This window comes from Mercurialis annua, linkage group LG2, assembly GCF_937616625.2.
Source record: "Mercurialis annua linkage group LG2, ddMerAnnu1.2, whole genome shotgun sequence".
NCBI classification, from domain to species: domain Eukaryota; kingdom Viridiplantae; phylum Streptophyta; class Magnoliopsida; order Malpighiales; family Euphorbiaceae; genus Mercurialis; species Mercurialis annua.
In genome coordinates this window covers 15,398,722-15,459,669 of record NC_065571.1, presented here as the reverse complement: position 1 = coordinate 15,459,669, position 60,948 = coordinate 15,398,722, and the positions used below count along the sequence as shown (strand labels likewise).

At 36.5% G+C, this 60,948-nt stretch overlaps 5 protein-coding genes across 6 annotated transcripts; 2 read left to right on the top strand and 3 right to left on the bottom strand.

Moving 5' to 3' along the window:
- The first annotated feature begins 12,559 nt into the window (after window positions 1-12,559).
- Window positions 12,560-17,232, top strand: LOC126669572 (probable E3 ubiquitin-protein ligase ZFP1). The gene is made up of 7 exons (XM_050363077.2): window positions 12,560-12,673; window positions 12,786-12,857; window positions 14,352-15,192; window positions 15,487-15,887; window positions 16,074-16,172; window positions 16,339-16,506; window positions 16,832-17,232. Exons 3-7 carry the CDS (start codon window positions 14,364-14,366, stop codon window positions 16,976-16,978), a joined length of 1,644 nt encoding a protein of 547 aa, XP_050219034.1. The 5' UTR covers window positions 12,560-12,673; window positions 12,786-12,857; window positions 14,352-14,363; the 3' UTR covers window positions 16,979-17,232.
- Window positions 17,233-18,273: 1,041 nt separating this feature from the next.
- LOC126670108 (ras-related protein RABA1f) lies at window positions 18,274-20,869 on the bottom strand. Its single transcript, XM_050363769.2, has 2 exons — window positions 20,547-20,869; window positions 18,274-19,030 (listed from the first exon to the last, which is right to left on the bottom strand). The coding sequence occupies exons 1-2, from the start codon at window positions 20,762-20,764 to the stop codon at window positions 18,604-18,606; spliced, it is 645 nt and encodes a 214-aa protein (XP_050219726.1). The 5' UTR covers window positions 20,765-20,869; the 3' UTR covers window positions 18,274-18,603.
- Window positions 20,870-24,037: 3,168 nt separating this feature from the next.
- Window positions 24,038-28,089, bottom strand: LOC126668264 (zinc finger BED domain-containing protein RICESLEEPER 2-like). Its single transcript, XM_050361470.2, has 5 exons — window positions 27,920-28,089; window positions 27,757-27,794; window positions 26,723-26,863; window positions 24,114-26,134; window positions 24,038-24,064 (listed from the first exon to the last, which is right to left on the bottom strand). The coding sequence occupies exons 1-5, from the start codon at window positions 28,087-28,089 to the stop codon at window positions 24,038-24,040; spliced, it is 2,397 nt and encodes a 798-aa protein (XP_050217427.2).
- A 13,904-nt stretch (window positions 28,090-41,993) lies between these two features.
- Window positions 41,994-51,691, top strand: LOC126669311 (uncharacterized). 2 transcript variants are annotated; one of them, XM_050362755.2, is made up of 11 exons: window positions 41,994-42,151; window positions 43,574-43,633; window positions 43,727-44,073; window positions 44,188-44,325; window positions 44,433-44,515; window positions 44,897-45,375; window positions 47,012-47,115; window positions 47,703-47,788; window positions 49,687-49,820; window positions 51,050-51,355; window positions 51,425-51,691. In XM_050362755.2, exons 3-11 carry the CDS (start codon window positions 43,729-43,731, stop codon window positions 51,610-51,612), a joined length of 1,863 nt encoding a protein of 620 aa, XP_050218712.1. In that variant the 5' UTR covers window positions 41,994-42,151; window positions 43,574-43,633; window positions 43,727-43,728; the 3' UTR covers window positions 51,613-51,691. The 2 variants fall into 2 exon arrangements, with proteins under 2 accessions (XP_050218712.1, XP_050218711.1); XM_050362754.2 differs by having other exon boundaries at window positions 46,958-47,115.
- A 1,278-nt stretch (window positions 51,692-52,969) lies between these two features.
- Window positions 52,970-54,537, bottom strand: LOC126667116 (UDP-glycosyltransferase 79B6-like). The gene has a single exon (XM_050360085.2). The coding sequence runs from the start codon at window positions 54,467-54,469 to the stop codon at window positions 53,087-53,089; it is 1,383 nt and encodes a 460-aa protein (XP_050216042.1). The 5' UTR covers window positions 54,470-54,537; the 3' UTR covers window positions 52,970-53,086.
- Window positions 54,538-60,948: the final 6,411 nt, after the last annotated feature.

Here is a 60,948-nt window from a genome sequence, read left to right as displayed (position 1 = left end):
AATCAAGCAAGGTGCCGAATACAACGGACACCGAGGGAAACCTACCTAAGGACAAGGTCGACGACGCGACCGATGACATGATAGACTACTCACGCCAGCTTCCTCCCTCTCGCCCTTCTTTATCACAAGCCGATTTCTCGGCCATGAGGGGCGAGATAGCGCAGGAGAACAAACAGATGTTCGACGGTGCTATGCATCAGATGTCCGAAGTAATGAGGAACATCATGGCCGACCAAACGTCGGTCCAGAGGCAGATCCAAGGGAACTTAGACGGCCTCAACAAGGCAATGGAAAACCTATGGCGATTATTTTCTGGGCAATTCGCGGCCGATCAGGGGTACAGGAGGGCCGAACAGAACCAAACACCGAGCCGTTTTGGTCAACCAGGTGGTTCGGCCGAACAACAACCCAGCAAGATGGGGTATACATATGGTTCCGTTAAGCTCTTAACGAGGAACGGGGCCGAGTTCTCAGGAAGGGCCGATCACCCGGGGGCAAGCTCGTCCAACCCACAAGGCGAAGCTAGACCACAAGGGGGAGCTACTGGGGCCAACCCCCAGGAGCCCAACACGGGCGAACGATCGTACTCAGAGGGAGGCGATCCAAATATATACAATCAAGGGCAACTCGTGGACATGCTAGAAAGGCTCGGGGTGGACCTGCGACCCATGCCTCGCCCATCATACATGAAACCATATCCAGACTGGATCGACAAGTTATATCCTTTCCCAAGGGGGTATAAAGTGCCGGAGTTTAGTCTTTTTTCGGGCGAAGAGAAGGGCCAATCTACGGTTGAACATGTCGCCCGTTTTTCAGCCCAATGCGGCGAAGCAGCCGCTCACGATTTCTGGAAGCTCCGGCTTTTCGCCAGCTCTTTGACAAAAATGGCGTTTACGTGGTACTCTAGATTGTCGCCCAATTCGGTTGACACATGGAAGGACCTCGAAATCCTCTTCCATGAAGAGTTTTACAGGGCACCACCTGATGTCACCCTGGCCGACCTCGCCCGAATCTCGCAGCTACCGAGCGAGTCGGCAGAGAAGTATATCGGCCGATTTAGAAATCTCAGGACTAGGTGCTCCACCAAAATGTCAGAGGCCGATTGCGTACCTATGGTGGTAAGAGGGATGAGTTTTGCCATGAGGGAGCACTTCGAGGGCCACAGGTTTCGTGACTTGTTCGAGCTAACGAACAGGGTGACGAGCTACGAAAGACTCCTCCAGGAGAAAGAGCAGAGGAAAGGCGCATCTAAAGGGACCTATTACAAAGACCAGCTTGACGTGGCCGTGGTATCCGATAGCGAGGATAGTGGTTCCGAAGATGAAGTCAACATGGCCGAATTTTTGGGAACGAAACCCCTGGAGTGTTCGGCCTTGCGAAAGCCTGGCTTCGTTAAGAGAAATAAAACTGCGGTGGTACAAAAGGAGTATTCGTTCGACCTGACTAAAGCCGACGACATATTCGATGCCTTGTTGAAGGATGGACAGATCGCTTTAAGCAAGGGTCATACAATTCCACCGTCGGAGGAGCTGGTCGGTAAAGATTATTGCAAGTACCACAATTCCTGGAGGCACAGTATGAACAATTGCGTAAATTTCAGAAACGTGATCCAGAAGGCAATTAACGAAGGAAAACTTCTCTTCCCGACGAAGAAAGAGGCCGATGTAAAATACGTGTCCATCAACACCGTTCGGCCCCACTTTGATAACTACCTAGAGCAAGGGCAGATACAAAGCAAGTGGAACCCTAGAAGGCCCAAGCCGAGAATAGAGACCGACGGTTCAAAGTGGCGAGGAGAAAAAGGGCGACCTCAGCAACAGAAGAGGAAGCGATACAGCTCGCCCACTGCAGATATGACTTGCCCCTCATGCAGTACGTGTTTTAAGGTCAAATGAGGCGAGAACACGAGGAAGCATCCCAAGACCTTTAAACCAAGATCGCCCACAGAACAGTGGCAGAGACATGAGCCACAGAAGAGGCCTACCACTAATGTATTCAAGAGGATATTTCGGCCAACGGAGGAGACCCCTCGTATTACGAAAACCCAGAAGAGGCGAATGCAAAGGCTGCGACAAGAGTCGCGGGCGAATCACGGGACAGAATCGGCTCCCAGAGAGCAGCACGGAAATAGGCCAATAGCCGAGAGACTGGGGGCAAGGAACCAGGCCGATGCTGATGCCAAATCGCCTGATAGGCGAAATGCCAAGGTAAGGAAGGTGTGGATGCCAAAGAGCGAAAAACAAGCGGCCAATGTGTCCGTTACGGCAGTAGTTCACAAAGACGACGAAGATTCTAGCGGCCGACCGTCCTACAAGGACGTACTCGTATCGCACCACGGTGGTCAGCTTAAAGCAAGATTGCCTAAAGACCGCGAGGTCGTCGTCTCACACAAGAAGGGCGTGTTGAAAGCCTGGGTCCCGGTGGTAAGGGACGAATACGGAGTAAAAGTGGTCACGCTCCCCAACTCATACAAGAGTAAACCGGGGCAGAAGGCAACGTTGGAAGGCGATGTAATCGTACCGGAAGAAGATAGCGCCGATGATACCGCGGTAGTATCCCTTAGCAAACCTCCAACAAGGATGACTAGGCACATTCGGCCACTGTACATCAAGGCCGATTTGAAAAAGGTGTCGATTAACAGAGTCCTCATTGATAACGGGGCTGGCGTCAACATACTACCGGCGAAAATGCTCAAAAAACTGAGCATAACACGGGATCAGCTTGGCCCGACCGATGTTTACATGACTGACTTCGCAGGGGGCGAAACGCCGGCTGAGGGGTACATTACCCTCAGAATTAAGGTAGGGCGAGTAGAAACCGAAGAAGGGTTTTTCGTAGTCAATGCCCGGAGCAACTACAATATTCTGCTCGGCCGCGATTGGATACACTCCAACATGTGTATACCGTCGACCATGCATCAAATGCTCTTCATATGGCGAGATGACGGCGAGGCCGAAGTTGTGCAGGGCGATCCCAACCCCTTCGGCGAGGACCATAACGTACTCGAAGCACGTTTATACGATGAAGAGGTGCGCAACATACAATCCCTTAGTTCGAAAGGAGAGACGAGCGTTCCTCGCTTGCTTGTTAACTCGGATCGGCCGGTGTCAGTGACCCTCGGGGGCAAAGGCCGATCCACCATCCTCAAAGATTCAAAATGATAGCACGACATAAAGAATTGAGGGAGAAAATTAGACAGTTAACCTCGCTGTATGATATTACATCGGCCGAATGCATCTATGAGGACCAGGATCAGGACCCAACAGGATCGCTGCGGATCGGGGACATACAATTGGCAACCGGAAAGTTAGAAGACGATCCCGTCCAAGTACAGGACGACCTCCTCGAAATCAATCTGGGGACAGATGAATCGCCTAAGCCTATGTATATCAACGCAGGATTGGACGAGGGATTTAGAGAGCAACTGATCGCCCTACTCATTGAGTTCCGGCACTGTTTTGTCTGGTCGTACGAGGAAATGCCGGGCCTTGATCCTGATATCGCCGAACATAAGCTTCCATTAAAGAGTGGGTTTCGGCCATTTCGGCAACCTCCCCGGCGAATGTCCAGGGAAGTGGATACTCTCATCCAGGATGAGATCAAGCGGCTGGAGGATGCCAAGTTTATTCAGGAAGCCCAATACACCGAATGGCTCTCTAACATCGTGCCAGTGATGAAGAAAAACGGGAAGCTACGAGTATCCGTAGATTTTCGGAACCTCAACCTGGCTACACCTAAGGACGAATACCCGATGCCTGTGGCCGATATGCTGATAGACAGGGCAGCCAGACACACGATACTCAGTTTCCTCGATGCGCACTCCGGGTACAACCAAGTTCCAATCAGCAAGGAAGACATCTCCAAAACGGCTTTCAGATGCCCCGGGCCGATCGGAGCCTACGAATGGGTCGTGATGCCTTTCGGCTTAAAAAACGCAGGGGCAACATATCAGAGGGCGATGAACAAGATGTTCAGAGGCCTTGACTGCCTTGAGGTCTACATCGACAATGTCGTAATCAAGTCAAATACCGGCGAAGTTCATCTGGCCGATCTCCGGAAAGGTTTCGAGCGTATACGACGCAATGGGTTAAAAATGAACCCTCTGAAATGCGCGTTCGGTGTTTCGGCTGGAAACTTCTTGGGTTTCTTGGTTCACCAGCGGGGAGTAGAAATAGACAAGAACAAAGCCAAGGCGATTATCAATGCTGAACCACCTAAAACCAAGAAGCAGCTCCAGAGGCTCATCGGTCAAATCAATTTTTTGAGAAGATTGATAGCAAACACAGCGGGCTGACTTCGCAGCTGGAGTGTTTTGCTGAGAGGAAAAGAGACCGACGAGCAACAGAGGGTGTTCGACGACTTGAAAGGTTACTTGGCAAAACCTCCGGTTATGACCCCTCCAAAGCCGAATAAGCCGTTGTTGCTATACCTATCGGCTGCACACGAATCCCTAGGATGTATGCTCGCCCAAGAGGACGATGGGGTCGAGAGAGCAGTCTACTACTTAAGCCGAGGATTGACGGACACAGAGATTCGCTATACCGACATAGAAAAAATGTGTATATGCCTGTACTTCACATGCTGCAAGCTGCGATACTATATGTTGCCGGTCGTAGTATATGTATTATCCCAAACCGATATCATTAAGTATATCTTATCGAAGCCATACCTGAGGAATCAGATTGGAAAATGGGCGATTGCAATGTCCGAATTCACATTGGTGTATGTTCCCCAAAGAGCAGTAAAAGGACAAGTGTTGGCAGACTTCTTGGCCGATCACCCTGGCATTACCCTCAAGGAGGAAACAGTCACGTTCTTCGAATCGCCGTGTGGAAGATGTGGTTCGACGGATCCAGGACAAGCCAGGGGGCAGGCGCGGGAGTACACATCGTTACGCCCTTGGGGGCATCCTACCAGTTGTCATTCAGACTCCAATTCGAATGCACCAACAATCAAGCGGAATATGAGGCCCTCATATTCGGTTTTGAGATCTTAGCCGAGCTAGGGGCGAAGGCGATCAGTGTAAAAGGAGATTCTTTGCTGGTCATTAAACAAGTGACAGGAGAATTCAAATGCGAGTCCGAGCTGTTGGTGAGGTATTGCAACAAGGCGAAACACCTGATCGAAGGCTTTCAGGATTCGAGGATAGAATACACAGAGAGGGCCGATAACGGCGTTGCAAACGACCTAGCTCAGCACGGTAGTGGTTACAAGGTAAACCGAGAGTTCGACGCCATAGAGAGGGAAACACCGAATCTCCACACCGGGGGCATCACGTTCGACGAAAGACAATTCTCGGTTTACCAGCTGGACGTCACCCAAGATTGGAGGGACGAGCTCCTGAAGTGGTTGGAAAAACCAGACGCCACGAATAGGAGGTTGAGGACTTTAGCCCTTAATTACGTGGTCTTAGCCGGCGAATTATATAAGAAGGGCTTTGAAGGGCTACTCTTCAGATGCATCGGTCCACAAGAGGCGATGCTTGCTATGGCCGAGGTACACGAAGGTATAGCAGGCGCCCACCAGGCGGGCCCCAGAATGAGGTGGCTTATCCATAAATACGGCTTTTATTGGCCGAAAATGGAACAAGACTGCGTAAGATATGCCAAAGGTTGCGAAACTTGTCAGAAATTTGGCCCAATACTACACGTCCCGGCCGAAGACCTGCACTCCATCATCAAGCCATGGCCATTCAGAGGATGGGCGGTCGACCTGATAGGGAAAATATACCCCGGCTCATCCGATGGTCATACTTTTGTGATTATCACCACTTGCTACTTCACCAAGTGGGTCGAAGCTAAACCTTTGAAGTCGCCGACACAAGAAGCGGTGATCAAGTTCTTTAAAGAATACATCGTCCACCGACACGGCCTGCCCGAGTCCATAACCACGGATCAAGGGACGATGTTTACAGGAAGCGACATCAGTTGGTGGGCCTCCCAAATGGGGATAAAAATGTTGCATTCAACGTCGTACTACGCCCAGGCCAACGGACAAGCCGAAGCCACGAACAAAGCTATCAAGCTCATAGTGCAAAAGATGATTGAAGAAAACCCAAGACAATGGCATGTGCTTTTATCAGAAGCTGTGTGGGTGAATAGGACTAGTCAGAAGTCGACTACCGGGACTTCGCCTTTCAGACTGGTTTATGGCTACGATGCGATGTTGCCAATGGAGCTGACCGTCACGTCTACTCGCCGCAGATACCAGAGCGAATTGTCCAAAGAAGATTACTTTGACAAGATGGTGATAGATTCTCTTGACCTTGACGACGAACGCTTGACGGCGTTAGATCACTTAGAAGCTCAGAAAAGAAGGGTCGAGAGAGCTTACAACAAACGAGTAAAACGGAAAACTTTTTCCGTGGGCGATATAGTATGGAAAGCGGTCTTGCCTATCGGCCATAAAGACACTCGGCTTGGTAAATGGAGCCCGAACTGGGAAGGCCCCTTTATTGTGGTCAACAAGTTAACAGGCGGAGCATACTTGTTGGCAGATATTGATGGGGAAGAGCACGACAGGGCGATCAACGGTCAGTTCCTGAAAAAATACGTTCCTAGCTGTTGGGAGGGCGTAGACCGTCGGTTATTTGGAGCCGACGAAGAGTAGTGCTGTTTGTAAATTTCCAAGCATCCTGGAATGTTACAGTTCGCGGAGTATGCGGCGAATTTAGTTAAACGCCGATCATTTGATCGTACCACTTAGGATTTCGGCGTTTCACACTAGTTGAGTTTTTTCAACGGGTTCTCCGTTTTTCTCAACATCTTGTAATTATTTTTTAAATAAACATTGTTTCGTATCGGACTAACTATGGGCCGATAACATGAAAATAGTCAAACAAGATGCGAATAGAAGGTAAAACTTTCGGCTCTGTGGCCGAATAAACATTAAAATTGCAGCAAAAACAAGATGCGGCCCCCAGGCCGATCAAATAGTACTAATATTCGGAACCAACATAAAAATACAAAATTATAAAGTTGTTCTGAACTTAGAATTTAAAAATGGTTGAATATGTCGCACAGCTCGCTGCGGAGGGTGTTGAATTGGGTACGAGCTTCAGCCACTTTAAGCTTCAGATTGGCAAGGCCCTGCTTCAGCTCGCTTCGGCTTTTCTTCACACCAACACCCTCAAGAAGGTCTTTGTCCATCGACACTTCAAGCTCAGCAATGGCTTTTTCTTCGGTTTCCAGCTCCAGCTTCAAGGCGGCGACTTTGTCCCTCAGATCCTTGGCATTGTCGCGGCGAGACTTAAGGGTTGAGACAGCCGATTTCACATTCACCTTCAACCCTTCCAGCTTCTCCTTAGCAACATTCTCCTGGGCGATCAGCTCGTCATAATTGGACTGAATATTGGTCGATTCAGCATAGATCGCCCGGAAAGCTGGGAGCGACGCAGAAAGCTTGACCATTGCACCTCGAGCTTTCTCACTGAGAACTTCTGGAGGAGCATCGGCCAAGGCAGTTGCCGACTTCTGAAGCCGCTCAAGATCCTTGGGCGATTTAAAAAGAGTAGTGCCTTGGGACTTCAACTCAGAAATGACGTCCAGATGATCGCCCCAGTTCTCGGTAGAACCGCTGGTCACTTCGCGCATCTCACTCTCTGGAAGGGGCGAATTGTCTTCGTCGCTATCGGAATCCAGAAAATCCGCCGCCTTAGCTGTCACATCGTCTTGATCAGTAGGTGCGTCATCAGGAATCTGCCAAGTTTGGCCACAATAAAATATCAGCTGCGAATTTACTATTAGGGCGACAAATAATCGATAAGGGTTACCTTAGTCTTTTGGGCATCAAGGCGTGCTGGTAAATTGGCCAGAGATGAACTCAGCGGCGATAGCAGTGTTGGCAGCGGCGAGAAGGCCAACATCTGGGATACTGTAGGCGTTGTCTCAGAAGGGTTTGCTTCTGAAGGGGCCTTTTGAGATAAAGACTGTTGAATTGAACGACCTTCATCCCCGGTCTGCTCATCGGCCGTCTCTGTATCGCCCCTGGAAGAAGAATGGGCGCTGGGCTGAGACGGGGCTTCCTTAGGAACAGGGTCAAACATACGTGACCCCGTTGTGTCCTTCTTCGCCTTTTTTGCCTTCGGTTCTTTCTTAGACGGCTTCTTGGCCGGGCGTTTTTGTCTCTCCTTCTTCGCTTCGACGTCTCCTTCACCATCAGTGTCAAAAACGTCCCCTTTGTTCCATCGAGGTACGCCAACTGAAAGACAAAACAAAATCAACATGCGAATAATGGCCGAGACCGATAGGGGAATTCAAATAAAAAGACCTGTTTACCTGGTATTCTATCATAACCAGTTCGGACAAGTTCATTTATCGCCTCAGCATCAGATGGGCATCTGATGCCGGTATAGGTCACACCTTCACTTGTTATTTCGGGTTTTCGTTTATTTACCCTTTTCTTTGGAAGTTTTATGGGGTTGGGTGTAGACATGTTAACTTTAGGTACTGGTGGACTTCTATATTTAAATTTTGGGCGAATATGGGCAAGATAAAATTCGTAGGGATATTTGACTTCATAATGTTCTTTCCAGACCTTTTTCATTTTTTCGTCATATTTCTGCCTAGTCATTCGCCTATGGCGCTGCATCCTAAGGTTCATGCCAGGGCGATCTAGGGGGTCGTATTTAAACTTGTAAAAACGTTCGAATTTAGCTATTTCATAGAGGTGAAAGAGATTACCTTCATATTGGGGGCGTTTTGGTGCCTGCAAAAGAAACAGATCGACATGAGTAGGGTTTCGAGATAAAGGAGGTAATTGAAAATTATGAAGACTTAGTATTTCTTTGGGCGAGAGGTCGAAGAAAGACTCGATAACTGAAGCCCACCAGCTTTCGTATTCTAAGGTACAGGAAGGGGAAATAGAAGGGCGAGATATTTCAGAAATGGGGGGAAGATAAGCCCGGTTAAGGCGAAGAATAAATTGAAGGTCAGGGTAATCTTCGATCGACGGTTTATAGGTCCCGCGATTGTTGACGGAGATCAACAAAGGACAGGGAATTCCTTGACAATAGCCGAATTGGCGGGCGACATAGTTGGGGCAATAGGCTTCGATGCTGCTACGGTTATATTCTAAACCGGCGATAAGGTTTCGTGACTTCAGAGAACTGCCCCAATATTGTCCCCCTAGCTTTAGCCACGGATCGGCTTTGGCCTCATCTGTATCTTCACAATCCCAGGCGACGAAAAGCCATGAAGGGAGATACTTCAGGTTAAGAATTGGGCAGAACAGCTCCGAAGCTCTGACGGAGTTGGTGAAAACTTCCAACACGTCCAACACGTGAGGCAGGCGAGTACCAGCGGCGATTAATTGATAACTGCAAAGTTCGGCCTTGATCTGAGGGCCGACCTCAAATAGCTCAGGAAAGTATAAGGCCAGCCACAATTGCAACACCCACAGGGGCCCGCTTGGGCATTGAAAGGTCCTCTTGTCGCCATGAGGGGCGATTTCATTAAGGCTTCGGTACAGATGGGCAAGCATGAATTCCCCAATGTTGCATTTTCGCTCTTCAGCAAGAGCAGCGGCCAGGGTGAAGCAGTCTGTAGTCACTCTGAAGGAGGAGGTGCAGAGGACGAACTTGGCTATGAAGAAGGCGAGGAAGGCAATGTGTTCCTTAACCTCGGGCTTGTAATGTTCTTCGCCCATGAACAGTTTAATGAAGGGGCCGTAGCTTCGTTGAGCCTTTGTCAGTTTGAATGGGGGCAGTTCGGCATCAAGATTGGGCGATATACGCTCGCCGATGATTGGAATATTGAGGATGGCCGCCATGTCCAACAAAGTGATCGTCATCATGCCGAACTTAAAACAGAAGCAATGTACGGCAGTTGACCAGAAGAGAGAAGCGCCCATAATGTAGTGCTTCGCTATCGGCCTGCTTGCCTTGCAGAGGTTGATCATGTCATAAAGGCCGATATCCTTCCATAGTTGGCCGAAGTGAGGTTTTAGTCTGGTGACCCATTCTTGGTACCCTTTGTGTTCGGTCGGCCAGTTTCGGAACATGGTGTTTACCCAGATAGATGATTGGTGAGGGAGTGAAAAACGAGGTGGTACTTCTTCATGAAATGAGGTAGCAATGTCGCACAGATGGCTGGGCGAGACAAGAATTGGACCGACGCATTCTTGGTTGTCACTAGTTTTTATTATTACCTGAAAGTCGGTATTCGGAGCTGCAGCACGGATCTCAGTAATCTTATCGGTCACTTGGGAGGCGATGGTATCGTTGGGGGCAGCCATGATAACTGTAGAAAACGGAGATCTCTCAGTTGGGCGAATGATTAAAAGAGGCGAATCAAAGACAAGAGAAGCTAGGGCGAAAACTTACCAGAAGAAACTTGGTGAATTACTCGAGGTTGCTGAGGAGAGAGAAAGCTTGATAAATGCAGAGAGAATAGGTAAGTGATGAAATGAAATGGAATTTTTGTTAAAAGACAAAATCAGAGGAAGCCGAAAGGTCGTGGGGCCAAAACGTGGCATCATGGAGAACAGCTGGAGATGACGTGGCTTAAAGGGGTACCGAAAGGTTTATAGATGCGCACCCCTTTAGAATTTCGTTGCAATGATTTGGGCCTCAGTGATGGGCCTGGAAGCGTCAAAGGGTGGATTAAGTGAAGAACAAGCCCAAAAATAAATGTTTCAAACTTGTTGGGGACATTGTTTACACCGGCCCAAATAATTGTTGAATAGGAGCTTCATGTGGGCTTACAAGGGATTCAGGCCCAACGAAAAGTCTTTTAATTATTGCTTTTTTTTCTTCTTATTAGGAGTTTGTAACTCATTAGGAGTATTTTACTTTTTAGAATTTTAGTCCTAGTTGGATTAGGAGTCTGGATTATGAGGAGCTATAAATAGCTCAGAGCTTCATTATTTTTGTATCAACAAATCAATCAATCAAAAACCAAGCCCAGTGCTTTTTATCTCGCAATCTCCGGATTGTTTTAACTTAGGAGTAGTTTTCGGTATTAATCTCGCCTGAATTCTTAACTCCCAGATTATTACTTCTTAAATCACGTGGTTAAGTGTCTTTAACCAAACAAGCCCTGCGAATATCTGCATAGGTTCGTTATAGTATCAAACCTCAAACCGATCCCGATTATAAATTCAAATATTCGAGTCCGGAATATTTCCAGGCGAACAATATATATTTGGGTGGCTCATTTGTTAGTTAAGAAGTCTTATTGAATGACTATTTTACAGTATCATTATTTAATTTCGGTATCACTCATTCATTGTGATGAGAAATTTTATCTTTGTATTGTAAATATTTTTACTTTATTTATTATAGTTTAGCTTATAACATAAAAAAAAATTATAATTATTTGATAAGTGTTGGTTAGATCACCAATGTCGGTCGGGCCACTAACCACGGTCGGACCACCAACCATGGTTTGACAGCGGCTGTTCGACCACCGACTCGACCCGACCCGACCCGACCCGACTCAAATCACATGCTCAATTAATTTGATTAGTCTGTTTTTATTTAATAATTTCACTTTTTTTACATGTCATAATTTTCTTTCATCACATTTATTATAAGGTTATTTATTGTTTTATTTTCATCTACTCAAAATAAAATTTGTTATATGGAATGTTTTAATAAGTGATTTAGATTTTATGGAAATAACACAAAATATATATAGTTTTTGATAGATGTTTCTATAGTTATTTTGTTATAATTTGTTATTTATTTATCTATTGGAAGAAAATTGGTATAATTCTTCAGTGATAAATAAATAAATTAAAATACCTTATACAAATAAAATAACAATATACTTATATTTGATGCTAATTATTTTGGTTAATCTTTGACTTCTTTAATTATGATAAGGTTATCAAAATTTTAGACGTATATGGAGAGGTTGTTACTATAGAGTTTTCTCATCTTTAAAAAAATGATCTACTCAGCCGAAATGACAATCATTTTTAGTTTAATTTTCGATTACTAATATATATATATATATATATATTTGGGTGGCTCATTTGTTAGTTAAGAAGTCTTATTGAATGACTATTTTACAGTATCATTATTTAATTTCGGTATCACTCATTCATTGTGATGAGAAATTTTATCTTTGTATTGTAAATATTTTTACTTTATTTATTATAGTTTAGCTTATAACATAAAAGAAATAATAATTTATAATTATTTGATAAGTGTTGGTTAGATCACCAATGTCGGTCGGGCCACTAACCACGGTCGGACCACCAACCATGGTTTGACAGCGGCTGTCCGACCACCGACTCGACCCGACCCGACCGAACCTACCCAAAGCAATGCAAAGAAATTTTAGAAAGGAAAAATGGTCTTTTTAGCTTCTAAGATTTGACTCTATAATCAAATGAGCCATCAACATCTGAAAAGATTCAATTATACTCCTAACATCCTAAAAAGTGAATAATCAGACCGCAATTTTAACACATAAATGAGACGTTAATTGCCTAGTTATCAAAATCGGGTTTCTTTTTATACTAAAAAAACTCAAATCGGAATATTCTTTTTATACTAAAATACGTATGTTAAATAAAAAGAAAGGAATAAAAACATAAAAAATATAATAAAAGAAATCCAAAATAGCGGGAGTCTCTTCTTCCCTTCCTCTTCTTTTCTTTTCTTTTCTCTCTCAGAAATTTATCCTTTTGAGAGAGATACAGACATCTCCTTAATCCCTAATACTAGGTTCCTTTTTTTTTTCTCTATTTTTTTTTCAATTCTAGGGTTTTCGATTCTACGATTGCCCACTTCATTAATTTGATTGTTTTCTCTAATTTTTGTTTGATTTCTTGTGCAGGTATTATATTTATTTTTGGTGGAAATCCCCAGCTCTTTGATGATTTTAATTTTTTTTGTTAATGTTTACAAGGTAAATTTTGCAGCTTTTTGTTATGATCATTTTATTATCATCATCAAATCAAAGACTATTTTTTTGCTTTTTTTAATAATAATTTCTGGGTCTTTTTGAAAGTTGTGAAATTGGGTGAATGGCTGTTAATTTGAGTTTTTTTTTAGGATTTTTTATTAAGATGTTAGTATGATTAGGTTCAAGTTATAGATTTTTTTCTTTAAATTATGAGTATTTTGAAGTTGAGTTATAATTTATGAAGCTACTATTTATTTATGATTGCAAATAAATTGTTGTCTGGTTCAGATTAAACATTGGAATATGTTTAGATTATTGTTCTTCTGGGGGAATTATATGATGTTACAATTTGGTGATGCTAATTGCTAATTATGTTTATAAAACCAGTCTGATTAAGATTAATGACCAAAATGACTGTTTTTTAGATGTTGCAAAGAGTAGTGGAGAGTTGTATTTAGTTGTTTGGGAGTTTTTATCAACCCAAATACATAAAATTCTACCTAAGAGACTAATTTATTTGCTTATAATCAAGATATATTACCTTCTGTTTCTGTGAAACAACAATTACACGTACAATTGAAATGCTAATATCGCAACTTACGGCATCACTGAACTGAAGATGCAGGGTAAAGGATAGATTGTGGACCTTTTGTTCTGATCATATGTTCTAGGTGGTTGGGTTCCTTGACTTGATCACATTAAATTTTATGTATATTGGTATCATTTACGAATGCAATGTGTTCACACATCTGCTATTTGGATGGTGAATTGATCCCGCTTGGATTAGGATCCTCTAAGGTTGATTGAACATCATCTATCATGTTCAATCAAACTACACCCTTCATTTTATAAAATGAATGGTATAATTTAAATTCTTTTAATACGAACCAGTTATTTGCAATGAAAAGTGTTCATGTTCAATTAACTAGGGAGAAATTTCTCACACAAGATTTAGATTTTCTATCAATTACAGAATTACAAGATGCAGAATTAGATTATTTGTCTTAAGTGGTAATAAAATGATTTTTGGGTGGACATGGTGTTTAGATTTTCTATTAATTGCAGAATTTCAAAATACAGAATTAGATTATTTGTCTTAAGTGGTAATAAAATGATTTTGGGTGGACATAGTGTTCAGATTTTCTATCAATTTCAGAATTTTAAAATACAGAATTCGATTATTGGTCTTAAGTGTTGATAAAATGTTTTGGTGGCAAAAAATGCAACAAATATATCATCTCTTTTCCTTTTCTTCTTCTGATTCTTGTTTTATGTATGTGGGTTGAGATTGTCATTCTCTAAAGTTTGAGTTGGACTTCTGGAGTAAGTTTTTATTAATATCTGCCTTTATTTTTCCCTTGATGCTTAAGTCTGTTGGTGACTGTGTTTGCTTATTTTTTTGAGTGGGTTTACATGCTACCCATGTTTAGGTTGGTGGAAAATTAGTGCCTTAGTTTTCGTTATTCATAGCTAATAATATATCTTTGATGGAAGCAGATAATTTGAGATATGGGGCAAAGAAACATGCTATGCACTAGTCAGATGGTTGATTTAGAAGTCGATCGACAAGGCCAGGGATATCTACATCCTGAGCCCTGCATTCTTTTCGGGGGTGTAACAAACTTCCCTCAATCAGATATGCAGGCAGTAGGAAATACAACTAATATTGATGCTCATCATCTACCAGAGTGCTGTGAGAGTGCCGTATATTACGGGATGCCACAATATCACGGTGTTCAACATCATCCTCAGCATCATGCTCCAAATCTTGATTTAGGCATGGCTACTGGACCCAACTTTTATGTTCCTTTTATGAACTCATCTTCAGGTGTTCCTTTAAGTCATGGGTCGTGTGATCATTTACCATCTTCAAGGTATTATGGAATCGTTGGAGTTTCTGCGGATGAGTATGGAATAAATAGTCATTTCATGGATAATGCCAGAGGTTCATACAAGAGAAAAAATGCTGAAGGTAATCCGGGGAACTTCCAGTATCTGAATGCCTCAGCAAGCTCCAGTTCTTCAGTGGCCCCATTGAGCAATAGACATCCTGATGGGGTTGCTCTGATGGATGCTACGTCCTATGCTCCACCTCAGTACAGAGGGAATAGTACTCCGTCGATTAGGGAAGTGGGATCTCATAGAAGTGTTAGAAACAGATTGGGTGCTACTGGGCTGGATCCTGCTCTTGCGCATATTCAAAATCATTTTATTCAAGGAAACTACATAAATCAGCCTTTCCAGCCTGCTGGTTGTATGTGGTTGGATCAACATTGCAATTCTGGTGAAGCGGGAACCTCAGCATGGACCCAGACCCCTTCAATTACTTACATGCATGGTAAATTCTATATTCCTGATTTGGCAGCAATTTTATTTGGTGGAACGAAAGAATGGAAAGGTCATGTTTGGTTCTTAGAACTTTAAGGAACAAAATGTTTCCTTGTTTTGGTTCAAAGTTTTGGTAAACAATAGTAATTTCAATAAATTATGATTCTACAATTGTTTTTGGAATAAACATTCTCGATTGTATTTCTTAGGTATTCCATATCCTTGCGAACCAAACATGACCCAATTTTATCTTGCTAGCATCAACGTCTGAAGTTATGGGCTCTATTACTTGATTTTCTTGCAGGGAACAATGTAAATGGGGCTTCTATTGACGGCGGAAGCATGGGGCCACAGCGATATCATGATCTATTTAGCAACAGAAATAACACAGGCTTTTTGCATCCCTCGCCTCCCAATATCCGACACCACAATTTTCATCATCTGCCACCACCTATTCAAGGAATGAGAGGCCACAATCTCAATCTTCTTCCTCAAGTATCAGCCACTTCTTTTAGAGGTCCTACAAGCTATGCCTCGCAGAGCAATTTGAATCCATCTCAAGATGGTTTGGATATGGGAATGAGGCATCCAGGATCTATTCAGCCAACTGGCCTTCGGATATACAGGCCTCACCATGAGGGAGTCATATCTGAGACGACCTTAAGCCACCGTAACCTTCCTCATCTGAGAGTCCTGCCAACTGATGTATAAATTTCCTCCCTGTCTATATTAAATAGAATAATACTCATTCCTAGTGGTTGACTTTTTGTCAAAATGCTAATGTTAATGGTGAAAACTATTCTCTCTTAGGCGAAATGTAATGCGACATTATATTGACTTTGTTTCTTCCGATTATTGAAGAAGCTAAACATTAGCTGTTGGATGTTGTAGGGAGTTGCTTTGCTAGAATTCTCCGACTATTATGAAGTTGAGAATTATGTTGACCATCATAGTGATATGCGGTTGGATGTAGAAAACATGTCCTATGAGGTATGTGTCAGATATATCGGCTTTATTCAAATATGATATATGCATAAACTTTTACAAGCAAGAAAATGTAAATAGATGTTCTCGATAAATGGAAGATTGAAATATGAAAAAGTAAAGGAAGTTCAACTGTTTATTTTGTAACTTAGTTTTCGAATTTTCACTGCAGGAACTTCTTGCACTGGGGGAGCAGATCGGCAACGTGAACACTGGATTATCAGAGGAATTTATCAGAAGTCAATTAAAGACTCGAACATATTTATCATTTCCATTCTCGATCAATTTGGAAGAGACTGCTAGTATGGATCAAGAACCTGATTCCTGCATTATATGCCAGGTACTTCAAAACCTACATTTTACTGGAAATTTGTGACTTTTATTTGATTTGTTAGAAGACCCGTACTATGTGGCATGTAACTATTGTCTGAGTCGTGTGTTTTGCTGTTTTATTTCCGTTTCTGAAAATGCTTTTGAAACTACTTTATATTTAAAACCTATTTTTATATAAAAAAAAAGGCTGTTTCACCGTTTCTAATTTGGCATTTTTCGTTTCAACATTTTCGTATAAATTGTATGTGAGATTTGCTTAGGTTTTTCAAAGACGGCGATTTGTTATTATTTTATTCATTACCCGTATGAGTTTCTGATGTTGGGTTTCACAGGATGATTATATGAGCGAAGAGAAGATAGGAAGTCTTAGATGTGGGCATGAGTACCACGCAGATTGCTTGAAGAAGTGGCTGCGCGTGAAAAACTTCTGCCCAATCTGCAAGTGTGAAGCGTTGCCGACCTTCCGAAAAGATGTATAGGAGCAGTGCCTTGAAGAAAATAAAAAAAGATTGATGTTTGAAAACGCTGCTGCTGCTGCTTGCTTGCACTTTCTGCTAATTATTTGTTGCTACTTTTGGCATGTAATTTGTACATTTTACTTGCAGATATAGAACAAACTAACAGTGACGCTGTGTAGAATGATTTATTTGTTGGCCTGGCCCTGTATTTATCAAACCTGTACAGACTTGTTCCTTGTGCATTTGCTGCTGTATTATCAAATCAGATTTTCTCATTTTCATCTTCATTACTCAGCTTCCAATTTATGTCAATCAAATTCTGAATTTTAAACCTTCTATGGCTTTTTGTTATTTTTTGTTATTATTTCTTTATGCTTACCTCATGTTTTAACCCTTGGACTAGTACAATTTTACTTGTTTAATCTTTCATCTTCTCATTTAACCTATTGAATTTTTTTAATTTTTTTTGCTTATTTAATCTCTAATGTAATTAGAACAAAGCGCTTGTTTATTAAAAAAAACAAGCAAATTATTTTAAAATCCCTCACATTTTCCATAATTTACACTTTGGTCCGCCTTTTTTGAAAATCAAATGATTTGGTCTAATGGTGGAAAAAATTCAAACCTTTACAGCTTATTACAATTTAAACTAGAACGTTTAATTTTTACAATAATAACCAAATTGTATTTTTTGTTGTTGCAATAATAGCCAAATTGGTGGCCAAATTTGCAAATAAAAAAATGCAACTTTGGCTATTATTGGAAAAAAAAAACAATTTTGCTATCATTACAAAAATTAAAAAGTTTGATTTAAATTGCAATAAGTCGTAAATGTTTGAATTTTTTTCGCCATTAAACCTAATAATAATAGTGGAGAATAATGAAAATTTTGAATTTTCATCAAGGAAGAAAAAAATGACACTAAACTAATATTTTTTAACTATCATAAAAAATTATATAAATTACAGAACATATAAAAATAGAGATTAAATTGACACCTAGTACAAGTTCATAGGCCCAATTGTCTAAATTAATAGTCTGAGGACCGAATAAATGGATGTGTAAAAATTTAGAGGTTAAATATTTAGTGCATAAAGTCGTAATACACGTCATCATCTAATTGTAGCTATTGTTCACTTTGTAGAGGTTAAAAGACTAAAATTTAATTTTAAAATTAAGACAATCACAATAGTAATTAAAATACAATTATGCAAAATAATTTAACCAAATGTTTAAAAAATTAAAATTGACGGTAACCAATGCAATGTCACCTATACTGAATATATATAATATAAAGTACTATTAAAAGAGGAAACTTGTAAGATCAAAATCACTCCACAAATTGAAATTTTCCTGATAAAGTCTATGCTAGAGCAAACAAATACAACAATAGTTGGCTACGCAGTAAAATAATACACAAAGGGGATAAAAACCTCAACTAACTATCAAAGATCTGATGCGAAATTAAAATCAAATATGAAAGATGCTGACATTTTCTTTGGACTCTAGACAAAATGATCATAGAATCTTTAGCATTCTGGCACAAGATTATAATGGTTTGTCAATATTTTTAACTGAGTGGAAGTCTCGAAGTCTGATTGCTCCGGTTCAAAGTGTTTCAACCTTCTCTATTCCCAGATATGTGCTTAAGTAGAGCAGCAGCCAACTTTCTTAACAGCTGAAACATCATCCTTAACGTTGATGCTTTGCCCTTTAGGTAAGGCTCCGGGATCATCCCCTACCTCAAGTGCTTTCCGGCTGACTACACGATATATTTGAGTAAGCACTTCGGTAAAAGCATTCTCAACATTCAAAGACTCAAGGGCAGATGTTTCCATGAAGAATAAATTCTCTCTCTCAGCAAAGGCCTTGGCATCTTCAGTGGAAACAGCACGCAAATGACGCAGATCTGCCTTGTTCCCCACAAGCATAATCACAATATTAGCATCTGTGTGACCCCGTAGCTCCTTCAACCATCTCTCAACATTCTCGAAAGTGACATGTCTTGTGACATCATAAACTAGCAATGCACCAACAGCTCCTCGGTAGTATGCACTCGTGATAGCACGGTATCTTTGGCCAAATAAACAAAAATAAAATCAATCTCAAAGTTTATAATGCAAAGTACCAAACGTATAAACAAATGAATGCAACTACACATTTTTATTGCAAAGGAACAGCTAACATGGAAGATTAAGCATGACCACTTTAGTGAAAAAAGAGAGGCAGGTATAAAGGAGGTAACAGAAAAAGAAAAGAAAAATAACTGATTAAAACTATTCACACTTTTGAACTGTTTGGAGTTTCTGAATCGACTCACTCAAAGAAGCCCAAGCATGGCACAATTATTTCCCCTAATGCTAAAAGTTAGTCCTCCACAATTCAGCAAGCAAATTAGCCATGCACATGCTGACTGCTACATAAAATATTAAATGCCTAAACAAAAGATTGGCAGAGATTGATATATATGGACATGTTTTAAGTACTTTTGTTCTATAATGTGAAGAAATAGACCAAATACCATTCTTTAGTGATTTAATTATTTGTTTTCCTATGTGATCTAGGCAAGATAGCCAGTAATATGCTCTACTGCTAAGCTCTTTCATAAGGCCTAACACGACAAGCGAATAGGGTCTTTTGCTATACTTTTCCCTTTTTTTCTTTTCTGCCAGCCATGACTATACAACCTTGTTCTCCCATTCAGCCCAGCTGGTTCTTTTGGCTAGAAGTCTATTACATGCATTTAGCACATAAATGGCAAGAAATCAAATCATTCAGCAATTATCATAGATGATACAATTCACAGATAGTTGATAAAACATAAACCTCTCCAGTTTATCAAGCTAATGAATCCAGTGGGCCCAACAACGCAAGCTAAATTCAAAAACATTTAAAGAAAGATAAAAGAAATAAAAAAATCTTTATTTGATCTGGTCTAGGCCTTCAGCTACATGCCAGACAGATGCGAAACCAGACACAGTCAAAATAGTTGGTATGATTATCTCAACAAAATGACCATTATTAGGCAGTTTCAAAGTTCAGGATAGTAGCACAGACACTTCATCCACTCATCGTGTCCTGTTTACACTTGACATTTCGGACAGGCAACTTCATTTTTTTACGTAGGAAACTTTAAAATAACACCGTGTCCATGCTACTTAGGATAGAGCTATTCGACAATAAACCAAGCAAGCAGTCGATAACTCTTTCTCGCTCTCTTAGCAAAACACAGGTAACCATTTCTAAGTTGAAAGTACCAAACAAGATCAACAACCATTCAATCAAGTAACACATATCTCACATACAACTACAAAGCGGAAAATCACTCGCCAAAGACCCACCGAGGCATAATCAGTTAAGTTTAACCAGTAGTTTTTACTTTAGTTATTATCTTAAACTAAACCATTACTTCTCAGTCACACATTTACACAAAACTCAATAAATGAACCAAAACTAAACCTTAACCCTAACCTAAAACCAAACAGTTCAGCTAAATTAAGTATAACCAACATCAAATTAATTTGTAGCACATGATTTACTCCAAACAAGATTTGAACACAAATTAAACAAAAAACACCGATCTATATACCTTTCTTGGCCAGCAGTATCCCAAATCTGGGCTTTGACGATCTTATCATCGACACGAATACTACGGGTGGCGAATTCGACTCCGATAGTGGATTTGGATTCAAGGCTGAATTCATTTCTGGTGAATCTCGACAGTAAATTGGATTTTCCGACTCCTGAGTCCCCAATTAAAACCACCTTGAACAGATAATCGTAATCTTCCTCTGCTCTGTACGCCATTTTGTTCTCGGATCCGCTCGAAGAAGCGGAGACAGATTTGAAAATTGCCTTTTATAGATTCGGGATTTTCTATGGATATTTTTTCTCTATACAATTTCACTGTTTGTTTCTAATAATTACTTAAAGAGAAAAGTGTCATTTATGTCCTTAAAATTTGACTCAAGAATCAAATAAGCTTTAACGTCCGTAAATGTTCAAATATAATCCTAACGTCTTTAAAAAGTGAACCTGGCCATCCGATTTTGACAACCAGCACTAGGGGTGAGCATCGGTCGGTTCGGTCCGGTTCGGTTCCAGAATCTTCAAAACCGGTCATACCGAAGTTAGTTAATTTAGACACCGGACCGTTTGTTTTTTCACCAGACACCGAAATATTTTTTAACCGAAAATGTCGGTCGGTTCGGTTCGGTATCGGTTATTTAAAACGGTTTGGGCCATTTAAAAAGCCCATTTATTTTTTGGGCCACATTCAATAAAGCCTTAAAAAATACAAGGAATTATTCATTCATTTCAAAAAAATTCATTTACATTGAATAATGAAACATAATTAACAATAGTTCAAAATTGAATAATGAAAAATAACATCACAATTCACAAATTCATAAGTCTACTCTTAACTGAATTAGCAAAAGGTAAAAACTAAGCAGCTAAATATTACATTCATCCAATTAACTACTGAAGTAGCAAAAATAATAATGAACAGCTAAATATTACATTCATCCAAAAATAACTTAAGTAGCAAAAACTAATGAACTATATAGATTACATTCATCCAAAAATGGCAAAAGGCTCTGATTGGCCCCTGTGGTCGAAATCCAGGAATATTTTAGCCCTTGTGGTCGAAATTGGCTCACTTAGACCCTTATGGTTTCCAAAAATGGTACATATTAACCCTTCCGTTAACTTAAAAAGTCAACAGTTAGTCAATCTGTTATTGTGGAGCCTTCTTAAATTATAAGCCAATAAAAAAACGACATATGTCTAAGTGAATATATAAATTTTGATAATTATATTTTAAAATTTAAATTAACTGCAATTTTATTTTTATTAATTAATTAGTTATAATTTTATTTAATTAATGAATTTTTTAATCAAATAACAACAAAACTCTAGTTTTTGTTAATCTCATCACTGCAAACACCTTACTCTCATCACTGTACATCATCTTCCTCAAAAATACAAATAGCCACTATTGATTTCTTTTATTCGATTGAAACAAAAACAGAAAACCCAGTAGTGGGTTTAGCTTGAATCGAACCAATCTCACCTGAAACCTCTCAGTCTCAGGCATCTGGATCCCTTCTTAGTTTCATCGTCTTTTCAGCTTTCATGGGTCAACTGCTACTAAGTAATACACATTAATACATTATACAAAATGTCCCAGATTTCATCCTTATTTTTTTCCTCGATTTTCTCGATCTAAATCTTGTTCAAATCGGTGAGAATAAAAGGCGAGGGAAATGGGTAGACGAGAGTTGAATAGAAGAGAAGAAATCAATGGCTTAAAAGAGAATGAAGCATGAAATAGGGGCCATAATTAAATCCACTAGTAATTTTTTGAAAACCTTGGAGAAAATAAAGTGCGGATCTGATGGTGAAAATAAGAATAACAAATGACAAACGAGTCTCGTCGTCGTCGCTAACTGATCCCTGGAGTCGGTAGAATGGTTATGACTTATGAGGGTTGTTGTTTGTGTTAGTGTTTCCGCCATGGATGTGGGACATAAGCTTCATGGACATGGGTTGTTGGAGTTTTTTGATTCTGGGATTAAAAGTGGATGTTAGCTGTGGAAGAAGACGATGGTTAAGAAAAAAATGAGAATCTAAAAAATGATTAATTAATATTTTTAATAATTAAATAGTTAATCATTTTAATTAATTAATTAACTGAACTTAAGACATGTGTTAAATTTTAATTGGTTAAAATTTTTGTGGTCTATATAATAACAGTTTGACTAACAGTTGACTAATAAAGTTAACGGAAAGGATTATTTTGTACCATTTTTTATGACCACAAGGATTTAATTGAGCCGGCATCGACTACAAGGGCTTAAATATTTTTTGCCTCCAATCACAGGGGCTAATCAAAACCTTTTGCCTCCAAAAATTAAATTATATGTGAAAGTTATCAAAAAATATAACTGAACTATGCAGTATATTATGCACACTGCCGGCCTATAGCATTCAAAAATAGCCATTTCCAGCACCCAAGCAGAACAGGAGCTCAGGAATGAAGAATCACAGAATTCAGAAGAAGAACATTTCCTGAATTGAGGCAATTAAAACTAATTGAAAAACTTGAAAAGAGTATATTTTATACTGAAAAAGAAGTATTTACACTTTAAAATCAGAGAAAAATGAAATTTTTTTTAAAAACAGGGGCTCAGAATAAGGTTTTCACATCTTTATAAGGCGATGTAATCCACATGGTGGCTAAATTAAAGCCTCATCATGCAAATATGTCAAGGCCTTATATACTATCAGATTTTTGAAGTGGTGGAAGCTTCATCATAGCCCAAAACCAAACAGTAAAGCAATTTCAAAGCAATAAAAGATTCATAGGTTATAAGTTATAACCAAAATAGAAAGTTTAAGAAGCAATCTGAAAGCAATAAAAGAATCATAGGTTATAACTTATAACCAAAACAGAAAGCTTTGAAGCAATTTGAAAGTAAGAGAAGATTCATAGGTTATAAGTTATAACCAAAACAGAAAGCTTTGAAGCAATTTAAAAGTAATAGAAGATTCATAGGTTATAAGTTATAACCAAAACAGAAAGCTTATGAAGCAATTTGAGAGAAACTCTTTCAAATAGACAAGTTTAAAATAGACAGTAAAGCAAAACAGTAAAGCAATTTTCAAAACCTTGTTAAGTGCTTCCACCACTTTTCTGTATAGGGACAGGGACAACCAAGGCAACAAGCAGCATCAGGCTTTAGGCAACAGGCAGCATTAGGCAACAACAACAAAATTGGCTTCCACACCAAGTTGCCACAAAAGCAAAAATGAGCAAGAGTCCAACTTCTTAGTTGGGCAACCCTGCATTAGGAACCAACAACACAAGAACATAAACTATTAGATAGTTCTAAATATAAAAGAAATTACAAATCAAATAATAAATAAAAGTTAGTTTAAGGACATAACCTTGCTCAAAGGGTTCCAATTCTTCGAGGCACTCTTCAATCACCAAAGGGCAAGCTTCTGCTCTAAGCCAATCCTGAGTGCACACCAATGCTTCCACCAATCTTGGAGTTAAAGAACTCCTAAAGCAGTCTAGTACTCTTCCATAAGTACTAAATGCTGATTCAGATGCAACAGTAGAGATAGGGACAGCAAGAATATCTCGAGCCATCCTTGAAAGGATTGGAAATCTCCCTGAGTTTAGCTTCCACCACTTCAAAATATTGAAATCATCATCATTCTCAACCGTAGCCTCACTCAGGTACAATTCCAGCTCAGATTTCCTACTACCAGAATCACTACCCTTGTTCTGCTCATCAAATTTGGCCTTCATAAGGGACATATGTCTTTTTGCAGGTGGTGGCAGGATTGGTGTTTGAGCAGAAACAGCCTCTGAAGACTGACTAAGACTAACATAAGCAGATGAACCACCATGTACATAAGCCTTTTCATACTCAGCAAACAGGATTGTCAGCTTATCATTCACAGTGTCAAATAACTTAAGACCTTGCTCAGGACCAAATAGAGCTTTCAAAGCAAACAACAAATGTTTCATTTTACTGGTAGGATCAAAAACATGTGCAAAAAAAATCAGATTATTCATCTTCTGGGGATCACCCCAATATTTGTTAAATTTCTCCCTCATTTTTCTGCTCATTAGAATAATCTGATGGTCCTCACTATTAAGCATTTCATCTAACATGATAGAAAGGTCAACAATCTCTTGAAAATGCATGTTAGATGTGACATACAAAGACCCAGATATTCTCAAAGTTGTGACATAGAAATATGACAAGCAAGTAGCAAACTTCTTCACATTTTCCCAATCAACAAAAGTAGGAATGCATTCAGCCATATCAGACCTAAAACTCTCATCAGATTCTTCATAACTCTCAAAAACAGATTGAAACAAGCAAGCAGTGTCAAGCATAAGATAAGTGGAGTTCCACCTAGTTGCAACATCAAGACACAAGGACTTTTTGGTGCCAATTTTATCATCAGCAGCAGCAAGGTCTTTAAATTTCTTAAGTCTAGATGGACTGTTCCTAATGTAACGTATACAATCTCTAACTTTTTTAACAGAATCATGCATTTCTTTCAGACCATCAGACACAACCAAATTGATCACATGTGCTATACACCTCATATGCAAATATTCACATTTACAAACATCAGTGCCCCAAGAAATCATTTTTTTCTTAAATGCAGCAATAGCAGTGTTATTATTACCAGCATTATCCATAGTTACTGTGAAAACATTCTTAAGACCCCAACCAAGCAAGCAATTTTCAAGTGTTTTACTTATGTAGTCCCCTTTATGCCCACAAACAGGTACAAGATTAATGATTCTTTTATGAAGAATCCAATCATTATCTATCCAATGGCAGGTAACACACATATAATTAATACGTTGAATACTAGTCCATGTGTCTGCTGTGATACTAACTCTTTGACTCCCATTTTTCAAAATATTTTTCAACTTCAACCTTTCATCAAGAAACATTTGGTAGCAGTCCCTATTAACAGTCCATCTAGAAGGAATGTGAAACCTTGGGCATGCAACACTCATAAATCTCTTAAACCCCATACCTTCTACATGCTTAAAAGGCAACTCATCTACAATGAGCATATAAGACAATGCTTTCCTAATGTCATCTTGATTAAATTTCCAAACCCCCAAATTTCCCTTCCCCTCAGTTTCATCATGACTAGCAGAAACAGGTTGTAGAGTTAACAAGGTCTGTCTGGTATCTTTACTATGAGGGTTCTTAAGACATGCAAGAATGTGGGCTCTAAGTGTGGAAGTCCCATTCACTTTAGTGTCAGAATTATATATTTTTGCACAATACAAGCATTTAGCCATAAGTAATTTGCCATATTCATCAACTATGCGCTCAAAATGCTCCCAAACTTTAGATCTAACAGGAATTTGCTTACGTTTTTTATCAACTGGTTTACCTCCAGTAGCAGCAGGATTAGCATCTTCTTTTTGCTGCTGAGAAGGCTCAGATGAGCCCTCAGCAGCAGCAACAGGTTGCTCCTGCTGAGTTGAAGGGGGTAACTCAGGAGATGAGCCATCAACCCCCTCAACATCAACAAGAGCAACTTGCTGTTGGTCAAGGTTTGACATCTGTGTGAGCAAAGAACCACATTCAATCAATACAGAGGCATCAAGCAACCACTTATTCACTTAGATAAATAGCAAACCACTTTTTCATTTTAAGTTTTAAACATTTCATTCTTGAAAAATCACTTTTATTTAGGCACAGAAGACAACAATTGACCAAAATATAACATTGAACCAATACAGAGGCATGAGGCATCACTTAATAGCTTCCAAACCACTTTCATTTTGTATGTTTTAAACATGACAGGCTAAGATCATACAAAGTACAAACCAACAAACACACAGAAAATCATAGAATACAAACCATTAAACCAATCCACCATACAATTATAACTACTAATTAAATACATTAGAAGGAATGCACATACCCAGCAGCAGATGCAATCCAAGCAATAGGTAAGCAAATTAGGTATTAGATCAAGTGATTCAAGTCACTGAGTCTCAGATTTGGGGCCACGAATCCAACAGTGAAGGGCTTCCACCACAAAAGATTCACTCATTCACTTAGTGAGTGAATCTTTTCATTTTTTGCAGACAGCCAGACATGCCATGAAGACAAAGCAAAAGACAAAATTCATTAGATTAAATCAAGACAAAGAAATAAGTAACTAGTAACTAGTTCACAAATAAAAACCCTAAAATATAATTACCTGTTCTTATAAAATCAAAGCCAAATCCGAAGGAGTTTCCAGAAATCCCCAGTTCAGAACATGGAGGAAAGAAATAAATCATATCAGTTACAGAGATAATCACAAAATCAGAACAAACAACCATATAAGAACAAGAACAAACTGAAAAATAGAGATGTATTACCTGATAATTGCATGAATCCCACGTTTTGCACATGAAAAGGAAAAAAAATAATCAAATAGGGCAGAAATCAAAACCTAAAACATAAATATTGAAACTAAACCTCTATGACAGAGGATAATCGATCATATACTCACATAATCTTTAACAAACTCAGTGAGATACTGAGACTTTCAGAGATTAGTTTAATCTCGTTTAGGATCGAATCGAAGGTTCAAACTTTTCATTTTCTTCGATTAAAAGCACAGAACAGTTGATGAATACACAAATTATGGCTAAACGAAGACTGTATCAGGGTGAGAAACTGATAGAATCAGTGAGAAACTGAGAGAATCAGAGAGAAAATATGATTTAGGGTTAGGGTTTTCAGAGGAAAGTTCGAGAGAGAGAGGCTGCGAGTGAATCTGAAAAGAGAGGGTAAATGATTTTAGGGTTAGGGAAAATTATAAGGTGGTTTATATATGCAGGGGTAGGCGGTGTCGTTTTAGGGCAGATTAGGGAGAAATTAAAACGACGTAGTTTTGGCTTCTCGGTTTAATCGGTTTTTCGGTCGGTTCGGTTATACAAACCCTCAAACCAAATCATAAACCAAACTCCATACTTCCCTTATTTTCAAACCAAACCAGTCCCGAATCACCAAACAACCGAGCACCAAAGTCAATTTCGGTTCGGTCCGGTCCGGTTTCTCGGTTTGGTTCGGTTTATGCTCACCCCTAACCAGCACGTTTCTTTTATGAGTCAGAATCAGGATATGGTTGTTCATTTTTTAAATTATTATTAAATTAGTTTGTACTTTCCACCTCTAAAATAGTACAATTAATTAGTTTATAGAGAAAATTACAGATTAATTAAGAAAGAGGGTTAGCTAACTTACCTTTTCTTAACTGCCAACACATTGAAATCTTTTCTCTTCTATCAAAATATGTTTCACATTAAATAGCTTATCTCGCGAAATTATTGCATTTTATACCATTTTTTAATGTGGTTTTGCCCTTTTACAGAGATTTACCAAACACTTCTTTGTTCTTCACTATTACCCAACATCAATGGCTTTTACAAGAAACAAATCGTACGGACCGCCGTCATTATCGTCGTCGTTAATGACGCCGTCACCATCATCATCTTCTAGTTTCGCATTATCAACAACATCAAGTTTCACGTCCTTAACCGTGCTCGCATGCTCTACATCTCCTACACGTGTGAACATAATGTACGACAATATCAACAATCAATCGCCGTCTCTTCGATTCTCGATGTTTGAAATTGTAAAATCTGATTCTTGATAAGGCCCTATATCATATGTATTAATTATAGAAGTTGGACCAAAAGCTGTTATATTTTTAAACCAAAGAAACCTGAGAGTAAATTTATTGAAGTATGTTAAAAAGATATTGAAGTTGATGTTATGAATTTTTCATTTCAAACTATTTTGATTGACATTTTTATGTTTAGTTTGGCTAGTTTGTGGAGATTTTTGTAGCTTTTGGGCTAAAATTGAAGTGAAAAGTTTATATTTCTGTTATTCTATTGTCCGCGTGCACAACTGGTTTGGTTTTCATCCCCTTTCAGTTTCAGGTCTTCTTGGGATGGAAATTGTATGTTTGTGAATATATGGAAACATGCAATTTCCTATTTACAGGTTTTAAATGGAAATTCTTCAACAGAACTGTTTTGTTATCACCTCTGGTTTTTATGAAAACAAGAAATAATCTTCAACTCAATCACCAGATGTCTTCAGTCTCAGAGATAATTTCTTTTAGTATTACAGCTTGTGCTGAATTTCAGTTCTCCCAACATGTTCATTCGTCTACTTCGGGTCTTCCATCACCTCTGCCTATGTAATACCCCAAAATATTTAATTATCTAATTGGATCACGTGTCCAGTTTTGATTTGCCAGAGTGACAAAATCGAATAGTTTTCCGATAAATAAATTTCAGTAGGTCGGTTTTGGAAAGGATTATATGCGTGGGATTTAATATTATAAGTCAAGTCTAAAGTTAGAATTGGAATTAAAAGAAAAAACGTCAAGAAAATTCCAAAATAAAGTACAGGGACCAAAGTGGTAATTTAGCCACTTTGTGTCGAAAATGGAAATTTGTAGGTTTGACGGGAAAATGTTAATATTGAGTTTCGTATTATTTATCGGATATAAATAATACGTAAAAGTAATAAATTAAGAATTTATCGATTTAGTTATGGACTAAATCGTAAGAAAGAAAAGTTTAAAAGATAAATGATAACAAACAAAAAGAACAAGGACCAAAGTGGCATTTTAGCCAAAATATAAGAAGAAGAAGAATTGATTTAGAGAGCAGAAGAACCATCGAGAGAAATTGAGAGAATTATCGCCGATCGATCGTTTCGCCGCCGTTTCGCCGTTCGACGTCCGATTCAAGTGATTCAAGCGACGATTTCTTCAGAATCGAGAACTCTACCCGTTCTAAACATCATTTTAAGGTAATATTCTGAGAATTTGAGTTAAAATTCGAATATATGGCCGTTTTAGTTATAATTAAGAATTTAATGATTTTGGATCGTTTTTAGCGTTTTTGGAAAAACCAAAATATGGGTTGTGTCGGAAATGAGATTTTATACGTGTATGGCGAGTGATAGCATGACGGAAAGCCCGGAAACGACGTTTCCGGGGGCTGCGTGCGGATCGCACGTGGTGTGCGATCGCACACCCGTGGTGTGCGAACGCACACCGCACACTAGTGAGCGGTGTGCGGACGCACACCAGTGATGGTGTGCGAACGCACACCGGTGTGCGGACGCACACCCAGGGTGTGCGAACGCACACCACCCTGTGCGGGCGTGCAGTGGGTCCACGAGGGACTAAAATGGACTTTTTGCCCGAGGAGCTAAAATGGACTTTTAGCCTTAAAGAAATGGGATTTCGATATTTTCAATATTAGATCCTAAAAACGATTAAGGACCCTGATATATTAAAAAGAGATATAGCAAGTATCTCGACTAAGTGTCAGAACACGATCAAAGCTAAGAATCGTATTTGGAATACGATAGTGTTAATCTAAGTTGATAACTTAGGATTTAAGTACTAAGTTTACGTTTATAAATCAAGAATTCGGTAACGTGAATAGGTGAGTGACGTACCGATGAACTACCAGGCCAACGAGCTGGAATAGCTACGAGAACGACGCATGGAGCTTACGTTTATGGGATTATTATAATGCAATTTTGGGATAGCGGTCACTGCGAGTTGCACTTTACTTTCGTATATTATAATTAATGTTATTTTATATAGGTATATATATACTGTTTACACGCATCGCAATTTATACAATTGATGAAAATGTTATACCTTTTATTAATTTCTATATACGAGGACTAGTATGCGATCCGAAGAAACTAGCTACCTATTGGGTGTCAATAGGCCGTGTGATCACCAGTATTGAGTCAGTCTAGTATGTTTGCATTTGAGAAATGACTTGACACAGCTGGGAGCTGATGATGATTATGAAATTTACGTGGCTGGGCCACCAGCGAGTTGGACTCGCAATTGATATTTACGATTGGGTATATGATTTGATACGAGTGAGTACTCGGCTACGGTGTAGTCCGGAGTCCCCGTATCTAGTGGCTGGGCCACCAGCGAGTTGGACTCGCGATTGATATTTACGATTGGGTTGAATGATAATGATTATTCGAGAAATGTGTCGCATGCTAGGATATTAGTTTCGTACGGATCAAATACATGTTTATATGTTTTATATTATTGTTTTCTTGAGATGCGATGTTATATTTTTATATTAATACCGTTAGTAACTTGCAAGCTCACTCAGTATTTCCCAAAATACTGACTCCCTCAAAGTGTTTTATTTCAGGCGATCGGAGTCGGATCAGACAGACCATCTCCTTTGTGTTCGAAGTCTTCTGACTTGCACAAAGTACGAGTCTTTAGAACTGCAATAGTCAGTAGGTGTCAAAATAAGATTTATGATTTGATTTCAAACGGTATTTAAAATGTGAACTCTGATATCAATTTTATAAATGAATTGTTTAGAAGGATGGCGTTTATCCGTTTGAATTTGATACCAATTGCCGTGAGTGGAATTGGTGATGTTTGTGATTAGAAACGGGGCGGTGCTGGATATGAGATATCGCTCAGTAAGACCCTGGTTTCTAAGAATCGTTTCGCGAATGTTTTCAGAAAAGGAATACGATATATTAATAATTGAATTATATTATTTAAAGAAGATTTCTGATAATGTATTATATATAATAATATGTTTTAATCGCGAAAAATTTACAGTAGTTTTAGGCTTGCCACGGGTTCCGGAGCTAGCACTCCCATTCCCTAGTGCCGGTCGCGGCTCAATAATTTGGGTCGTGACAGCCTAGCTCTTCTAATGTGGATCATAATCACTTTTAGCGGATGAATGGCGATATTTGTACATTGCAATATGATGCCGCAATAGATATTAATCATAAATTTGGGGTCATTGGAGTTATAAGGAAATACGATCCACATACGAAACCCTCTAAGTTTTCAGCTGTATTTCGGCATATTTGGGATTCTGGAATATTAGAATTATTAGCTTTACGAGAAGTTATGAATAGAGCTCGATCCAATGGGTGAAAAATGTTTTGTTTCGAAGGTGATGCTCTACAAGTGTTTGCAACAATTAATTTGCACAACTGTATTAATTTTTTGTGGCAGGATATTTGCGACGATCTTTGGCATCTTCAACAATTCTTTGATTCAGTGGAACTCCAATATATCCCACACAAGTTCAACATGGAAGCAAACAATTGAGCTCAACAAGTAAAATCATCTGTGTTTAGATTTCCATAATTGCTTCAAACTAATATTATTACTTTGTTATTGTTTGCTTTTTTCTATGTATGTCTATAAATAAAAAAATATAGATTATACTGTACATACATATTTAACGGCAAATTCTGTTAGTTAATGGTAAGTGTGGGCTAATAATTACCGATGACATTCCAATTTAGACACTCCAACCATCAAATTCTCTAAATTAATTTTTGGCCCGCTAAACTCCCTAAACTTTACTTAATGATCGACTAAAGCCCTTTTTCCCCAAAACCACCCAAAAAACCGCCTCAAGCCTCTTATTTTCTAAAAAATGCCAAAAATACCCCTAAATCAATAAAAAAATCAAACCAACCCCAAAAAAACCCCAAAGCCCCTTATTTTCTAAAATATGCCCAAAATACCTCTAAATTAATAAAAAACTCAAACCAACCCCATCTAACCAAATCTAAAATCATCTACCCAAACAAATCAAACATAATCCATCCATCCAACGCAATCATACCTAAATCACCAATCCATCTAATGACCACTCAACCAGAAACCGCCACCCGCCGCCGTCAGTTTTTATTGGCCACCACTGACCCATGCCAGATTTTTTTATCTAAATAATAAATATATATATTTCAATTTTAAAATATTAAATAAATAATTATTTTTCATTTTAATAATTCAAATAAGTATTTTTTTTAATTTTTTTAAATTAAGCCGGTGAACAGATATACCGGCGATGGGTTTGTTCTCCGGTGAACAGATCCACCACGGCGGTTCTGTTCACCGGATTAATTTTAAAAAAATTAATTTTTATTTAAATTTTAAATATTAAAAAATAATTATTTATTTAAAATTTAATATTAAAAAATAATTATTTATTTAAAATTTTAATATTAAAAAATAATTATTTATTTAATTTTTTAAAATTGAAAAATAATTATTTATTTAATTTCTGAATGAATTTAGATTTGGTTAGATTATGTTTGATGTGGTTGGATTATGTTTGGTTTAAGTGGGTTGGTAAATTTAAATTTGGTTAGATTGAATTGGTTTGGTTTATTTATTATTTTTTGTAAATTTTAGGGATATTTTGGTCATTTTATAACAAGAGGGTTTTATATGGCAAAACATAAATATTTTGGTTCAGTTTTTGTACTACAATATACTGAAAAATTGATATTACAAAGTAAAAATCCACTAGCTAAGAAAACATTATATTTGATTTAAATAAAAAAATAAGAATTTTACATGTATTTGAAAATTATATTATCTATAACAAATCAAATACTAAAACTTAAAAAAATTAACATTAAAAATTATTACTTGCTGCAAACTATTTTTATTTCATTTATTTACTATTTCCATTTGACAGATTAATATTAGAGAACTATTTATTTAAACTAGAATGCTTTTCATATTTAACTATAATTATAAAATTAATTCATATAAAAAATAACTTACTGAAAAAATCACTTAAAACAATAGGACAGTTGTTAATTATATTATATTGTCGGTGTAAGTCTAGTCTAAATGGTTAAGGCGTCTCCAAATGCATCAAGAGGTCATGGGTTCGATTCCTACTTCCGTAACTAACTACTAACAAATTGAGACTCTAAAAATCGTACTCTATCTTTGGCAATTTTTTTTTATATTATATTAATTTTAAAAAATATTTATAAATACACTTGCTTACTACTATTAAAATATTAATATAATTAATCATGTTAATCAAATTCATATAAAAACTTTCTAAATAATTTAATATTAATTATATATAAAATAGGAATTACTATACTTTTGGTGTTTCAACTTTTTACGAAATAACAATATGGGGTTTTAACTTAATTTTATCACAATACGGTGTTGCAACTTGTTGAATAATTACAATATGGTGTGTTTGCCAGTTTCGGACTTTAACCAGTTTTCAAATTTTTTTGTTATTTCAGTTTTAGTCCTTAAACTTTTTTTTTTCTTTTCAAAACAGTCCAGAAATTTTTAAAAATCTACTAGGCTCTGATACCATCAATTGTGAGCCTACTCCTATAATGACGGAACTAAAGAGTTACTCAAAGATCTTTAATTTTTTGTCTATTATTTCTAGACTCCTTCAGCTTCTCATACTCATGAAAGTATCGAGAGCTAGCAACAAAACCTAATGGTTCTCTGTTCTTAAGAAAATAATTCTCAAATTCACTCTGTTTAAGAGTCAACTCTTCTAAATGCTTAGAAAAACTTTCTACAGATTTGTTTAAAGTTTCTAAAGTCACACTTAGAGAATTAAGACGATCGATAATAGAATTTAACAATCCTATTACTGGTTCCTTACCTACTCCGTGATCTAAATGGAAATAATCAGGATAAGGGCAATTACCATTCATCAAGCTTTAAGTAAAAACTTCAGATAAATAAAACAATTTATTCATCTAAAAATATATACCTTCAATGAACAGGGTCCACTAAGCTTCCGCAATTGTGTCCACTTCCTCTACGCTCGTCACCAGCAGCTAGAAGGATCTTCTGTGTTATGAATGCCCGCTTCTCTTTAATTGATTATGGGACTTATGAAACACTCCTTCACTAAAACAGACCGTTGTAAAATGAAACAAGGTATATAGTAGCAAAAATTCTCAGACAATTATATGAAAGCACTCTGATTTATTTCTGCTCCCTTTGTTCATAGAACTTAAGGGTATTTATAGGGAATACAACGACTAGCTGGTGCCTCTAGTACTGTTTTCCAGCTTCAAAAGACTCAATAATTGAAAGCAATAATTTTAGACAGCTGGTGTCTCTGGTCCCATTTTCCAGCTGTAGTACAATAACTCTCAATAATACAATATAAAAGATAAGGTTCCTACAACAGCACTAAAGACATGACACGCATATTAAGACACATGGGTCATATTATGGGTAGTGCTTTGTAGGATAGTGGCTGCCTCAATTATACATATTGAGGGTGACATCATGGATGACGTTTTTGTCATGCCACCTGTGAGTGAGTGACAGGCAAGTCCCAATTCATTTCGTCTAGTTCCTGCCTTGCTTTCTCAAAGAGCTGTTCTTTATACTCAGCTACTTTCTTCCAAATCTCAAAGGTTTCTGATTTGAAATTTAAGCTAGCATCCTTGTTAACTAACTTCAAGAGTAATGTTTTTTCCTCTTCTCGTCCAGAGATAAATCTTGCATTATCGATAACTTCAATATCTTTGGACCAGATGGTTATGAACATTCTTCCATCTCCGAGAATGATGTAGTTAGAATTATTAACTATATTCTCCAAAACAGACTTGAGGAACTCAATATGAAGAGCTTTGTTTGCGAGTTTTGATTCTTCATACATTTTCCATCTTAATTTTTGATTTTGACTATTAACTTTCTGGGGTTCCACAAGCTCTCTATTGGTGATAGGACGAAGATCCCAAATTTGATAAGGATATCGGACCTTACCATCCTCTTCATATTCCATCATTGTACTTATAATTTGAAATGTAACAAACCTAGATGTTTGTTTAACATAACTTAAAGCTGTCTGCACAATTCCTGGAAATACTGACCGGGGAGTTTCTAAATCCACTTCTAAAATTGAAGTTAGACCTGCTTCTGTGAATTTTAGACTTTCCACCGCCACGTCTGCTTCAATTTGCAAACCAGGCCATCCATGTGACTGCCAATGAATGTAAGGTTGTAACATAGAACATTCTTTGAGAGAACGATCTATCGAATCAACTATTTTCCTTTTGATAGTGTATCTTACATCTGGAGGTAAATATTGATTCATTCTTTCAAGAAGTTGTTTCCTCTCAGAGATATGTTCAAGGAAATCTTCTTCTCGTGCTGAACGGAAACCAAGTTGTTTTTCCAATTTTAAAATATATTGAACAACTTCATCTGCAAAGTGTGATATTTGCTGGAAATTTTTATTTTGGATTCCTCCTTTTAGACCTGCACACAGATTAGATCCGTCTTTTGAAAGACCAAGACTTTCGTCTTCATAATAATTCCAGGTTTGTTCAACCTCAGGATTTTCTAGTGATGCAAGAAATCCTCCAAGATCAATATCTTCAGATTCAATTTTTGAATCTGTTTCTTCCTGAGAATGTGATGGTTTTTCCATGGAATATTTGACTTTAAAATCATATTTTCCAGAGGGTTCGCCCAACGTATCCCACTCAGGACCATCATCGAGAAGATCATCATTATCTGAGTATTCTTCTCCAGAATTAATAACAAATTCTTCCTTATTATGAGTTTGATTTGGAACCTTTGTAGGTTCATTCGCACTTTTACTAGCCTCGTGACCTAAAATGTCACCTTGCAGTATTTCAGCGTTATCTTTTTGAGAAGAAAGCCGATTATCATAGTCTTCTTTACATTTTTTGTACCATTCTTCTCGCAGTTTTTCAGCTCTTTCTTTAGTCAAGCCAAATTTTGCAGCTCCTTCGGCTAGATGATCTCTCTTTGGCGTTTGAGACACCAATGGCTTCTTATTCTCGTTCAGTTGAACCAAGGATTTTTCCTTTCGTTCCTTTTGGGGAACTAAAGGTTTTTCTTTTACCTTTTCATAAACCTTTTTAGGGTTTATCAGTTCTTTTGAACTCGCAGCTTCATTTCCCTTTGGGCATTCTGAAGTAAAATGACCAGGTTGCTTGCACCGCCAACAAAGACTATCTTTTGAAGCCTTTGTTTTCTTGTTCGTCCTTTTTGGACCAGAGCCTACGCTCTCGTTCTCTTCATTTCCTCGCTTCATAGGGCACTTCTTTCTTGTATGCCCTTCCTTCTTGCAAATCCAACATATCTTGTTTTTGGCAGCAGGATCCATCTGCAATGTCAGAAAGTTCACGAGAAAGAGAATCAGCTATTATATTTTTATCAGATGCAATATATTCAATATCAAACCTGTAATAACTAAACCATTCTTGCAACCTCAAGAGTCTAGTTTGTCTAGCTTCTTTGAAGTTCAGATTCCTAAACCTTTTAACATAAGTAGAATCTGTTCTAAGAATAAACCTTTTTGGTGCTAAGAAGAGATAAAAAGCTTTCATACCGTTTTTTGCCGCTAATACTTCCTTTTCATGAATTGGATAATTTAATTCTGCACCTTTAAAGGTTCCAGACCAATACTTACAAATAGGTTCAGGTTTCCGTCCTTTGATTCTAAGGACTGCACCCCAACTCTTTTCTGAAGCATCTGTCTCTAAGACTAACTCATCTGTATCAGAGGGTAAATTTAAACATGGCAAATTTTTTATTTTTTCTTTTACCTGTTGTACAGCTAGAGTGTCTTCTTCATCCCAATACCAGGGAGTTTTATCAGAAGATTTCTTAGATATCCTTCCTAAGTATTTGGACAAATCTTTCACGAATTGTCTAGCATAGTTAGCAAGTCCACAAAATCTTTGTACTTGCTTCCTATCTTCCAATTCATCAGAAAAATTGATAAGTTTTTCAGAGATATGACTTTGTAGCCATATTTTTCCTTTTGCTATTTCTATCCCTAGAAATTTTATCTTTTCCTTAAACCATTCTATCTTTCTTTCAGATAGAATCATACCTTCCTTTTGAAGGATATCGGTCACTTGTTCAAGGTGACTCACGTGTTCAGCTTCATTATTGCTAAAAACTAACACATCGTCTATATAGACCACACAAAACTTCTTTAATGCTTTAAAAGCATTATCCATTTTTCGTTGAAATATGCCAGGGGCATTTTTCAAACCGAATGGCATTACTAACCATTCATACATTCCTTGAGGAGCATTGAATGCTGTTAATGGTATAGAGTCTTCCTCCATTTTTACCTGCCAATAACCGCTTTTTAAATCAAATTTAGAAAAAATGGATGGTTGTTTAAGACTTAACCTGTCAATTACATTTCCGGCTGTAGGAATTTTATAGCCATCATCTTTGGTCATTTGATTTACCTGACGATAGTCTATAACCATTCGTGCTTTTCCACGCACCTGCTCTGCATGATTAATTACCATAAAAGCTGGACTAGAATGTGGACTTTCACTATTTCTAATCAAACCTTTTTCGAGCAATTCAGGAATTTGTTTATCAAATTCTTCTATCATTTCTTCAGAATATGTTATATTTTTTTGATCTGATGATAGTATCGGGATCTTTCAGTTCTAGTTTGGCTTTTATACCATTTAGAACCCATAACTTTAATGGATCTTCACTAAAGTTATCAGCTAACTTGTTTATGAACTTATCCCATTTGTTTCCTGCAAGTTGTATGCTTCTTGTAATAGGTTTTTCTATTACATCTTGTGTTTGACACAAATTTTCATACCAATTGGTATCATTTGGAATTTCCGATCCAAACAAACAATCTATCCATGACTCACCACGCTGTGCTCGCACTCTGTAAGCTGGTTCACAAGATATAGATCCACAAAGTTCAGAAACTTTTACGGGATAAAAACCGAATTTCAATTTTAATTGTGGACTCGTAAGAGTTGTGATTTTGACACCTGCAATTGAGATAAATACATCATCTTGCACAAAAGGACGATTTTCTTTTTTCCCTTTTAGGAAAGCATTTCCTAAAATAATATCTGCATCTAGTTCAGGAAAGGCTAAAATCTTATCAATAATGAATTGTTTTTCATTAATGATAACGGGAACTTTTTCAGCATAATGTGTTACTAGATTTACCTCACCTCCTGCCATACGTAAAACAATAGGTTCGGCCAATGGCTTCCACCATTCATCTGGTAATGCATTAGGTCTTGCACTACTGATTGTTGCTCCTGTGTCTATTAACGCATCTAAACAATAATCATAATAACCTGAAAATTTGAATGTTAGTGAAATATAAGTGCTCAAATTGGTTTTTTCCAGGCTAAAGATCTTTTGTGATGCCATTGGAATAGGTGATATCATATTCCAAATATCTTCAAAAGGCATTGACCGTTGTTGCGAAATAGTTTGAATTTTTCGAACAACCTCAGGAAGTATTATTGCTTGTCTCATTAATCTTACACTTTCCTGACCTTCCTCTTCATCTGCATAAATAGGTAGACTTATTTCTTTGTAGCCTATAATTCTCCTATTATCAGATGATTGTCCATCTTCTTCTCTTATTGATGTTCTAGGAATTTCTACCCTATTTTCAGTTGCACTAGACACTGATCTTCTAGGTAGTTGGTCTAATGTTGAAGCATTAAACATGTTCCTAGAGGATAATGACCTCCTGAGAATAGGATCAGAGATTCTAAAAACTCTCATAGGCTCTTCTAGATTCAGAATGATATCTTTTTCCCTTTGGGTTATTTGAGAAGATCCTATTTGCCTTTAAGATTCAGCTTGTTCTGTAAGCACCCAACTCTTGGGCCAACTTAGTTCTACAGGATTTATCTCTTTCCTATTGAATTGCTTATAGTTATCTGAACCTTCTTCGAATAATTCTGTTACTTTAGAAATGTTCCTCACTCCTGGATTAGTTGTGTTAATAAGTCTAAAGACAATCCTAGTGTGATACGCCAAATACTTGGCCTGAGAACTCATTCTATTCATCTTAGAGGATTTAATCCTAAGAGTCAAAGAATTTCCCAAACATTTATCGCTTAAAGCCATCAAATAATTTGGATAGGCTTGAAACCAGACTGGACCATTTGCTAGGTTAGTCTGAACACCTGATATTAGCTGGTCTTTAAATTCTTTCCATCTTTTGTCTAAGACTGCTGCTATCACAGGACTGTCCATTGGGAGATTAAACAAAGGGACTAATCCTACTTGCACTAAACCAATATGGATGTATTTATATTCACCTTTAGACTTGTTCATCATTTCTCTAATTTTGGCAAGTGTAATTAGAGATACATCCAACGTTTCTAATTCTGTGCTAGAAACCTGAGCTGTGGACTCAGACTGGGAGACATCGACTATTGATTTGAAGCTAAATCTAGACTTACTATAAATAGAGTTGATGTCTACCTTTGGCAGTTTCCATTCTAGACAGTTTCTAGATGGATCCTCGTACTGAAATGATTCTTCATGCACCAGAGTAGTATCCAATGGTACTAACTCATCATCCATATCAGCTCTTGAAGTGTTCATCATGAATATTTTAGCTGTCCATAAATCAGATTCATCATTATCAGTTTCATATTCAGAAACTACTTCATAAATTGAATCTACTTCAGAGTCTATATCAGAAAATTCTTCTTCATCTACTGGCTCATATGCTAGACTCTCATTTTCGAAGAATACTCTCCTAAGATTTTCCTTTCGCTTATTCTTTTGAGGACAAGTATCGGCTTTATGACTCTTAGAGCCACATACCCAGCAACAAGAACAGTTACTCAAAGGTTTTCCCTTAGGACATTTTGGTTCTCTACCATATTTTTTCTTAAACGCATCTATCCTATCTTTGTCTCTAAGGTTACTTCTTTTTCTAATAAACCTTCCTGGTCTATCGGACTTCCTCCTTTCCTCTCTATCTCTTCTTGATATTCTTCTCTTTCTATATCCTTTGAAACTTTTCTTTTTTGAAGAATATCCAGTCCTAGATTTTTCTTCTGTTCCAGAAGAACATCCATACCTTCATGGAACATACTCAATTTGAGAACAATAACTCTTGTTTAAATAAGGAAGACGTTTTGCATCTTGCCTTACTTGGAGTTCAGTGCATGCTTTTCTCATAGCATACCTCACTGCTTGTATCCTTCCTCCTAAACCATCAACTACTTTGTCTTCATTTAGGAGAAGTTGAAATGCAGTCTTTGCTACTTCTGGCCAAGGATCCGGGAGTTTAGCAAAAAATAATTCTGACATGTAATTTTGGGCCGCCAAGTCTAAATTATAATAATATTTTTGAAATTCACAGGCAAAGTTATCAAAATAGCACATGTCACAGATTTGTAGTTTCATTAAAGCCATTAAAGATTGCTCTTTTTCTAATGACTCTGTTGACAACGAAAACCCACAAAATTCTCTTTTCAAGGCGTCTACCACTATAGCTAGTACTCCATCTGCAAACACTTCTTTATCAATTTCTTCTTTTATTGGAGTATGAGCTATTAATGATTCCCAGTATTTTTGAGCATTACCAACCATGGTGGCTTTGCACAATTCGTAGGCGCCTTCAGGAGTGTAACCACCTGATTTTACTGTAAATCTAATCATAGTAATCCACTCATCTATTTTTTCGGACGCATGTTTTTCACAATCTAAGTTGAGAAATGCCGCCGGGTTAATTACCGGTCTCAAAGGGTTATCCCTAGGTACAAATTCTTCTTTTGTCCTATGTGGATAATTAGGTTTGTACATTGTTCTCTTCGTAGAGACTAGCTCATTAAAGGTTCTGTCATCTATATGTAGAGGAGCTTCTTCTACCAAACCTAAGGATTTTCTAAGGTCTTGTGCCAGATTATTATTATTCATGTTGGCTGCTTTAGTTGTTGGATCTGCAATAAAAGGAACAATTTTTTCTTTTCTTAATTGAAGAATTTCTTTTTCAGTTATTGGTCCTTTTGTCCTTTTTAAACCCTTTTCCCTTTCAATTGCATCTAACCTTTCATTTACCAGTTTTCCTACTTCATTTGCTAAAGTAGATCTTTCTTCTGGTGAATCACCTAAAATTCCTTTTGCATGAAAATGTTCAAGGAGTTGGTGCACTTCACTTTGCACGTTGTGTAGCGAAGTCAATCCTGATGGATTACTAGAGTCTGAACTCTCGGCTGGATTACCCATTAAACTAGCTTAATTAAGCCTAATTTAATTAATTATTATTCAAATAGTGTTAATTACACTATTTCAGAAGTTTATTTTTCTTCTTAGTTGAAAATATGGACTAAATTGAAAGTATTTTTTCTTTTTGTACTTATCAGTACTGCTGCTTGAAAACTATAGGAACCAAACCTGCCTTTTTTTTGATAGTTAAAATTCTGGTTGGTAACCTGTAACCTGATGGTGACCTGCTAAAAACACCAATTCGTAACTTTTAAACAAGTTCATACACTAACTTGTAATAAAATTTTGTTTAAACACTATTTTGTTATTTTTAAAAAAGTTCACACACCTAAGTTATATTAAACCCTATAAAATATATTGATATAGTTATAATAAATTTAATTTGTAATATAAATTTTAAATAAATATAGTTAATGTTAATTAATATATAGTCAACTCTCTAATAATTAATAAATATGGTAACTAAAAATTTATTAAATATTAGAATTATCAATTTATTGAATATTATATAAGATATATAATGTTGAATTTGATTTTTTAAAATTTTATTAATTATTAAAATTATTGATTGTATTAATAAATATTTAACCAATACACACGCACATAAAGTCATATTGCTCAAGTGCGTAAAGTATATATTGACCAGTATGTTTACGAGCTACCAACGGCACTAGTACCTGAAAGGAAGACAGAGGGAGCTCGCCGCTGCCGCTCCGTTCCACCGCTCGCCGCTGCCCCTGCTCCGTTCCTTTCCGCCGCTGCCGCTCCCTTTTTCTGGTAGGTGCCACGGCTCGCTCTTATAACAGGCGTGTTTTTAATTGCTTTATTGAAATTACTTGGTGGATTTTTCTTAATTATATTTCTTAGTAATAGTAATGTATTTTTCATAATTTATTTGTTAATTTTTGTTTTTTCATAATTCATTTGTTAATTTTGTCTGAACAGTCAAATGGTTAATTTTTGTTACTTTATTTGTTAATATCTGTTTTTGTAATTAACTTGTTAGCTTATTAATTACTTTCTTTAATTTTGTTGTTTAATTACTATAATATGTTGAATTTATGCCATTTTTCTTCTTTCTTGTAGCTGTTAAAGTTAAGTCACTAAAAACTCATAATAATATGTTCCGGTTTATTAGCAGATTATGGAGTTTTGGGTCTGCTGCTAATTGCTAAGTAGTATTATAATTTGTATTCTCTTACTTAATTTGTATGATTTCGTTGAACAGATTTAGAGCATTACAGACTAATTTTGATTTGGAATAAGGATATTGCGGAGCATTGTTGTACTAAGTAGTAGTATAATCTATATTTTTTTCGTATGGTCTTATTCTGTGTTTTTCACTAAATTGCTCTGGGACTGTAAATCATTTTCTTCTAGTTTTATAGTATTTATTCCACACCCTCAGGACTCTGTAATGCTGTATACAATATGCAATTTAGTACAAAAAATTCTTTTCCTTTACTTTCTCTCTAGCAACTGTATAATCTATTATCATCAATGTTCGAGTATGGCCTTTGCATCTAGGAAGTATCAAGTTTATATACTCAGTAATTTAAAAGGTTTGTTTTTGGGTTACCTTTTATTTCTAGTGTTTAATTTTTGTTTTTTGATTTGGTTGTTTGCAATGTTTATTTATTTGTGTTGCTGAGTTGAATGTTTCTTGATATAGCGTTTGTTATATGAATTTTCTATTATTTGCTGTCGGGAAAAGGTGCAAAAATGACCTTCATGTATACACCGTATCTCTTATTGGCACCTCATGTATTTCGAATCTCAAATATGACCCTAACGTTGTGAAAAAGTGTCAAAAAAGCACAAAAAATGGACGGCGTTAAATAGAAATGTGTACGGCGTTAAATAGAAATATTAACGGAAGGGTCATTTTCGATACTTTTTCAAGACGATAGGGTCGTTTTTGAGATCCGTTATACATGAAGTGCCAACATGAAACGCGGGCTATACATTAGGGTCATTTTCGAACCTTTTCCCTCTACTGTCATTGTCAAGTGTTATTTTTTTGGCTTGTTTTTTTTTAATGTTTTTGTTGCTGTTTATTTAAAGTTTGCCTTTGTTTATTTATTATTTGCTGTAGAAAAAAGGAGTTGATTTGTTGGTATGATTACTTCTATTATGTAATTGTGTTACTATTTTGTTTTGTTGAGATTTTGATTGTGATTCTTCTGATGTCTCTTTCAGTATCAATGCTATTGACCCAAAGATAAGAAAGATTTTGCTGCTGTTGCGTCTGTAAGACAGGTGAGTCCATTAATTTATTGTTTTATAAAACTCTGTTACTTGTTATCTCCATATAAATGATAATAAGTATTTTGATTATTGGGCCTTGAATAGATATGGTACCAATGACCGGAGAATTGGACATAATAAAATCAGAAGGTAATGGTGGTATTAAGAAATCGAAGAAACGCCAAAGGAGTTTGAATTTGAACAATACAATAATAGATGAGGAATATCTTCAAAATTATTATAAGAGAAGTTTATTGTGTTCATCTAAGCCATCTTACCTTCTTGGACTTGGCTCCCACAATATCCGACCCGAAAATCGTGTTAGATTGTGCCGTATTTTGCAGAAGTTGGTTGGGCAACATAATTGGGTTGAAGCAAGTGGTGTCCTCAGCATTTTGTTAAAAGGCACTCACAAAGAGATTGATCCTACCATCAATCGCTTCAAGTATTCGGTATTTCAATTTTTTTTATAGATCCTCTCATACTTGGTACACCATTTTGTTTTACTTATGTGTTTTTAGATGTTCAATTAACTTATAAGGCCCTTACCATAAAACAAAATTTAGGTCTCAATGGAGATTATGAAGCATCTAGAAAGTGCCAATTCAAATTTGATGGCTGTCGATGATATTTTTGATACTTGGATGACGAGGAGTGGAATCAACATATCCAATAAACAAAAGAAGAATAGTTCTACAAAGGAGGTAGTATTTTACTAACAATCGGTCTATCTTTTTGCTCTCACTTGTTTCACCATCGAGTTTTGTCTCCATTTGATGCGAATTCCATTTCCACTTTCATCGTTGAGCAGGACAGGTTTCTTGTTCGTTTAGAGTCCATACTTTTCGGACTGATGCAGGGAAACATTGTAGATGAACGCCAGAATGCTAGAAGGTTCAACTTTTTCTTTGCCTACGAAATTGTCTAGATGTACGAAGCATGTTTAAAATATATATGTTTTTATGATTGAACTTCAGGGTTATTATATGGGTTATAGGATCCTTCTTCGTTACGGTTTAATAGTAGGATAGAATGTTGTACATAGGTGGGAGAGGAGGCAAAGGTAAAAAGTAAAGCATCAGAAGCTGACTAATCTTTAAAAACTCTGAAGGGCTGGTTGGGGAATAGTTTTACATTTATAGTTTGTTTGATTGTTTTTTAATGCAGTTTGCTCTTTCCTTAAAATCAACAATGATATGATTGGCGCTTTCATGTAATTTTTCTGCCTTCTGTAAATGACTGGATCTGAAAGGTAGTTCTGATCATTTTTTGCAGTCTCATGCAAGAATCTGAATTTGAGGGTCATCCAATGTTCAATTTGATCATGGGCTTGATATTTTTTCAACTTTGGTATTCTAGCATCCCAGAACAAATGCAGTGGAAGGATTCTGACCAAATTTATAGCCCCACGTATACAGACATGTCAGTTACTCCTCAATTAGACAAGTCAGCTACATTATTCAGTTGTGAAGTTGGAGGGTCAGAGGGCCATAATGCACTCATCAACAACGAAGCTGATTCCTTTTGCCATTGTGGTTCCGAGACTTCTGTCATGATTGGTAAAGAAATGCCAGTGAAAGCAAATTATGATCGTCACAAAGAAGTGGTAGCTATGGAGGTTGATGTTAACCTGCAAAAAAATGTCCAACAAGACTTCCGGCAACATGGATTCTATGTTAGTTCTGCTGAAAATGAAGTGTCTGTCGATCATGATGGTGGACGTATGCATTTTGAGCCCAATTTATCTGCCCTTAGTGAGCTCCGAATCCCTTTAGCTTTTTTTTATCCTTCAAATTTGTATGTTTTTAAGCCATATCACTCTTATTAGAGTGAATCAACTTTCCTCATTTATGCATTCCAGTTATCTTCGAAAATGTTTTGCTGTTCATCACTTAGTTAATTGTGCCATCATTTATGTTTACAGTTAGGAATCCCATAACAAAGAGCTTAATAGGAAATCCAGAATTCTAGGGTTTTTGAAACCCAGGAAAGATTATTGAGACTGAAGTTAGTATATTTTTGTTAAAGGAACAAGTGCGGTAATTAGTAAAATTAGACAGAACGGTCTTCCTGTTCAAGCTATATTTGTATTTTTTTTATCACTTCAAGTACTTAGCTTAGGGAATACACATCCCGGCGCTTGGATGCACATGTTCGCCTTTTATTTTCAGTGAAACAACAAGATTAGAGATCGGAACTATTTTTGCATGGGCAACCTTATATTGTTTTATTGCTGAACCCATATTCTGCTGTATAGTACTAATCTAAGGGATTATAGAAAGATAATTTCCATGACCACAAATTGACTTGACAAAGAAGCATAAATTTACTAGCCCTATTAATATTAGGGCTGCAGCTGAACCAGGTCTCTCCCAGTTTTTGGAAGCTCAATCCTTGTTATTAAAGGGGATTTACATTTATGCTTTGGTTTGGTTTATATGTTGAAGAGAGGAAAAGAAAGAACAATACTTCTTCTCTGCACGCTTTACAGTAATTGTACTTCACCTATGTATATAGGTTATACAGCCATAGATTTAGAAATAAATTGATTATTTCCTTTTCTGTATAGTTTGACTACTACCATACTTGCACTATATTTACACTAACATGTCTCTAATGTATATTGCTCATATCTTGAATAAACTAATTTCCTTTTCAACACTCCCTGTCAAGTTGGCTTGAAATTGTTTTCCGTTACCAGCTTCTCGGTTAAGTGATGCAATTACTTTTGAGCAGTCCCTTTGTAAATATATCTACAATCTGCTCGGTGGTTGGTATGTATGGCATACAAGTCAATCCCTTCTCAAGGTTTTCCTTAATAAAATGCTTATCAACTTCTACATGTTTTATTCTGTCGTGAAGAACAGAATGATCAATTGCAATTGCAGCTTTGCTATCACAAATCCCGTGAGCAACAGCTCTAACGTCAGCTTCAGCACTACTTCTAGCCGCATTCTGCTGTTATCTTCTCCAAGTGACTAAATTTCCTCCAACTTAAGTACAATAAATGTAGGCTTCCAATCAGTAGCTCTCCCAGCCCAATCTGCATTAGTGTAGGTTTCAACCAGCAGATGTCCATGTTTTTTAAATTATAGCCCTTTACCTGGTGTTCCCTATACAGCCATAGATTTAGGAATAAGTTGATTATTTCAAATTCTGTACAGTTTGACTACTACCATATCTAACCCAGATTTACAGCTATCATATCTCTAGCTTATTTCTCATATATTGACTAGCCTAATTTCCTTTCCAATAAAGTTTGTGTTTGGCAGCTGAAGATATCCTGTATTTTTCTAAGTGTTTGAACTCATTTTGGAATGTTTATTCTTGCCAAAGAGAACTGGGATTCATGGTTGTTGCCTTTGCGAACTGATGAGAATTGTGGGTCAGATTGCGCGATTCAAGACGATGAATATAATCATGCAGTGAGGTACTTAAAAGCAGCTATTTATTCAACGCCTCCAGTTTTGGCGGCCCTAATTCCTTTTATACAGGTAGAGCCAACGTAAGTAAGATGTTTTCTCATTATTTTCAGAATTTTGTTTGCATCACAGCGGAATTTTAACTTTCTTATTGGGATAGATCCTATAATTTTGTTAGCAAAAATTAGTCCTGTTGGAGAAAAGAATCTGATTTTAGGACTTGCTTAATCTGTCAAAGGAGATCTAAACCTGTAACTGTCAGTTTGATGAAGAAGGATACAATATTAGTTCCTTTTATGTAAATTCTTTTGTATGTTATCGCAACGTTATAAGGATTACGGTGGAGCTACACATGGTAAAATAAATAAAGGAAAGAAAACCTGCGCATAGATTCTTTATTTTGTGACATTGAACACCTTCCTTTTCGGACCATCCAAGGTGCTTTTGCCCGGTTCTCTCTATACTTGGGTTAGAAAAGAGACTTGTAGAAACAAGTTATTCCCCTTTTTCTGTTAGGAATTGGTAGGAACTCTCTCATTTGGCAACTCAATTTCATACTCTTGCTGTAATTGCAACTATTACTTTGAATGTTGCTTGAGTGTCATTATTACAAGTTAGTGTAATTATGACTGAATTCAACTATTTCCATTCTATTTCAGTTATTATTGATTGGAGGCAAGTTTGCCGAGGCCCTTGATGAACTGAAGAAGTTATGTGAGAATTCAAATTCAGCACTTGCTAATAGGTAATTGCCTTATCTTTTCTGTACGTTATCAATGTTTCTTGTTGCCAAATGTGGTTGAAAATGGAAAGATATATACTCCCGGGAAAGGAAAATTAAATAAATTGCTCAAGTAAAGAGAAATATATTATTTATTGGATCCATTTGGATACTGCTTGACGATTTGGTGAGAATGATGTGTTTTCTGGCATTGTTAATGTGGTAGGAAATAAGATTTCCATTTATGAGGCATACTAGTGTCGCCATAGGAGTGTGGATTAGTCCTATTTATCTAAACGCCATTCTGTGCCTTAACCTTGGCATTCGATCCTTTATTATTGGAGAGTTCTAGATTCATGTTGTTGAAACTTGTTGCGCAAAAGCAGCAGGGTGAGGCTGGTAGAAGAAGTAATCACTCTCGAACCTCACAGAATGGAGAGGCGGGTGTTTGGGCTCTCTGCAGAAGCTCTCTCTCAGTCTCAGTTCTCACACACAGGGACAAAGGGAATCAGCTCTAGCTTTCTTTATGATATTAAAACATAACCAGATCACCTAATTATAAGTTCGTAGATAGATATATTTAATTTGGCAATGGTCTTATTTGTGAATAGATAGCTGCTTCAGAAGATGCCACCACACCTTATTTAATGTGGTCTTACAGTGGATGCAATCATTCTGCAATTTGAAAATGTATGTCCTTAAATATTTCCTATTAAATTAAATGAAACAATTAGAAGCTTAACAAACAAAACGAATGAGCTAAGCTGTCTTCAATAAGCTGTCGAGGGCGCTCCTGTAAAATTTGTCGACCTCCATTATTTCTGATATTGTCCTTTTCAAATCTTGTATCTGTACTTATTCATTTTTGAAAACCATGCCATGTCATTTGGACTTTTCACTTTGATGAGGCAACTTTCAGACACATCTCAATCCAAGAATAAACATGATAATTATAATTTCTATTCCTCTTACAAACGTGATACTGTAGGACCAAATGAACACATCTCTAGAAGACAAGTAGGAATTTGAGTTAGATAGCGTCTCTTAGTGCGGGGACACAGTCAAAATGAGGTTTTAGAAGTAGACGTTTGGAGCTGTATCCTTGGTGGCGAAAGATATTACTCTTACTTGACCCTCAAGCAGGATGTTTTTTACTTCTATTATTAAGAGAGTATTGTTGGTTTGAGGCTGAAAGCTCCTAATAACCCTTCTTCCTCATAGAACACTTGAATATAATGTCAATCAATTTGTTATACTCTAATACCAGATTCTTAAGTTGCTGCAATGTATTTCAAAACTATAACGACTCAGTTCTCTGCTCTAAGTTTATTTTATAGTTAAATTTTTTTTGGTTGGTTCGTTAGGTTTTTGATTAACATTTATGTTGCGAATGAGGGCAAACAAAGGGGCAGTGTTAAAGCTGCTCTTTTGGGAACCTGTGGGTCAAGGGTTCAAGCTGCAAAAATAGCCTTTTTGCAAAATGCAAGGAGAAGGCTGCATACAAATGTGTCTATCCCTTCCTTGCCTTGCAATAGCCAGGGAGACGGTGTGCTCCTGGTGGGCCCTTTATTCATTGTACGCACATGAAAGCTTAAATGCTTTTGTAATTCAGAATTCCTTATCTCGGTCGGCTTTAGACTACACTGGAGTCTGTAAATTCCTAATCATGTGCAACCTAGGTGTTTTAGGATGTTATCATATGATTTTATCTATAAGATAAATCAAAATTCCCGGGCTTGCTTTTCTTTGCATGTTTGTTTTGTTATCGATGATTCTACATCAATCATCTATCACATTTTGTAAAAGTTATATGGAGTTCCAAATTGTTGTAAGCTTTCCTACTAAGCTCTAGTGCTCTTTTCATATGCTCCACTCTTTGCTGTTTCTTTGGCAAGAACTCTTACAACTGGTCTTTTCTATAGATTGAGGGCTCACATTCTAGAGCGTGTTGATCCTAACAATGGTGACATGCTGTCAACCTGTTTTGAGGACACTTTAAAGAATGATCCTACATGTAGCGAGTCATTGGATAAGCTTATCAGCCTGCATCAGAAGGGTACATTTTATTACACACGTGATTAATGTTTGTTATGCCTGTCTCCATCTTTCAATGATTCTTTCTGTGCATGAATTCTTATTTATTGGATTTTTTTATATTGAAGTTCTGAAGAAAAAAAAAAAATGGTTCGGAACCACAAAAAAAATACATGGCTAACAATCTGTCTGTTATTGTGTTGCAAGCGTTAAAATTCTTTTATTATTAGACATGACACCTATGAAGCACCGACACTCCTCCGGAGTGCTGTATCTAGGGGGACACTTCAGGGACACGGTGGGGATACGTATCGACACGGAAAATACCATGTCCCGACACTTTTGACTGTTCAAAGAGAGGGGACACAGCGGGGACACTTCGGGGACACCTCGGGGGTATTTTAGTTAATTTGATATCTTATTTTAAAATGGATCTTTTTTATAAGAACCTTATATAAATGGGTCCAAGATCTGAACCCAATTAAACAATAAGCTATACTACCCTAATTCTAATTAGAATAAACAAAAAAAAGAACATGTACAAGCTCTTCAAATCATCATCTATATACTTCTCCTAATTCTATTTTTCTACTTGATTTCAAATTAGAAGCTTTACTCACTTCTATATGAGTAAATATATATTTTTAGAAAAAAATCTTCGTGTCCCCGCCGTACCCGTGTCCTTTTTAAAAAAAAATTGCCGTTCCCGTACCCGCACTGGTGTCCGTAACCGTATCGGTGCTTCATAGCATGAGTCGGAAACTGTTTTTGTTCTTTTAGCAAAATGTGTTTTTATGCTTTTTCCAAAGAAGAAGTGGTTATATTCTTATCCAACGCACACACAAATCCACTTGCCACTGCAATCCCATTAGGCCCTAAGTGCAAGAAAGATGTGTTATCAAATGAATTGGAACATTATTTCTATCTTGATAGTTTCTTTTCTTTTAGTTTATTTAATTTATTCAGTATTTATACTCGAAAGTTTCTTCTAATTTTTGTATTCCAACTTATTAAGATGTCATTCCTTCATATTGTATGTAAATATTTTTTCTTCTGGAGTAGGTAAAACTTGCAGACATTGGTTGTTTTCTTTCATTTATTGACAGGACTGGAATCTTTATTTTTTAGCTGTTCTTTAGAGAACATTTTTTTTTTCTTCCAAATCCTCGTCTTTAGTAAGTTTAAATTCTTGGTTTGTCATTTTTTTTCGAAAATAAAATAAAAGAAGAGTTTCAATATCATGTGTTGCAGGGAATTATAGCCCCGAGTCCCTTTTGGAAATGATTGCGTTGCATCTGGAGGCTGTCTGTGGGGAACACAAGATATGGAAAGAGTTTGCATTATGCTTCCTTAATGTCGCTCGGTACGAAGAGGACAATATGTCAGTATGTTTGCATGAAAATGAAGGCGAAAAGGTGCAAGGTTACTCTGTTCGATACAACAGAATTCCCAAATTGTTTATTCATGGGAGATCCGGAAAGGCTTGGAAGTTGCGATGGAGGTGGTGGTTGACCCGTCATTTCAGCAACAACCGTTTTGCACAAGATATTGCTGCAGGTATCGTAAGGTTTGTATCCTTATTTCTGTGCATTGCTAAAGCTACGTCTCAACTTTTATTTGCAACAGGTAATGTGGAACTAGTGACATACAAAGCAGCATGCGCTGCGCATATGTACGGGCCACAGTTGGAATACGTAGTAAGAGCTCGCGCTTGCTTAGAGAAAGATGATAATAGGGATTTGTTTACGGTGTTGCAACTGCACTTGCATCATTTAGTAGGTATTAATTTACACTTCGAACTGAGAACCTGCTGATTGATTTTTCTTTGTTCTCTCAAAGCAGTGATTCTTTTGATTTGGTAAATATATTTTCTTCATGCTTTGGGACATTTTATATGCCGTTGTATGTGAATGTTTCAGCTCATTATAGCATTTTAATTGAGATTAAGGTCACATGCTTCTCCATGGCGATGCCATTTTAAAGTTATTTCTGATAGGGAAATGCCATTCCACTACTAAATTATATGATAAAAAAAAACTTGCATTTTTCACTGGCTTCATTTGGTTTAGGGATTGCATTATTTAGTTTTGATTATAAGTAAAAATGAAACTAAACTGAGATACTAGTATTTCTTTGTTATAGTGGTAAAGTGTTTTTTTTCCTTAAAATAACATAAAAATTTTGTGTTCATTCACGAACAAAGTTAGTTGCATAAGTAGGATTAGAGATAAATTTGATGATCTGAAAAAAGAAATAGAGCTATGTTACAATTATAAACGTCAATATTTGTCTTATAAACCTTAAATGGTGATTTAAATAGTTGTACAACTAATAAAAATTGGCAAAATGTTCCAAAAACTATTGACCGTTTTTTTTAATAGCACCATGATGTAAAATCGCCAATTTTATTCTGTTTTGCATCTTTTACTTTTAATTGTACCCTAAATTATAAAATTCGGCTGATTTTGTTACTATAAAGATGGAATTATTAAAATAACTAAAGACGAGTAATATCATATATTTTTTTATTTGAAAAAAATTTCAAACAAGTTCTTTATCTTTTAAAAAATTTAAATAAGTCATAAGTGATAATTTAATTAGACATAAATTTTTTAAATTTAATTAAAAATTGAACAAATTAAAAATCGACATTTGTTAACGCTTTCAACTTTGCTGTTGCCCTCCTCGGATCCGCCGCCGCCCTTAGACCTACCATCTGGTTCGTCTTTTGTGGAGGAAGACATACCAAATCTAGTCGAACCATCTCTGATTCGTTTTCCATAGTTCGCCTTCTAGAGGAAGACGAGTTCTGATTCATTTTCCATGGTGGAAGACACTTGTCTTTCATGGAAGACGAGCATAAGGTCTGCTCGTTTTTTCTGGAACACGAGCACAATGTCTATTATTAATGATGTATATTTGAGATATCTGATTATTCTGCATGTGTTTTTTTTTTTTAAAAGCATAAAAACTAATTTTTCAATTTTTAGATGAAATTGAAATTTTTGGATTTAAAGAGTATTTTTTAAAAAAATTAAAAGTTTTTTTGATCTATTTATCAGTTTTATGAGTAGAAGTTTTTTACATTGAGAAAATTTGGTGTGTTCTCATCTAAAGAAGAGGGTCCTCAATAAGTATATTTTATTTAAAAATAAGAAATAGAAGAAACAATTTAAAGCAAAAGCTATCAACATAAATGGTGAGAAATTTTCTTTTTATTATAGGTTTCCTCTTACAAGGTTACTTGATAATTAAAACGAACCAACTAATTTAACCTTAATAAATGAATTACTTATTCACAAGATCATGCATATTCTTGACAAACTTATCAATATAACCGCTCATGTAATCCTTGCATCCCAAAATTTCCTTCCACTTTTTATGATTCTCCTTCACCACAGAACCCAATTCACTATCTTTGTCCATCACAGACTTAATAGCTTTGGTTAGGGTTTCCTTCGCAAACCAACCGTTCTCATCTCTAGCAACCTCCACTGCCACCTTCAATTCACTAGCCATGAACCTCGTGTTCAAGATTTGGTCACCCAAATGTGGCACCAAAACTATTTGACAATCACTCATTAGTGACTCCCACATTGACCCGAACCCACAATGGTTTAGAAAACAGCCAACTGATGGATGGTCAAGAATCATCAACTGTTGCACCCATCCACTGGAGACCACTCCTCTCCCTTTAACCCTCTCTTCGAACCCTTCGGGCAGTGCTTCTTCGATAGTTTTTGCTCCGTTGGGCGCTTTTAACGCGGCCAAAAATGGTAAGCCGGTGGACTCGAGCCCTAACACCAATCCTTGGAACTGGTTTTTGTCAAGTCTAATTTGGCTTCCAAATGCACAAAAGATGACTGAACCTTTTTCGAACCCGCTAAGCCAGTTCGCCCACCGTTCTTCTAGCGGTGTCGTTGATGGATCGGGCAAGATGGGCCCGGTTAGAAAGACTGGTTTGTCGTATTGAGTTGAGATATAATCACAAAACTTTCCTTCAAGTTCTTGACAGGTTCTAATGGCTATTGAGTCACTTCCTTTCATAGCTGTATAGATTCTTTCGTAAAATGATATTCCTTCACCAAACGGAAACGACACGAATAACAATGACCGAGCTTCGTGTCCACGAAGAACCACATTCTCCGATGGATAACCAACGGGTGGCTCTAACAGTTCCGCCTCCGTAATCGGTCGATCTTTCGTGACATTCCGCGCCGGAACTAATGCTATCGCCACCGAAGCAGCGGAAACTACATTGTAATTTATAGTCTTAATGCCAAGAGGTCTTGTTATCTCTGGTATCCAGTGAGCAACATCAAAAAGAACCAATTTAGGTTTGGTTTCAAGAATGACCTTTTCAACTTGATCACGTGTACGGTCTAGAGCAATAGAGAGGAAATGTGTCATGTGAATCGGAATGTCGGAGGCCGTCTCCGTTCCGACGGGGAGCCCATCGACGGGGGGGACGGTGATGGAATGAAAAGAAATGAGATGTGGATGAAGATTGAAATGTTGTAGTTGTTGTTTGGCTTTCTTGGGCAGCAAGAAACTAATACTACAACCTCTCTGAGCTAGTCTATTAGCAAGGTGGAGAAATGGTGTCATGTGACCCACAGCAAACCATGGGAACATCACTATATGAAAATTGGAGCTTTTGAGTGGTGCCATGGTTTTTGCAATTCAAGGATGAAGAACAGAAATAGTATATTAAAAAGGGAAGAATTAGGATAAAAAAATAGGAGTAGTGCAAGAAATATTGTTGGAGATTTTGAAGAAATTAAGGAAATGCGAATAGAATGTTGTGATCCGATCCGATATTGTTGGATAATATTTGACTCCAATTAAGAATGACTCATGCTTTTTGCACTAATAACAATTTTTGCTTGTGCCTATTATGCACACTAGAGGCATAAGATACGATAATACACTATAAAGTAAAAAAGAGAGGAAATCGAGAGCGCGAAAAAGGTAGAAGCTCAAAATTAAAAAAATACGTGAAGAAATTTATAACTATTTTCTATTTTTTATTTTTTTCTGCTTTTTTTATTGAATTTGATTTTCGTTATGTTTACGTGTAGCTAAACACTTTTAAAAGTTTAACAAATTCGTAGAACCTATGTGATTATTTGTCTTCGATTATTGAATGGTTTTGAGGATTCTATTATTTTTATATTAATTGGAACTTGATCAATTTAAATTAATCATTTTTGTTGTGTTATTAATTAAAAGATAATAATATAATAGACCTATAAAATTCAATTGATATTAATTGTTAGGCCTAGTGGTAAAAAAAACTCAAACCTTTACAACTTGTAACAATTTTATCCAAACCTTTTAATTTTTACAATAATATCCAAATTGCATTTTTTTATTGTAATAATATCAAAATTGCATTTTTTGTAGTAATAATAGTCAAATGGATGGCTAAACTTGTTGTTTTCAATTAATGTATAATAATATAATAAAGTCCCAAGAAATGACAAAAAAATCAAAAAAATCCACATAAAAAGTGCAATTTGGATATTATTGCAACAAAATAATGTAATTTGGACATTATTGCAAAAATTAAAAGGTTTGGATAAAATTGCAACAAAGCGGAAAGGTTTGGGTTTTTTTGCCATTAAGCCTAATTGTTAATGAGACATTTTGATAATTGATTCAATGTTTGGATGCTTACTTAACAATTTGATTTATATTTAATTGTAAGATTTGACTATTTGAACGAAAGTGATTAATTGATTCTTTAATTGAATTGAATTAAATTTAGTTAATTAAGGCTTGATAAAAGTTAATTGATGTTTTGGGATAGTTATAATCTTAACCAGTATAATCCATTGACCCACAATTGCAATTGTATGAAGGAATGTTAAATATCTGTTTTTATCATTATTGTTTAAATCGTAGTTAATTTAGTTTATTGTTTAGGCCATTTAAATATTTTGTTAAAATCAGTTAATTCAGACTTCGATTTGATAACGTTTGACTAGTAATTATAATTAATATATGGTTTTAGATTATTCACCGTGGGATCAACATCTTTCTTACTCATTATTCTTTATTATTTGTGCGAATTTCGTATATTTGCCAAATAACCAACATTTTTCTGTACAAATGATCTATTATCACCTTGTATTTTATTTATGATCTGGTCAATTTTTTAAAAAAATATTATGAAAGTATTTTGAATGAGTTTAATCATCCAAAAATAACCCTTACTTTTTCCATTCATATTCCAAATTTTTAAAATTTGCCTTTTTACCATTTTTTAATTTTTAATTATCTATACCAATCGTTACAAATTGGAGTTTTTTCATTTTGAAACAAAATTCAAATATATTCATATTTGATACATAGTCTCAATTGTTAATATTTTTTTAAATATTAAAAATTTATTTAAATTACATGTCAAATATAAAGGATATATTTGAACTTTTTATAGTAGAAAAATTATAGTTTTAAAAAATGGATATTAATAAAACTAAAAATTAAAGTATAAAATTAACAATTTTAAAATTTTAAAATTTTTAAAAATTAAATAAAATTCAAAAAATATATATTTTTAATTGATTAAGCTTTTTAAACGTGTCAATAACTATGACCACAAGTATGGCCTTGTCCATGACCATGATCTCGACCACACGTATAGCTATCAGTGTTTTAAAAACCGAACCGGTGAGGCCACCGGTTTCCGGTTCAACCGGTTTAACCGGTTCAATGACCGGTTCAACCAGTTTAATCAATTTTAAAAAAAAATTGAAAAAAATTCTGGTTACCCGGTTTTTTACCGGTTCAACCGGTCCAACGTCCGGTTTTTTACCGGTTCAATCCGGTTCAGCCCGGTCCAACCCGGTCCAATCAAAAGCTCCGGTTTTTCACCTTTTCAGATCGGACCACTGACCGGTTCGCGGTTCAACCGGCCGGTCCGGTCCGGTTTTTAAAACACTGATAGCTATATTTATAGGAATAATATGCCCAGTAGTATGATATAAAAGTGTAGTCATTGGTTCTTAAAATGACACTGAATCAGTGCGATACTCATTACTTTTTTTGGATGAATAAAATAAACTCCCTCCGTCCCACAAAGATAGGCCACCTTTTTATTTAGGTGTCCCAAATTATAGGCCACCTTCTATTTTTGGTTAATAATTTTAAACCTAAAAATGTTACTTACCCCTAATAAATGTACATTGTTATTTTCAACTTAATTAATTGCTCCATGTTCCAATATGGAATAAATGTCATTTTTTAATACCAATGCAAAATACACCAATACAAAAATTAGTCATCAATATATTATTTATTTATTTAAAAAATTATTAAAGGCTAAAAATGGAAAAGTACATAAATAAACTAATTTTAACTAATCTAATTACTTTTTTCTTAATTCCCGTATTTGTCCAAACGGTCTATCTTTGTGGGACGGAGGGAGTATTAAAAAGCCACAAAATGTTAAAAAAACAAATCACTATTCTTTCGCACAAAAAGTGGCACACTGATATATACTAAGAGTAGTGTTATATAATCCTCCTTTTTAACCCACCTTCTTTAACCCACTTAACGTGGCAACAAATTAGTGGATGCATTAAAAGTTGTTTTTTGAGATATACACTTTTGGAGGGTAATTGGACGAATTAAATGCTGCCATGTAAGGAGGGACAATGAAGGAGGTACAAAATGGTGGGTTAAATAGCATTTTCTATATACTAAACTACAGAATAGAAAAAAAATAAAATCAAATCCGAGTCTAAAATATATTGTGGATTTTTAAAAAAATCCAAACCCGAATACAATAAATTCTTATTACAAATTTTGTAATGAAAAACTGCCTTCGAAAAGCAATTAAAGATATTTTTTTGCTGAAGTATTTGAGCAAATACGCCTGTTCCTATTCTTTCAAATTTTTCACTCCACCAAGAACTATAAAATCTGCCATCAAATCTCATACGTACCTCTGTCAATGATATTATGCCCACTAAATTAAAAAGTTTACAAAATTCCTTGGAAAAGTCCAAACTATCCCACCTTTTCAAGGATAACACACCAAACACTTCTAGAAAAATCACAGTGGATAAAAATATGATCATGAGTGTCCACAACCCCACAAATAGAGCAAAGTGAATTATCCTCTATTATAATTGAACGTCTTGCCAATAAATCAAGAGAACGTCTTGCCAATAAATCAAGAGATAGAATACTATTATGAAGTGCAAGCCATGTAAAGAATTTAACTCGACCTGAGTCTATCGATTTTCAGATTTGTTTGAACGGTAAATTCACCATACTTGTCACTGTCGTGTTGTTCATCCCCCACAGAAGCTAGGCAAACAACCGTGGGAATAAATGCAGCAGTAGTATACCCGTTTCCAGAATAAGAATTGTCATTTTCGTCAAGGTTCAAGCTTCCAGCAGCAGGTCTGTCAACTACCGCATCAATGATCGCTTGAGTCGTACCTGTTAAGAGAGAAAAACGACGAGCAACTACATTCTGACATAAAAAATGGTGGCTCGATGTGCATAACTGTTACCAGCAGCAGTAACCCAGTGAGAAACAGGTATGTTGACAAACACGTCCACACCATGCAAAGCTCCAACTCCTCCATACAAATTATAGGAATTAACATCAGGTTGGCTAATAATTTCACTAGGAGCAACAGTTAGGAAGTTAGAATAGGCTTTGCAGAATGACTTCGAAGAGTAAACTCTAGATGATGAACTCCAAAGGACTCTATCAACATGGGTTGAGGTTCTATCAAGACAGTTGAAAATTTCTTGAAAGGATTATAGACAAACAGACTCAGAATTACGCAATCGTCGCCTCCAACGCCATCCCGATATCCAAATATCATTGATAGAAGCATGTTTATGATTGGAGAGGTTAAATAACCGAGGAAATAAAATAGAGATAGGATCAGTTACCATCCAGTTGTCATTCCAAAGCAAAATAGATGTTCCCACACAGACATCATAACTAACATTGGCAATGAGAATATTTCAGCAGTTATATCCACATAACAACATTTCCTAATACCCTTCCAAACATAAGAATTTGTTTGACATTCCCCTTTAGCAGACAGTCCCAGCTAGTAATCTCCGAACAAAATGAAGTAACATTGAACCATAGAGAACAATCTCTGTTAATCGGCAACTTCCACACCCACTTAAAAAGAAGGCTTTGATTTCTAATGTGGAGATTAGTAATCCCTAAGCCTCCTTTCTCATAATCCTTGCAAATTTTAGTCCAGGGAACCTTACTAAGAAATCGATTGGAAATATTACCCTTCCATAGGAAACGGCTCGTGTAAGATTCCAACGTCTTCATAATCTGTTTCGGTATGCTATGAACAAACATAAAATAAAATGGGATGTTAAAAAGAACGAATTTGATTAGAATAAGTCTTCTCACCGGAGATAGAAGATTGCCTTTCCAAATAGCAAGATGGCCCCTAAACCGTTCAACAACATAATACCAAGTCCCCACATGAAGCTTTCGGTTTGATAGAGGTAGGCCCAAATATCTGACAGGAAAAGAGTCAACTTTAAACCTCACTGTCTCTGCTGCCAGCAACAAATCAATCTCCAAAACATTAATTTCCAAAATGAAGCTCTTAAGGAAATTTATAGTTAACCCCGAAACTAACTCATAATAGCGAACTTGGCAGGTTCTGCAGCTGCTCAATATCGTATGGAATATAAAATAATATATCATTTGCAAACTGGAGTAATGAAAGCTAGTGATGATCGGTAGAAAAACATAAGCCTATGATGAAACCTAAAGAAGCTGATTTATCTAGTAAGCATTTCAACCCTTCCACCGCAATTAAAAATAGATAAGAGTGACATGGTCTCCCTATCTAACCCCTCTTTGCAAAAAAAAAAAACGGCTCCACAGGGCTACCATTTACCAACACAAATGTCAGGGGCAGATGCATGTATACAAGGGTGGGGTCCATAGACCCCACCCTTTTTAAAATAATATTTCTTGCCTATATATGTATATTATAAAATTAACATTAAAACAAAAAACCTCTAATTTTAAAGTCTTTAATTCCTAATTAATTACACGAGTAATAACCAAAATCTGAAATTACCACAGTGTTTACTAGCTAATTGGACCACGTGTTAGTATGTAATTAAAAATGCAAACTTAATATTAAAATTAATGACAAATATAGTATATTACAAACTTCAAGTTAATATTAAAGTCATTAAACATATTGTAACTTTGATTTTGAAGTGAAAAATTTAAACAATTGAAATGATAAATTCATTAAGATATAAATATTTTTATTTGTTATATTATTAAATTTTAAAAATAGATATTTATTCAATTAAATATTACGGCATATTTAATGATTTATAATTAGTTTTTATATATATAGTAAACCAAATTAATTGGGATAAAAAAAGTAAATTTTATCTACAAATGATTTATTAATATCTGAATTCTTTATATATATATATATATATATATATATATATAATACTATTCAAAAAAATAAACTTTAATACAGCACAAATTTTTCAACAAAGTATAGTAAAAAAGTTGATTTTAGTGTTTTTACACGTTATCCTAAAAAAATTAAAAAATTGTTTAATAGCATAAATTAAAATAAATATATTACATAGTATAAATACCGATGTAAATATTTCATAGTTTCATAATATAAAAATTAATTGATAATAATTGTAAAAAATATTTTATTTTGTTATTATTATTAATTAAAAATAGACTTATTTTTATAATTTAAATTTTCCATACGTATTTGGACCCCACTATATGAAAATCCTGGATCCGCCACTGACAAACGTGGTTTCCGTTGATAAGCAAACCATCATCCAATCAAGCTATTTTTACGGGAAGTTCATGGAAGACATAACCGATATCAGGTAAGCCCAACCAATACTATCAAACGTTTTGTGGAAGTCGAGCTGAAGAACAAGCAAATTATCCTTTCTCCTTGTTTCCAAGTGAACAAGTTCATTAGCAATCATTGAACACTCGAGTATGTTCATGCCCTTTATAAAAGAATGTTGATTTCATGAGATAACCTTAGGTGTTTGAGAGGAGCTTAAAGAAGTTGTTTATTTAACTGACAGGTCTATAATCCTTAATGTTTGTCGATCCCGTCACTTTAGACACCAAAACC

Coding starts and splice junctions, on each gene's coding strand:
- LOC126669572 (XM_050363077.2), top strand. CDS start 14,364: ATGGGGCAAAGAAACATGCTATGCACTAGTCAGATGGTTGATTTAGAA. Junction 15,888..16,073: donor TGAGAGTCCTGCCAACTGAT/GTATAAATTTCC, acceptor TGGATGTTGTAG/GGAGTTGCTTTGCTAGAATT. Junction 16,173..16,338: donor TAGAAAACATGTCCTATGAG/GTATGTGTCAGA, acceptor TTTTCACTGCAG/GAACTTCTTGCACTGGGGGA.
- LOC126670108 (XM_050363769.2), bottom strand. CDS start 20,764: ATGGCGTACAGAGCAGAGGAAGATTACGATTATCTGTTCAAGGTGGTT. Junction 19,031..20,546: donor GATACTGCTGGCCAAGAAAG/GTATATAGATCG, acceptor ATTTGGCCAAAG/ATACCGTGCTATCACGAGTG.
- LOC126668264 (XM_050361470.2), bottom strand. CDS start 28,089: ATGTTCACACGTGTAGGAGATGTAGAGCATGCGAGCACGGTTAAGGAC. Junction 26,864..27,756: donor GTGTTGGCAGTTAAGAAAAG/GTAAGTTAGCTA, acceptor TCTATTTTTCAG/TTTGTTCTTGTTCTTATATG. Junction 26,135..26,722: donor CTTTGATTTTATAAGAACAG/GTAATTATATTT, acceptor TATTTATCTAAG/TGAATAAGTGGTTGCTTGAT.
- LOC126669311 (XM_050362754.2), top strand. CDS start 43,729: ATGGTACCAATGACCGGAGAATTGGACATAATAAAATCAGAAGGTAAT. Junction 45,376..46,957: donor GCCCAATTTATCTGCCCTTA/GTGAGCTCCGAA, acceptor TTCTTGCCAAAG/AGAACTGGGATTCATGGTTG. Junction 47,116..47,702: donor CCCTAATTCCTTTTATACAG/GTAGAGCCAACG, acceptor ATTCTATTTCAG/TTATTATTGATTGGAGGCAA.
- LOC126667116 (XM_050360085.2), bottom strand. CDS start 54,469: ATGGCACCACTCAAAAGCTCCAATTTTCATATAGTGATGTTCCCATGG.